Here is a 72089-nt window from a genome sequence, read left to right as displayed (position 1 = left end):
TTTTTTTTTTAAAAAGTATTTTTTCAATTTCAATTTTATTGAAACATAAACAAAATTAAAAAAAATAAATCATTGAACAAATTATTATTGTTATTATACATCAGTATTATATATTGTTATGTGTTAATATTTATACATTAGTATTATATGTTATTATAAATTTATATATTTGTGTTTATACACAATACATTAGTAATAGTTGTTATTATGTGTTTGTGTTACATGTTAGTAATAGTTAATTGTATGGTGCTTACATATACAAAATTCTTATTAGTGGATTTAGTCTATTTATATTATAGTATAAACATATATTTATAAAAATTTGCTCATACAAGTATATTATTGAATTTAATTAATTATATAAGTTATAGTTATATAAAATATATATGATTCATATGTAAAAACTATATATATTTTTATAAAATATGTACAATATCGGAGTTGGAGTCTGAGTCAATACATTGCCACCTCCGACTCCAACTTTCTTTGCTAGAAAAACTCCGAATCCAACTCTGATAAGTAAGAGTCGGAGCGGAGTCGGTGCATAGTCAAAGGTGGAGTTGGATTTTCAAATTTTTGCTGAACCCTATTTGTATCTTTGTCTTTTTCTTATCTACTTGAAAGGAGGGTAAGAAAACTAAAACGACTTAAACCTTGTTTGATTACACAGATTAGATGAGATGAATAAATGATTGTTAAAATATAAATTTTTAATATTATTTTTATTTTACGATTTAAAAAAGTTGGATTGATTATTATATTTTGTGTGGAATTAGTTTGAAAAAGTTGTAATTATTAAATGAAATGATATGATTTGTGTAACCAAACAAGGTCTTAGTTATTTTCTGGGTTTCCATTTTATGATAATATATTCAACCAAAAAAATATGAAAAACCAAAACAAAGATATTCAGTGTAACAACCCGTATTTTAGTGTATTTTCACTGAAGGATTATTTTTAATAATTCAAAAATTTATTCTCTTAATTTATAATTATCGGATATTTTAAATGGGTTATTTTATAATCTTTAAATTGTAAAATTAAATTGTTATGTTTTCTTAATATTTATTTATTGTCGTACATTTAAATTGTTCTTCTTTTTAAATTAATTGATTGTGAGATTTAATTATTTTATTTTCATTGTATCATTACGTTTAAATTATTTTAATTGAGATGTTGCTTTAAAATAATTTTCGTTGGATCATTTTTATGACCCAAGATGTGGAGATTGGACCTTATTTCTTTTCCTTCATTTTTCTTTTTCCCTTTTTCTTTTCTTTCCTTTCTTTTTTTTCTTTTCCTTCCCCCAGCTACCCCCCACCCCCCCCCCCCCGCGCGACGCACCCCTTCCCTCTCTCCCGTGCGCTTCTCCTTCCACCCAACCCACCGCCGTCGCGCCGCCGTATGCGACACCGCCCCTCCCATCAGCTTCCTCACTGACCGGCGACCACTCCCTGTCAATCTCAACTCCTCCATCACCGCTGTTAGCCTCCACGCACCACACCAAGCCGCGGCGTTCCTTGAGCTTGCGCACCGCCGTCGCGCCACCTCCGGCCACCATTTTTTCTCTACTTCATCCTCGACCTCCTAACAACTCAATGGACCCAACCCCAGTTTCGATCCGTCACTGGTGAAGCACATCCAACCTCATTTCTGATTTGGATATTTTTGGCCTAAAACCACCATTTGCGCCGTCACCCACGGCAAACCACCACCACCATTAGCTTTACCGACCTCTCTAGGCCCTACCCTATCAATTTCGGGTCTTAGTTTGTCCCCATTCAACAGTAGATATTTGAGACCCACGGCCACAGTATATTTTACACTGTTACGTCGCTGTGTCGCCACCTTTTGCAACTCCATGATCCTTCAGAAATTATTATATAGCACTGTAAGTATTTTTTCAAATAACTATTGTGATTCAAATGTATTTTTGCACTAACCCATATTATTGTGATCTGGTTGAACATGTTGGACTGAGTCCGAGGAGTTTGGGGGTCAGATGGACTATGGACGGAGTTGTGTGTTTGATTGGTATTGTGAATTGTTGGTTGTTGTGGTGTTGTTCAATGTACATGGCATATTGCACGCATGATCATGTTTGTAAAGAAAACTGGATTTTCGTATACATGCGTTCATATTCATGTGTTTCATGAAAACTGAATTTTCATGTGTTAAAGGATTTGGGTGCGTGTGTATCACGACCCCAAGCCGAGATGAGGTATTATCTCGGTGGAGTTCCTCTGGTCACTTGGGAGCGGAATATACTGAGTGACGTCCCCTGGATTGTCGCTGGGCGACAACGGGATCGGATGAGATGGTCTCGTGCCGACTCCGTGGCCCCTTTGCTGGTGGGGGCTAGAGGATACTTGGCCACGTACGCGCTGAGCGCGGAATTGGGCATCACTCGTTGCATAGTGGGTGCTTGGCCATGAACTCGCTGGGCGCTGAACTGAGCATCGCTACGAAACCAGGACGTGTGGATGATCCCTAGGGGAGATCATGGTGCATTGGTTAATGGAATAATGGGCTGTTTTCTAGAAAAATAACGTGTGTTGATTAAAATGTTTTTATGTGATTCATTTTCTGAGAAAATGAGATTTTATTGATTTGGGTCATTTTCTGGGAAAATGACGGATTATTGTTTTTGGGCCAAAATGAGATTTTGGCATGTGTTGGAAAATATCTATTTTCGGAAAAAATAGTATTTTTGGATTTAATGCATATCTCATCATATGCATGCATGTTAGTAGCATTAATGTATTTTTATCTCGTGGTTATTTGGGTTATACTTACCTGCGGTACCATTTTGTAGTAACGTAAATTTTGATGCAGAGGAGGATGAGGGTGAGCCTAAGGAGTCGGCTCCGCCTGAGGAGTGATTGGATAACTCGCATTTTGGTTGGGACTTGTAAACATTTATTATGGATGACTGTATAATTTTTAAACCTTTTAACTGATTGTTTAAATTGTATTAACAATTCTGGTACTTAGTTGTATTAATTATCCGCTGCGTTGTTTTTGCACACTGTTGCATGTACACACACTTGGCACTAACGTTGAGATGTGTGATCCTGTTGTCATCATCCTGGTATCTCAATTCTCGTGTCTCCTTACATGGGAGTCGTGGGCGCCACATTCAGGCCTCACTTATGCCCTTGCAAGGTGTTTGGTTCACAGCATAATAGATTTTGATTGGGTAACACTAGTTCATGTACTACGTACGCGGTACAGGTTTTACTACATATATATATATATATATATTTATATAATTTATTTCCGTATTTAACAAACCCCAATTAATTTAAATTGAAAAACTAAGTCAAACCAATTTTAATAATTACATTAGTCATGTTCGGTTACCAATCACATAAAGTCTATAAGATTTTCCTAGAAAGTTCAGCATTTTCCATTTTGATTACATTCATGAATTCATAACGTAATAAATTATTACTGCATGTTGGGGTATGATTTTCAATTGTAATTTCACTCCACATTAAAACAAGAAAAACCAAAAAAAGAAGTCACAATATTGAAAATACACGAACGAGCGAGACTAGAATTTGATTTTAAAAAATATTAATGGTGAACAGTAATTTTGAATTAGCTAATTAAATTCTTTGCATCTTATTTCTGTCAAAGTTTTAAAGTCTCAAACAAACCACCAATAGAAAATCATAATCATTGCATAGATAATGACTGTCTCGATCGTTGGGGCTTACATAAATTATATTGTAACTTGCACAAAATGAAAGCTAATTAATATGCCCCATTTAATCTTCATAGTTATGGAGTTCATCTAAAATTTTGTTTTGCGCAACAAGTTAATTGGGGCCAGCTTCTAATAAAGTTTTAGATCATGGCCCATGCATGAAGAAGAAATCTTCATAGGATTCTTTCACTACCATTCTCTGTAATTTTCTCAACAAAGAAGGAATCAAGCCTCCACCAATGAAAAGCTGCTCCACACGCACTCTGATAAAACAGAAGAATATTCCTCCAGCTCAGCATAGTTTGTTAGGATCGTTTCTTTTGTCTCTTTGTACAGATAGCTTTCTATTCTAGAATATTGTAGAATAGGTTAGGTTGGTTATTATTTCTATTTTCTGATTGGTTAAGTTGGTGTTGCTCGAAGGATATATATACGGAGGATGTACACAGATTCAAAAAGGAATGAGAACAATATTTTTCTCTCCAATCCTTCTTTTGTTTCCCTTCATTCTTTATCTTTAACATGGTATCAGAGACCACAGGTTTCGAAACCTGAGGTCCTTCATTTTTCTTTCAGCCATTTCTTCATACAGCTTCACTGCATTATAGCTCTCATTTCATTTCTTCACAATGACGAAATCCAGCAACGTCTCACCTTCTGAAGATCCAAAGAGTCATTTCTATTTACATTACAGTGACAATGCCAACACTGTGGTGATTGTTCCACCTCTTTCTGGCCAAAATTTTCTCTCATGGAATCAATCATTTACCTTGGCCATCTCCATAAAAAACAAGCTGGGTTTTCTTGATGGAAGTATACCTACACTAAATCTGACCGACGCCTTGTATATTCCCTGGTTGCGTTGCAACAACCTTATTTTATCTTGGTTACTCAACTCGATTTCGAAGGAGATAGCATCAAACGTGCTCTACATCAACTCAGCAAAGGAAGTATGGGAAAAGCTGAAAACCCGCTTCGCTCAGCCTGATAACGTGCGTATCTATCAACTCCAGCAACAACTCAGCTCTACTTTGCAAGGGAACCAAAATGTAAGTGAGTATTTCACTCAACTTAATGGGATTTGGGAAGAAATGCATAACTATAGGCCTGTCCCGTGTTGTTCATGTGGTTTATGTACATGTCAAGCCCTTAAATCAGTCGGTGATGTTCAAGAGACAGATTATGTGTTTAAGTTTCTTATGGGATTAAATGATTCATATGAGCACATTAGAGGCCAGATAATTTTGATGAGTCCTATGCCTTCTCTAGACAAGACCTTTTCCCTAGTTTTACAGGAGGAAAGACAAAGACAGACCAGAAATTTGACAGTGTCTTCTCCTGAGGCTTCAGCACTAGCAGTCTATAGTAATCAAGCAAAAAGAAAAGAGAAATCTGATCTTAGCTGTTTTCATTGTGGAAAGCTTGGACATACTAAGGAGAAATGCTATAGGCTTATAGGATTCCCACCAAATTTTAAGTTCACTAGAGCTAAGTCGAACCATGGTAGTGGGAATTTTTCTTCTCCACATTCAGCAAACCAGGTTTCCTCTCAAAATCAAGAAAAGGGAATACAAGAGAATCCTCAGTTGAACTTATCCCAGAATCAGATTCAGAAACTCATGGCTCTAATCAATGGACAGATGTCACAGCTCACTTCTAATGACTCAAGTTCTGTTCAGACCACTACTCAGCCTCAACAATTGTCCACTGAAAATAATCCTTCCCCTGTTGCATACTCCAACATGGCTGGTATAATTCCCTTTCCCACTCACATTTCTATTGATCATAGTGCATCTGTTTTTGATACTCATCAACACAATTGCTTATCTGTTATGCATAAATCTTTTCCTAGTATTGCCAATGTACCTTGGATTATCGATACTGGTGCTACAGATCATATGGTCTGCTCCACCTCATTCTTTAGCTCTATCACTTGCTCCACCAAGACATTTGTCAAATTACCAAATGGATCTCATGTTGAAGCAACTCACATTGGCACCGTGCACCTCTCAAACAACATTATACTCACTGGTGTCCTTTGCGTGCCTTCTTTTTCCTTTAACCTTCTTTCAGTTGGCAAGCTCACTCATGATTCCTCTCTATGCCTTGTTTTCTCGGGTCAATTTTGTTTCATACAGGTCCTATCTTCATGGACGAAGATTGGGCTTGCTAAGATCCAATGTGGCCTTTATTTCCTTCTTCCCAGCACCTTCCAAAACAAAGCTGTCAATCAAACAACTTCCAACAACTTGAAAGCTTTTCCTCTTTCCTCCAATCATTGCTTCTGCAGTGCTGTGACACAACAAGACTTCAACCTTTGGCATCTTAGACTAGGACATTTATCTTATCAGAAACTTAGAGCAATTCAGTCTATTTCTTTTGATGCCAAATGTAATGCTTCTTCAGATTGTAATGTTTGTCACTTAGCAAAATAGAAACGAACTTCTTTTCAATCAAGCAGTTCCTGCACTTTTTCCAATTTTGATTTAATCCATTGCGACATTTGGGGACCTTACTCTCAATCATCTCTACAAGGCCATCACTATTTTCTCACCATTGTCGATGATCATAGTCGAGTAACTTGGGTGTTTCTAATGAAATTCAAATCTGAAACTAAACAACTTCTACAGAATTTCATTCTCATGGCCCAAACTCAATTCAATTCCAAAATAAAGAAAATAAGGACAGATAATGGAATGGAGTTTCACATGCCTATTTTTTATAATTCTCATGGCATTCAACATCAAAAATCTTGTGTTTACACTCCACAACAAAATGGAGTTGTGGAGAGAAAACATCAACATCTTCTTAACGTTGCCCGAGCACTTCTTTTTCAAGCTTCTCTTCCAACAAAGTTTTGGGGAGACGCCATCTTGACAGCAACATATCTCATAAATAGAACTCCCACTCCTCTCTTAAACAACAAATCTCCCTATGAGATTTTTTTTTCCTCACCACCTTCTTATACCCATTTGAGAGTCTTTGGGTGCCTTTGCTTTGTGTCAACACTTAAACATAACAGAACCAAATTTTACCCAAGAGCTGAGGTGCATTTTTATAGGTTACCCCGCTGATGTCAAAGGGTATAAAGTCTATAATTTAGATAACCATACCACATTCATTTCACGAGACATTACCTTTATTGAGTCCACCTTTCCTTTCATTTCTTCAAATTCTATTCAATCTTCCTCTCAATTTGATTTTGTTGTTCCACTTGCATTTCAGACTTTCATTCTCAACAAATCACAATTGATTCCTCTACCAATTTTTCAGATCAGTCTGTACAGTCTCCAGCTCCCTCTCATCTTCCTTCTAATCCTCATTTAATTGATTCAAACCTCACAGCATCAGAATCTAATTCTCCCACATCTGCTCCTGCTGTAGAGCAAAATTCAGCCATTGTTCCAAGGAGATCAAGTCGACTGAGGAATACTCCATCCCATTTACAAGATTATCATTGTCACCTTGTTTCTCAAGCCCCTATCCATACATCATCCAAATTTTCCACTCCATATCCTCTTACCAATCACATCACATATGATCATTTATCATCATCTCATCGAGCATATGCATTGTCCCTTTCACTAACCCATGAACCTAAGTCATATGAAGAGGTTGTGGCCTCTGATCATTGGAAAGCTGCCATGAGGTCTGAAATTGATGCCCTTGAAGCCAATAACACTTGGTCCATCACTACTTTACCTCTCGGAAAGAAACCAGTTGGCTGTAAATATGTATATAAGGTAAAGTTAAAATTTGATGGGACCATTGACAAGCATAAGGCTAGATTGGTAGCAAAGGGGTACACTCAAAGAGAGGGTTTTGACTATCAAGAGACATTCAGTCCAGTGGCAAAACTGACCACAGTTAGACTCTTCCTTGCACTGGCAGCTGTCAATAACTGGCACTTGGCCCAACTTGATGTACACAATGCTTTTTTGAATGGAGATCTTGATGAAGAAATATATATGGATTTGCCACCGGGTTATGTGGCTCAGGGGGAGTCTCAACAACAAGGAAAGTTGGTCTGCAAGTTACATAAGTCACTCTACGGTTTGAAGCAAGCCTCTAGGCAGTGGAACTCAAAGTTCACTGCTGCTTTGCTCTCGATTGGTTTTTACCAATCAAAATCTGATTACTCACTATTCACTAAGAATGATCAACATGGTTTTACAGCTCTTTTAGTTTATGTTGATGACATAATTGTGGGAAGTAACAATTTAGTCACCATAAAAAGTGTCAAAGAATTTCTGCACAGTCAGTTCAAGATTAAGGATCTCGGGATCTTGAAATTTTTCTTGGGGATAGAAGTTGCAAGAACAGCAGCTGGGATCCACATGTGTCAGAGAAAATATACATTGGAAATCTTAGAAGATGCTGGATTACTTGGTTGTAAACCAGCTTGTACTCCAATTGAATCAAATCATAAACTTGCACACTCTTCCACTGATATGTTGACAGATGTTACAAGCTATCGAAGGCTAATTGGTAGGCTCATCTACTTAACAATTAGTAGACCAGATATCACTTATGCCGTGAGTGTTCTCAGCCAATTCATGGACAAACCAGCTCAGATTCATTTGCACCGTGCTCATCGAGTTCTGAGATATCTAAAAGGATCAATTGGTCAAGGTCTCTTCTTCTCAGCTAGTTCCTCTTTACATCTCAAAGCATACAGTGATTCGGATTGGGCAGCATGCCCAGAAACTCGAAGGTCAGTCACTGGTTTTTGTGTCTTTCTTGGGGACTCTTTAGTGAGTTGGAAATCCAAGAAACAAGCAACAATATCTCGATCTTCTGCTGAGGCAGAGTATCGAGCACTTGCTTACACTTATTGTGAAGTTGTTTGGTTAATTACACTTTTGAAGGACTTCAACATACATCACAAACAGCCAGCACTGCTATATTGTGACAATCAAGCTGCTATTCATCTTACCAAGAATCCCATCTTTCACGAAAGAACAAAGCACATAGAGATAGATTGCCATTTTATTCGAGAAAGGGTAGCTGCTGGTGTGATTGTTCCAGTTCATGTTAGCTCTAAGTTTCAGTTGGCAGATATCTTTACAAAGGCTTTGTCCACAGCACAATTTCAATTTTTATTGTCCAAGATGGGCATTCTGAACATATATGCCCATCTTGAGGGGGAGTCTCAACAAAGAAGGAATCAAGCCTCCACCAATGGAAAGCTGCTCCACACGCACTCTGATAAAACAGAAGAATATTCCTCCAGCTCAGCATAGTTTGTTAGGATCGTTTCTTTTTGTCTCTTTGTACAGATAGCTTTCTATTCTAGAATATTGTAGAATAGGTTAGGTTGGTTATTATTTCTATTTTCTGATTGGTTAAGTTGGTGTTGCTCGAAGGATATATATACGGAGGATGTACACAGATTCAAAAAGGAATGAGAACAATATTTTTCTCTCCAATCCTTCTTTTCTTTCCCTTCATTCTTTATCTTTAACAAATTTGATGTTTAAAATATAAGTGTAATGTCCATATTATAATCCTAGCTCTTAAATATATATAGTTATACATGACAGATGATCAATATATACGTAAATTATATGAATTAATGGACGGCAGGTTCCTTTCATTTTCACGACCAAGTGAAAAATGTACGTACCATTTACTGCATAGAAAAAGATGACGAGGACTTATAAGGCCAAAATTGTAGGCCATAGTCCATCGACTTTGTTGAGAGGTGCTTTGATTAATCCTTTTGAAAAAGTGCTGTTACGGATTGTTTACTCGAGCGAAGTCTTTGCCGCTTTAGTGAAGCATCAGATAATCATGAGTTCACTCATCTCTTGCTCAACAGTCAGCTCGAGTTGGACACAACCCGTAAGTTCGCACAATACCCGCTTGATAGTCAACTCAAGCGGGATGTCGACCAGAGAGTTCGCTCGACACCCATTCAACACTCAGCTTGAGCGGGATTCCAATCCCAAAGTTCGGTCGACACTCGCTCCATACTTAGCTTCAACTAGCACTAGCCCTAATGTTCTCTCGAGCGAATGTTCGTATTCTAGAACCACTTAATTAGTCTTGATGTTCTATGTGTGATTATTGATATTTCTTTTGTTTGTTTCCGCTATTATATTTCAAATTAGCCGTTAATAGCCAGTTAATCCTAACAAACTAATATTAGAGCGCAAGACTTTGTGCAAGATCTTGAAGGATGGCTACGGCAAAGTTTGAAGTGGAGAAATTCGACGGTTAGAATAGTTCCAGTTTATGGCACATCAAGATAAATGCTTTGCTGCGATAGCAATGTTTGTCAAAGGTATTGGATGAGAAGGTGTTTGATGATTCTTCTGCATCGTCATGAGAAGAAGAAGAGAAAGCAAACAATGCTATTCTGTTGCCATTATCAGATGGAGTTTTGAGGGAGGTTGTTGATGAAGAGACCGTTGCTGGTCTTTGGACTAAACTTGAGGGCCTGTATATGAAAAAATCGCTCACAAACCGTTTGTATCTAAAGCAACGATTATACACGCTCAAAATGAAGGAGTGTACTCCTATCTCTGAACATTTAGATGAATTTAATAAAATTGTTATATATTTGAGGAATATGGACATTAAGCTTGAAGAAGATCAAGCCTGAATTGTTTTGTATTCGTTTCCTATGTTGTTGGATAACTTTGTGTATTTAATGTTATATGGTAGAGATACTATTTTCTTGACAAATGTGAAATCTGCTTTCAATTCTAAGGAATTGAAAACTAAATTGAATTTGAGGGGGACAGATAATCAAGCTAGTGATTTGTTTGTTAAGGGTTCCTCTAGTAGGGGTAGATCCAATGAGAGGAGTTTAGAGAAGAACAATGGTAAATCTAGGGGCAATTCATAGTCAAAATTTAACAAGAAAAATGTTAAATGTAATTACTAGAATGAGTGTCCAAACCTGAAAAACAAAGAAGGCATGAGTTCCTCTAATGCCGTTAACGTTGCTGATGAAAAGTCTAATGATTCAGATATTGTCTTAGCAATTAGCGGCTCTAATAGTCGCTTTGGTGAAAAGTTATGGACTCAACTTGTACTTTTCATGGGACTGATTCGCTACCTACGAGCGAGTCAACAGTAGTTCTGTTTTGATCGGAAACTTTATGGATTGTAAAATTGTAGGGATTGATTCAGTTAGGATTGTCAAGACATTGTCTAACGTTCGCACATCCTAAATTTGAAGAAAAATGTTATTTCTTTGGACTTTCTTGATTCTTTGGGTTTCTGGTAAACTGGTGAAGGTGGAACTATTAGAGTTAGTAAGGGCTCCATGATTGAAATGAAAGGAGATAAGACATATGATCTTTATTTCTTTCAAGATATTATAATGATAGGTTCAATTGTAGTGTCTATTTCAGATGATCTAGACTTTGAAATTACCCGTTTGTAGCACATGCATTTGGGTCATATGAGGTAGAAGGGGATGACTATCTTGAGTAAGCGGGGTTTGTTATGTGATTAGAAGGTATGGAAACATGAATTTTGTAAACATTATGTGTTTGATAAACAGTGTAGGGTTTAGTTTACTACATGGGTTCACATAACTAAAAGTACTGTGGACTATATTCATTCTGATCGTTGGGATCCATCTTTTGTTCCATCAAAATGTGGAACTCAATATTTGCTCACTTTTATTGATAATTACTCAAGAAATGTTTGGGTTTATTTTCTGAAACAAAAGAGCGATATATTTGATAACTTTAAACAATAGAAGAATTTGATTGAAAATCAAACAGACCATAAGGTAAAGCGATTTCAAATTGACAATGGTATGAAATATTGCAGAGGTGAGTTTGACAAATTTTGAAAAGATGAAAGTATTGTCAGGCACTGTATAGTTAACCACACTTCACATCAAGATGGAGTGGCTAAACGAATCATTAGGACTCTCATGGAGAGAGCCCGCAATATACTTTCGAATGCCGGCTTGTCTAAAGATTAATGGGTTAAAGCAGTCAACATAGCTTGTTATTTAGTTAATCGCTTTCCAGCCATAACTATTGGTTTGAAAACTCAAAATGAGGTATGGTTTTGTACTCCTACTAATTATTCAAATTTGAAAATTTTTTATTATCCTAAATATTTTCATGGATGGGAAACTTGAGCCAAGGGCAAAGAAGGTTGGCATATTCATTGGATATGCCAGTAAGGTGAAAGGATTTCGGTTGTAGTGTATTGATCCTAAATCACCAAAGTTTGTAATTAGCATGGATGTTTTATTTGATGAACAATCCATACTTAATCCAAGAAAGGAGTTTACTGTGTCTATAGGTAAATAGTATGTTAATGGCAAGAAGGTGGAGTTGCAGGTTGAGGCTTCACAAGAGGTGTCAGGCGGCACCCAAGGTCATGCTATTGTTGATAAGCGTGATTCTGATTCTGATAGTGGCACACAGGGTGAGCAAGACTATAGTATAACTACTGGTAAACAGAGTAGGTAGATCAGGCCACCTCAGAGATATGCTCATGCATACATGGCGATGTATGCACTTACTACGACAGAGAACATTGATGGCCAAGAGCCTTCTAGTTATTCAGAAGTTGTCAAGAGTAAGGAGTCTGCTTAGTTGTGTGCAACGATGATTGAAAAGATTGAGTCTTTTCACAAGAACCAAAATTGGGATTTGGTTAAGTTGCTGAAAAAGATTAAGAGTGTTTGTTGCAAATGGGTTTTTAAGAGAAAAGAAGGAATCCAAGGTGTTGCAAATACAAGGTACAAGGCACGCTTAGTTGCAAAGGGTTACAGTAAAAAAGAGTGTGGACTTCAATGAAGTTTTCTCTCCAGTTCTAAAATACAATTGAATCAGAGTGTTACTTGCTATGGTGGCATTGTATGACTTAGAGCTACAACAACTTGATGTTAAAATAACGTTCTTGAATGGTGAACTTGAAGAAACCATTTACATGCATCAACGAGAGGGGTTCATTGTTGAAGGTAAAGAAGATCATATGTGCAGATTGAAGAAATCACTGTATGGTCTGAAGCAGTCTCCGAGGCAATTGTATAAGCGTTTTGATTTTTTTATGATTGATCATGGTTATTTGAGGAGTAGCTATGATAGTTGTGTTTATCACATGCAGTAATCTGATGAGTTTTTCATTTATTTGCTATTTTATGATGATGATATGCTTATTTCTGCTAAAGGCATGTCTGTTGTTAACTTGGTGAAAACCCAATTCAGTAATGAGTTTGAAATGAAAGAGTTATGCACTGCAAAGAAGATTTTGCAGATGAAGATCCATAGAGATCGACAAGCTAGAAAGTTGTACTTGTCCCTAAGAAAATACATTGAGAAAATTCTTGAGAGATTTGGAATGTCTAATTCCAAACAAGTAAGTACTCCACTTGCTATTTTAAACTTTCAGCATCTCTATCTTCTCAAACAGATGAGGAGGAACAACTCATGGCTAGTGTTCCATATTTCAATGCAATGGGCAGTATTATGTCCAGACATTTCACGGGTAGTGAACGTTGTTAGCAAGTACATGGCTAATCCGGATAAGGTTCATTGGCAGTCTGTGCAATGGATATTCAAGTATTTGAAAGGGACTTCAAATTTTAGCTTAGTCTTTAATAGAGAAATAGATTTTAGTTCTAGAGTTGTTGGTTATATTGATTCTTCATGGGGTTGTTATGGAGGGTGTGATAGAAATTCAGAAGATTGCTACTATCGAGAATCTAGCAAATATGATGACGAAGTCAGTTCTAGTGTACAAGTTCAAACTCTGTTTGAATTTGATTGGTGTTCGGGGTCTGTGATTCCTTTAGGGGATTTGGTGGACGGGGTCGGTCCTTTGGTTAATGTATTTTGTTTTAGGCTTGATGGAATTCAAGCCAAGGTGGAGATTTGTCGAGCGGTGTCTCTGCCGCTCGAGCAAAGTTTCAGACAGTGGGTTCCCTCATCAATTGCTCTACAGTCAGCTCTAGCTGGACACAACCCATGAGTTTGCACGACATCTGCTCAATAGTCAGCTCGAGGGGGATGTCAGTCCGAGAGTTCACTCGACACCTACTCGACAGTCGGCTCGAGCAGGATGCCAACCCGAGAGTTCGCTCGAGACTCGCTTGACACTTAGCTTTAGCCAACGCCAGCCCTAATGTTTGCTGGAGCACCACTTGACACTTCACTCGAGCGAATGTTCGTATTCCAAGGCTTCATGCCATTTTAATATAAATACACGTTGTTCACCTTGTATATTACGATTTTTTTTACCTCCTGAGTAGTCAAATACATATATATATATATAGAGAGAGAGAGAGTGTGTGTGTGTGTGGTCATCTTGTTATTATTCCAAGATTCTATTGGGTATATTGGGGTCTTGGGGTTGAGGATTTTGTGATTGATCTTTTATACTCAACCTTTATTAATAGTGAATTCATTAAGATCGACCCCGCCAGCAGACGTAGGCTTACATTGAGCCAAACCACTTAAATTTTGGTGTTCTGTGTGTGATTATTGATTTTTCTTTTGTTTGCTTCCGCTATTATATTTCAAATTAGCCGTTGATAGCTAGTTAATCCCAACAGACTTGCATCCTCGACTTAACCCGACAAGTTTGTGTAAATATATTCATCACTAGTTCAATAGATGTCATCGCTACTGCTAATCTTTCCCAAATTTCGCATGTGGCAATCAAGCCATGTGTATTTTGGATCAAAATTTGCCACATAACAATTAGCAATGTTGTTGGTATATATAATAAGTTTAAAAATAATGATACGGAGACAATTGATCGTTTTACATACCAATTAATGTGACAATATTGGCATTTCATCCAAAATGTTACTTTATATCGTTTTTCTAAAATTTAGAATTTCTTATAAGGGATTTGAATTTCAATTTTTGCATTACTGCATCATATTTTATATAAAATTGCAAAAAGAGTGGTGAATATAAATGTTTGGAGTAGGAACCAATTGAGTAAGGAAATCATTATGTTTGTACATTTTTTTTTTTTTAATCAACACATATATGCACATGTCATCATTTATATAAAGAGAAAATCTATTTTGCCGCCCCAATGGTACCGCTCAAGTGTACTGCTTAATAATTTTTTTATTTACTTAGTGATTAAGGAAGTGATTTTAAGTGTATTAATGTATTTTTTTAAAATATTTAAATATATTTAAATATGTGAATAGAAAAAAAAAAAAAAAAAGTTACAAAAGCAACTAGCGGTAAGATTGAGCGGTGCTACTCAAGCGGTAGAGTAGCACTGCTCTTATATAAATGTATCGAGTATGAACCAATTTAAACCCGTTATATATACTTTGGGATACGCCTGAGTAGCACCTCTCTTATATAAATGTATCGAGTAAGAACCAATTTAAACCCGTTATATATACTTTGGGATATTGATATATTAGCAAACTTGTTTTTACCCATCGCCATACTGGAAACCAAGTTCCACCACAATCCAATATTAGCAAACTTGTTTTAGCTGCCACCTTATTGCAAATCAAGATGAGTAATAATAGATACGAATCTAAATTATGCGTGTAGTTAACTCATTTTTAAAAAAAGTAAACCGCACCATAAAAGAAATTACTTTTCATAATGGGAGACAACGCAAGGGCAATGCAATCTGCATAAATATTAAGCTTTTTTCATTCATTAGTAAAAGAAAAGAAGTTTGGAGTAGTTTAGATTATTAGATAAACTGAATAATAGAATAATTATTAGTAAAGCTTGACCAGCTTTTCTGATTATGAGAAAAGTCGTGTAATCCCTCGCTACTGAGTTTTTTCCTAACTTTGAATGAGCTGGTTTTAAGTATTAGAGACAACAGTTGGATAGAATTGAAGAAAAAATAAAAAAATCAAGTTTTACTTCAGTCTCTATTTCAATAACTATTAAAAATCTTTTGGTTTTTCCTAAAGATCAGCCAAAGAAAATTTTCAAAATTATTGAAAAATTATTGATTATTTTACCACAGAGTCGGCCTAAAATTAATTTAAAAAACCCACAGGCCAAGACCCTTGATAAAATTGATCAGATGCTTGTTGATCTTAAAAAAGAACAACCTTCTACTAGTGCTTTGACCAGCAACAAAAAAGAAGTCGTTCTTGTTGAAACTACAGAGAAATTATCTGATAGTGATTCATCTATCGCTAAGGATATTGATCTTCTTTTAAAAAAAATTCAAGATTTTGATTTAAAACCTAAGAGAGCCAGATTTTCTTCAAAAGAACCCAAACCAAGGAGTCTAACGAAGAACTGGTATTCCAGACCTACTCCTCCTGATTTATAATTTGAAGAAAAAGTTTTTCAAACTCAATCTTCGTACTCTGCTGAAAAAATTTACGAATGGAATATTGATGGATTATCTGAACAAGAAATTCTCAATACCATGAGTAAAATGTCTTTAGTTGCAAATGCTTATATTAACAATAATATCAGGCAACCTGATATTGTTATTATTTTAACACAAGATTTTTCTGGAGTACTTCCTTATTGGTGGGATAAGCACCTCACTGATGAACCTAAAGAAACCATTCAAAACGCTGTTATGCGTAATGACGAAAGGTTACCTATTTTTTATGACACTATAGGGATGAAACAGCCTGATGGTGTTAATACTTTGATCTACACTATTCTTAAACATTTTATTGGAACTCCCTCCAAAATTACTAATTGTATTAGTGATCAGTTGAATAATTTACGATGCCATCAGATGTCTGATTACATATGGTACTAAGATTTTTTATTTCTAAAGTAATGCTTAGAGACGATAGTCATAAGCCTTACTGGAAGGAAAAGTTTATTGATGATCTATCCCATTTATTTGCTCATAAAGTTAAGGAAGAACTTATTGACATCTCGAGATTTCTTAATTACAAAAATTACACATATGATGATATTTTCAGTGTAATTAAGAAACTTGATATTAGTATGTGTAATGATCAAAGAATGTTTCATGAATAGATGAAGAATAGCAAGAAAACCAATTACAAAATGGAAACTTTTGCGAACAATTTGGCATTCCTCCTATTGCTCCATCTAGATAAAGGCACAAACATTTTACAAAGTATTCCAAACCTCATGGTGGGACAAGGAGAAAACCCAATGATGAATTTTATAAAAAATCTTCTAAAAAACCTTTTTGTAAATCTTTTGCTAGGAAAAAGAATTTTTTAAAAGGAAAATGTTATAATTGTAACAAATTTGGACATTTTGATAATAATTGTCCTCAGAAGCCCAACAAACTTAAAAAGAAGCTTAATCAATTGAACATTGATGCCAATGATCAAGAACAATTGTTTCGGCTTCTAGAAACACAATCTTCTTCATCATCGGACATTCATGAATTCAGTTCTAGTGATTTAGAGTATCACTCAGAAACGGAGTCTCTTAATTCTCCTGGTATCAAGCTTGGTTGCAATTGTGATAAATTTTATTGCAAATCCTTGAGTAAAACAATCAATATTTTAACCAAGACTGAAGAACAAGAAAATCTATTGTTAACTTTGATTTCTCAAATCACAAATTCTGAACTTAAAGAAGAATATCATCTTAAACTCAAGAAGACCATAGTTCGCCAAGAACCAGAACTTCTAAGCAAATGATTAGTTTTCAACACACTTTGGAGAGATTTCAAAAGAAAAAACTCAAAGATGTTTCTACTAGTGATCTATAACATGAAATTAATTTTATTAAAAAAAATCATTGAACTCAAATCTGAGATTAATAATCTTGAATCTGATAATTATGTTTTAAAACAAGAATTTTAATGTTTTAAAATTGACAAACAACTTGATCAATATATTCCTTCTGACAATGAGCAAATGAATAACTCTGATTCATGCTAAAAAGAAAAGGTTGTTGATAATTAGATATGTTTGATTCGTCAAACTATTCTTCCTAAATGGTTTTCAAGAGTTACTATTATTGTTTGCCATGAATTTAAATTTTCAATTGTTGCTATGATTAATTCCGGATTGGATATGAATTGTATCCAATAAGGATTAATACCTAGTAAATATTTTGAAAAATCTACTGAACGATTATTCTCAGTAAATGGATCTCGGATGAAGATCAATTATGAGCTTATACTGCTCATATTTGCCAAGATAATGTCTGTTTTAAAATTCATTCTGTTTTAATCAGAAATATGTCTGATAAAGTAATTTTGGAAATCCCTTTTATTTCTTCTTTATATCATTTTTTGACTGAGAAGGACAGTATCACTTCTGATCCTTTTGGACAAAAAGTCAAATTTAAATTTGCTTCATGATCTGAAATTAATACAGATAAAAGTCTGAAATCTCTTGTTTCTGCAAAAACCAAACATTTGAATTTCCTTCAACAGGAAATCAAATACAAAAAGGTTTTAGAACAATTATCTAGTGCTTTACTTCAATCCAAAATTGATAATTTTAATAAATGTTTAATTTCTGATGTTTGTTTTGATTTACCAAATGCTTTTTGGAATAAGAAGAAACATGTTATTACTCTTCCTTATATCAAAGATTTTAATGAAAATGATATTCTAACTAAAGCTCGACCTATTCAAATGAATAGTGAGACTTTATAATTTTGCAAAAATGAAATCGCTAATTTGTTTAATAAAAATATAATTAGGCAAAGTAAGTCTCGTTGGTCTTGTGCAGTTTTTTATGTTCAGAAAAATGCTGAGATTGAGAAAGTGACCCCTCGCCTAGTTATTAATTGCAAATCTTTGAACAAGATCTTAGAGTGGATTAGGTACCCTATCCCCAACAAAAATGACTTGATTCATTGGTTAAGTGATGCTGTTGTTTTTTTCCAAATTTGACCTAAAGTCAAGATTTTGGCAAATCTAAATAGAAGACTCAGACCAGTATAAGACTGCTTTTAATACTCCTTTTGGACATTACGAGTGGAATGTGATGCATTTTAGTCTGAAAAATGACCTTAGTGAATTCAAAAAATCATGAATGATATCTTTAACTCATTCACCCATTTCACCATTGTTTATATTAATGATGTACTCATATTCTCCAAATCTATTGATGAACATTGGAAACATTTGAATTCGTTTCTGGATATCATTAGACTAAATGGTATTGTTGTTTTAGCCAAGAAAATCAAATTTTTTTAGACTAATATTCGATTCTTTGGTTATGACATCTCTGAAAGTAAAATCAGACCAATTAATCGGGCTATTGAATTTGCTAACAAATTTCCATATGTAATTCTTGACAAAAAAAGTTACAAAGGTTTCTTGGTTCTCTTAATTATGTGGCTAAATTCTACCAAAATATGATGAAACAATGTCACCCTTTATTTCAACGAATACAAAAAAATCTTCTTGCTTGGTCAAAAGTTCATACTAACATTGTTAAACAGATCAAGACACATGTCAAAACTATTCCGTACTTTGGCATTCATACTACTGATTCTATTGTTGAAACAGATGCCTCTAACATTGGTTATGGTGGCATTCTGAAACAAATTGTTTTGCCAGACTCTTCTGAACAAATAGTTTCCTTCCATTCTGGAGTCTGGAACCCTGCACAGAGTAATTATAGTACTATTAAGAAAGAAATTTTATCCATAGTACTATGTATCTCTAAATTTCAAAATGATTTACTTAATAAAAAATTCTAATTAAGAATTGATTGCAAAAGTACTAAGTATGTATTAGAAAAAGATGTTAAAAACATTGCATAAAAACATATTTTTGCACGATGGCAAGCTATTTTAAGTATTTTTTTTTATTTTGATATTGAATATATTAAAGGATCCAACAATTCTATCCCTGATTTTCTTACCCGTGAATTCTTGCAGACACCTAATTATGAGGAAGAAAAAAGGAAAAGAAAAATAAACAGCTGCTCCACCCCCCATTCCTGATAAAAAACTTATCAAGAATGAACCTGCTTCACCTGTTGAAATTGCCAATAGGTTCACTACCCTTGGCAAAGTAATTCAACTTGCTTCTTTTGCTTCAACTGTTTCAACCCCATATGATCCATATGCCAAAGCAATTGCTTCAAAACCTACTACTCAATATTTGCTTCCAAAATCCAAAACTAAGTATATTAGACAACTCTATTATTTCAAACTGTTTTACATAGAACCTAACCGGTCTGTGTATACCGATCCTTTCAAAATTGCTTCATCTTATTTTCCCCCTAGCTTTTACTAAATCCCAGAGAATTCAAAAAAACACTCCAATTTTACTCCAGTGTTTTAGTCCAGACTAATTCCATTGTCATAAAGCCTATTTATGACAAGTCTGATAAATCAAAATTGATCTACTATATTGCTTATATTTTTTGAGTCATCACAGAAGAAGAATGGGGTACCAACCCCTTTACTTCAAAAAGACTTGCTGATTCTGATATCTCTTATAATTATTATGACTACATTGATGGTTGGTCCAGATTCATGTTGTTCCAGGTAATTGATGATGTGACTCATTCATGATTTTTTAATTTTGATAAGAAGTTTAAAGGAAAACTACCCATTTGGTTTCTCAAATGGTGGGACTAATTTAGCCCTATTCCTGAAAACTTCATTGACATGCTCTTATGATCATTCAAGTGCTTTACCAATGATGTTGTCTCAAAATTGGACAGACATATGGCTAAGTTTGCTTATTGCCTCCATTTCTGCAAATAGTACAAAATCTCTTGGATTATGAAATGGAATTACGAAAGGAATGGCGATATTCTAGTCCGATACTGCTTCACAAAATGGTGGGATAGGTTCCCTTATACCCAAGATATTATACATTATGTGATAAGGGACTTCCCACAGACTACTCCAGATCTGCAAAATAGAGAAGAATTCCCAACAATCACTTATGGTTCTCTGACTTCAACTGGATATCCCCAAATCCAGGCCCCTACTTCAACATTTGCCTCACAAAAGGGAAAGACAATAGTTTCCTCTAAAACTAATAAACCTCAAAAGACTAAAAAGAAAAGTGATACTCTAGATAGTCTTACTAAAAAGGATTTAGTTCACTTGTTAATGAAGTCTTTGGAAAAAGATAATTCTAAAGAAGAAAATTCTGAAGTATCATTTGATATTTCAGTAGTTGATCCCTATAGCAATATTTTCGAACATGATTCTGAAGGAACTCCCAAGTTATCCAATGATGAATGATTCACCGACGCTACAAGACAAAAAAAAAGACTGCCGTCTCTCAGACTGACTAGTACCATCTGTCCAATATGCCTATTGCTTTATGTCAAAACAGATGCTCCTGCAAGACATGTTGAGAAAGCAATTTCAAGACATCATGATTTTACTTTCACGTAAATGAATAGTCTCAAATACTATTCACTCACAGGCTCTAGTTTACTGTTTCAGTTATTGTAAAAGACAATCCCTTCATCTATAAAAGGGGCACCTCTGGTTCAAAGGGGGCAGGCTAACCTCCCAGCACCTTTCTCATTCCTTCTCTTTTCCACATATCTCCTACTCCTCTTCACCTAGTTCTCTGTAAGTTCAACTTGTAATTTTAAATTTTAAACTTGTAATTTTACTAAGCTTATATTTCAATGAAAATTGTTATTTTTGCATCTATTTATTTTTTGTATTTCGCATACATGCATATGGTCGGTTCTACCACCTGCTCTTATTAATTGTGCATACTCTTATCTATTATTTCCAATTATTTGGTCATATTTACTTCTACTATCTTTGTCTTCTTTCACCGTTTCGTTTCGCTGTCTTTGTGGTATCATATATATATATATGAGATATGAGGAATAATGAGGAATTCTTGGGAAGACAAAAATTTTACAACACCATCGCTTTTTATTTGAATAAATGAAAAATATTAAATTATTGCGCGAGAATTGTTGCGGATGATATGGGCCACGTTTTTAACATAACGAAAAGATGAATTTTCTAATGCCCACACCTTAGCAGGGTAGAGTGAAGGCACAAATTAATGAATTTTTCACATGTAGGGACGAAAGAAATTAGCTGAATAACTGGAAGGGATATTTAAGGCCTTAAAGCAAATAAACCCATGTGTTGGAAGGCCTAAGTTTGGGACAACAGTTGTCGAATTAGCATGCGAACCCAAAGATTGGATCTTTAACCACGAGGTGAATGACATTAAGAATAAATAACATCTCTCGATCAGGAAAGATATCCTACCAATTCATTCGAGAGTTATCTAAGCTAAACTCTGGAGTTAGTTGTTATCAACATGATTTTCATACTCCTATAAATAACACATGGAGGTAACACATTGAGATACATTCATATACATATACTGAGAACATTTCTCGCTAACTTATACATCAGAGTTACCTCAGTAATCCAGTGCCACCATCTTATTTATTGCAGGTTTTCCGTATAGTTAGTGGTGTGAAACACGTTCTTAATCGTAATGAACACCAATATCAATTTATACTTGTATATATCAAGTTTTTATGCTTCTCTACATTAAACTATCTCAAATCACATTTTATTTATTTGTTTGAAATTATTTCACAATATTTTCTTCCTCAACTAGGAAAACGTGCCTTGCACATTAAACTATTACTAGTGTATATATATATATATATATATATCTCTATATATATATATATCTATTACTATTATATAAGTGGCTATCAAACGGTCACTAAACGAAAATTCTTAATTTAACGGAAGAAATTATGGTTTTAACGGCTATCAAACGGAAGTTCTTGGTCCCATTCTGTCGAAGCTTCTCCCCCTCCCACTCTCTCGCTCTCTCTCAATTCTCTGTATATTCTCCCACTCTGTATATCCTCTGTGTGCTCCTTTCGTTTTGTGCAAATGGGGATTTCGATGATTCGTCCCTCTGATGATTTCGTTTATATTTCAGTTTTATCTTTCTAAGTTTGATTTTCTCTTTGGTTTGGATTCGCTTCGGTGAGTCAGTCTGATGATTCTTTGGTTGAATTGCTTCAAAGTTCAAAGTCTAGTAGACATGGATATAACATTTCAAGCGCTCGAGGTAAATTATGCTCCCAGATTTTTCTTGGTATTTTTAAATTAATCTCTTCGAATTATAAAGATTATCTAATACTTATTCATCTGTTGTTATTTTGAATGCTGCTGCAAAAATCCCGGTTGACGACTCTATCGTGACCAGAGTTCAGAGCTCTTTACTTTCCATCGACAACCACACCAACTCGAGTTTCCATTAAGTCTCGAGCTTCAAAGACAGGCTAGAAATCTCAGAAACTCGAAGAATCGAAAAAATGAGAAGATCATGGGGTCAAGCAATGTTTATCGAAAGATAAAGAAAGTGAAACCGAGAGGGAAACTCTACCCAGAAGGAATATAGGGTTTTATCTTTGTTCTCTTGAGGTACACTGCGCAAGAATCCTAGAGAAAGAAATGGAAAGTCGAGCCAAGTAGCACTCGATTTGAACTTAGAGCGATCAATCCGTTTGTTTTTCTACTCGATGGATTTTTTTGTCTCGATTTTATTGGGAACCAAACTGAATGTCAAGGATGTGACTATCTGTTGAAGTTCTTGATCGTGCTCATTTCCGTTGTTGATTCTGATTTTTGATCTCCGTGAGTAAATTTGTCATCTATACACTCATTTAGTTTTCATATCTTTCTAATGTTTAAGAGCAGAGCAGACTGGGCAATGATCATAATTTCTTGATGAAATTTACTCTTTTTTTTTATTCATTTTGATATTTCCTCTTAGGTTTCTTTTCGGTTTTTCGGTTGCCTCTTTGTGTTTTACATTCACTGCATCGTTTGGCCATTTTGTTTTAACTATATGGACAAACTGTGCAAATAAACGATTTGCAGCTTCGCTGGTTCATTCACCATTAATTGCACCGCTTGACCCTTTGTGGGGGAATACTTGCTGAATGCAATAACAATCGAACACTTCATCTTGAGACTAAATTTTATTTTGAAATTTGTTAGTCATTGTCTCAACTTAATTTTTATGGTTCTTGGTTGAATTTTGTTTTTCTGTGTCTGGCAGGATTGAAATTACTTGTTTTTCATTCTTCTACAGACATGCACAAAACCTGCAAAAAATGATGAGATGAAAGCACGCAGCATATTCAGATTTGAATGGTGTGAACCCTTGGTTACATTTGCACCCTTCTGTGGAAGCTGTTCTTCTCTTGTTGTAAGTTTGTATTCAATCCTGGTGATATTCTTAATTTGTGGAGGAAGTCCCATGTTTTTTTTTTTTTTTAATATTTTGGACCATGAGAGTATAATTTATGGGTTCATAGACTATTCATAAGGTTGATTTTCAATTGGAGAAGTACCCTACAAGTATAATCAGTTTGTTTACAAATTCTATTGATGAAATTATACAGACAACAACGCTTTATTTATATACTCAATGAGCTTCGTTGGATATCAGATAACAATAATAATTAATACCCATATATTTAAATAACAGATATATAGTTATTTGATACTGATTTGAATGCATGTTTTTGAATATCTACACATAGCCCCCACCCTATCAAGATGTCGGTTCTTTTCAAAGATGTGATAAGGTTTTTATCTGAAAGAGGACAAGGAAATTGAAATCTTAATGCACTGATTGTGTTTCCTTCCGTTCATTATAGAAAAATGGATTTTGAAGGAATAGTCTGGTACTCTGTTATAAGTTTCCTGATCGTGATCATAGGTGATGACATCTTTTATGGATTTGTTATATATATATATATATATATATATGCATGTATCAGTTGTTGGAATTCGGATGTCTTATTATATCATTAGATTTTGAATAATTGATAACAAGGATGGATAACATTATTGCAAAAACTCAACGAAACTAAGTTCCATCCATTTAAGAAGTATAGCCATATAGGTTCAACATATAATGAAAAGTTTGTGAATGTGCTCTTTATATAAGTTCACTTTCTGTTAGGTAATATTTACACCTTTTGGCTTGTCTATTCTATTATTATGTTTATGAGTAGTTGACAACTTCTACCTGAAATTTATTTTATAAAACAAAGTTAGAAAGATATGCTAATGAAGAACAGATAAAGTTTGCTTACAGGCGCTTGGCCAAATTTTATCATCCAGATGGTTTGTCCTTTATCATGATTTCACTTAATCGGAATTTCCATATGCATTATATCTGGGTTCCATTTGTCATTGTATTATGGATGTAGCATGATTGTTCTTTGAAGCTTAGTTCCTGTTAGCTATTGTGTATTGGTGTTTGCTTGAAAGTTGGAGGCCCCCAATCTTGGACACTGTATTGATCTAGTTATCTTCTTGTTTCAAGTCTATGACGGTAAAGGAACTCTTGAGGAGGGGGAAATGGCTGAGCCAGGATTCATTAAGATTCAAGCTGCTTATGAGTTGCTCATAGATGATGAGAAGCGGAAGAAATATGATATGGCAATTAAATCAGGTTAGAATAGAAATTGACTTGTTGGAAATGAGGAGTTGACAATTAAATCAGCTTAGAATAGAAATAAATAAATAAAAGAATGATATGTGTGTTCTACATACCTCCTATTGTTAGTTTTATATAATTATCCATTGTATTTCCTTTCTCGTAAGAGGAGCCCGAGTTTAGTCTCACACACATACACCCTAATATCTGTACAGAGAGTTTGTTCTGACATACAAGAAATACAACATAATAAGTCATTCTCAATTGCTTCTTATGCTTGTGCATGACAATTGTCTTTCTTGTTTCTCATTTGCAGGTATAGGTGGAGGCCAAGGGGCTATCTTCATCAAGCATATGAGATTTTTTTTAGATGGAATTATGAAAATAAGTTATTGGTTCTATTTAGCACCCGCTATTTTTTATTACTGTGGGCTTATACTGTAATTTTTTGTAAACTAACAAGTAACTCAATGATTCAATCCTATGTTTCATGTAGAGAATTATATCATATAAGTTTATTGTATAGTGAAGACATAAATATTTCATCAAAACTTTATATTAATGAGCTTGAAATAATTATACACGAAATCATTTGCTATGTTATAAACTCTTACAACTTTAATACGATTACCTTTGTGTTCAGTGTAATGAACATACTTTTTAATAAATTCGTGCTGTTATCTGCTTTTACGGAAGGTTTTGATCAGTGTTTTAAATTTTTTTAGTGTAAAGATCATAACGTACGGATCGAAAGTTAGTCGTGCGCTATAGGTAAAGTACATGTTGTACGTTGATGCAGATAAAATAGTGCTGAATATAGTTAAGTTGACAATTACGTATGTGCAAAGTATTTCGCCGCTTTGAAATTTTATACCTGGTTGCAAGCTGTAGTCCAATATGGCCTAGACTTTGTAACGCGAAAACCAGGACTACTTTTGTTGACGGGACTTCTATAAATATATATATATATATATATATATATATATATATATAATCCTCCCCATATGATCAAAGCTCTTTAATTTGTTAATTAATTATTATTAATTTTCAGTATATGGTTCGTTCATTTTCTAGTTGTTGGTGTAAATCGATCGGGCAACCTGAAATATATACTTAATTCGTATTTCTATATATATATATATATATATATATATTCATCGGTGGGAAATTAGGTGTATAATATATATAATGAGCAATGATATTAATTTATAGTCTTAGGATGTACAACTTTCACATATTTTTTTTAAAAAATAAAAAATAAATATGAAATTTATATAAAAAAATACACTAAACTTTCACATATTGTATATAGCATTAGTACTCCTATATAATTATATGTATCTTAAAAATAACCTAATTAAAAGTTAGGTGAAGTGGCATAGAATGGTGAAGAAAGATTAATTCTTATTTTCGAATAATTAATTAATGTCTCTCCATCCAAGACTACTAAGATTTTATTTAGAAGACTCATCTTTTTGCGCGCTTAAGCAAAGATTAATACATAAAATATCCAGAGGTGACATGCAATTAATAAAATGTTTATCTATAAATATTCACCAAATATCTATATAACTCCAGACTTTTTTAGATTGCAGGGTATTGAAAGTTTGAAATTAAGTGAATCCATCGACTAACTTAAAGGGGTTGGCCTAAATGGTGGAAGCTTTGGTAATGTGGTATACGGGTGTTATCCGCGTGGTGCAGGGTGGGACATCCCCTCCTACTCCCCGCCGTCTGTCTCACATTATGCGGGTGGGAGAGTTTCATACCCCACCCCCTATTGTGGTATAGTTCCTCAATGTCTGAGGTTTGATATCTCATAAGTGTAAACAATCTTTTAGAATCACACCTCCTAATAAAAAGTTAGTGATTTACCCAGTTTAATATATAGGAAATTTCTAAAGATGTGGTATATGAGACCGAAGTTTACTTTGTAAAAATTGATCTGAATGGTCCTTACCTTGGAAAGATTTCCCGTTAAATAAATTTAAAAAAAAAAGAAAAAAAAAGTGAATCGATCGGCTTTTGACTAAAATTTTATATACGTTAAGAGTTTAATTGAATGGGTCTAAGAAAGAGTCTAAGAAAGGAAGATATTGGGTCTCAAATCACGTCAAAAGTTGTCTTTTGTCGCAACTCGCAAGGTAGCATTTAATTAAGAATAATTTTAGTATGACTCTTCTGTTACATTCTCATTTTAACAATTTATGTATAATATTTTTTTAAAAAATAAAGAAAATGACTATTAATAGATTCGTATTTTTTTTTATTTTTTAAAATATTTCAACATGTTTAAAAAATATTTTTAAAAAAAAGTACAATTTGCACGGCCATATCAAATGGACAAATTGAGAAATTGAGGAAGTATACCAACACTGCTCTTTAATTATTTTAACCTGTCATGCCATAACTTTTTCATGACGCGGATATACACATTTTGGTCAAATTATATATAACAACATCGATGAACCTGTTTCGATATATATATATATATATATATATATATATACTTACACATATATATGCATACACACATACCGGTAATAGTGTAACGTGTAAGGCACGTTTTTTTAGTTGAGGAACAAAATATTGTCGTTCAACCCATATCATTTCTGGGAAAATATTTTCCCAAGTAAGCGTGTTTCCACGTACCAAAACAAAATGCCCGTGCTTACACCATGTTATGTCCGTTCAAAGTAACTCAAAATCAAGACAATGGCGTACGAGGAATGTCCGCTGCATGCTGGTCAAGATGGGGCCTCCAGTCAAGATTCTTTTCCGCATTCTTTTGTTGTGCTACCTTTAGAACCATTCGATCTTCTTTCTGATCAGTTTTCTATTCCATTCAAAATATATGCCCGAAGAGAAAGCAAAGTTTAACGAGTTGAATGCGCTTCCTCCGGTCATGGGAAAGTCACAGCTAGACCTAGCTAATTTCTGCTGGCCGGCGTTATCCAGGAAATTCCTAGTTAAATAATAGTTGAACCAAAGAATCAAGTTCTTTATCAAGTTCTCTCGGATTAGTTTTCTTTTCCATTCAAAATATATGCCCGAAGAGAAGGCAAAGTTTCACGAGTTGAATGCCCTTCCACCCTGGGAAAGATACAGACCTAGCTAATTGCTGGGAGTTCCAGGAAATTCCTAGTTAAATGACGGCAGAACCAAAGAATCAAGTTCTTTGGTAGGGCTTATGAACAAGTACCCTGCCCTCTTTATCATTTTTGCATTTGAGTAATTAAGCTAAATCTAAATGCATGCATTAACTAGAAGTTGGCCTGGGATCTCGATACAAATGCTAATGAGTTTATTGGAATTAACAAATACAAGGGAACTAATTAACATATATATATGAAAACGATTAAAAACTTGAATAATATATATGATCTCTAAGGATACCCTAAAATTAAGGTTCTCTTAAGGATCAAAGCCCTCTCATTAATCCACATACGAATTCTCTTTGTAGCTTTACACAAATTAGGAGTCCAACTGACAAAATGTTTTGAATTTTGCAAAACGGTACTGCACCTGGCTCATCGAGACTGGCACTATTTGCCCAACGAAAATGCATTGCCTTCTTCACAAAACTGTTCATTGCATGACCTTTTCATGCATGAGAAAAATAGACTACTTTAGTATTCAAATCAAACCCCGTTTTGTCATTTCAGACCCATTCAATGTTTTAATCTCTTACCGTTAATAGTCAAGAGTAAAACGATTCCCACACGCTAAAAGTTGAAAAACTCAAGTCATATATACAAGTTGGTGGATACACATGATATATATACACCTCCATATCCTTCACAATACTTGCATCAAGTTGGTTATATCCATATATTTTGGCTTATAGATCAACAAGTGTGGGTTTTAAAAATGCTTCTTGTAGTCACAACAGTGCTTTTTCTAATAAGCATGAGCGCAAATCAGGCTTGTCGAATCTTGAATGGAGACGAAAAAATAATATTGATGAACAAAAGCCTTTTGTTAGGGTCGTTGCATAAAGCTCCAATCCCTCCATCTTCATTTAATTCAGGCACCGACATCCCACTGCAAGCTTCAACAATCAGCCAAAGGGCCTTCAAGAATCATTTCATGGCTCATTTGTTGTTGGAGTCACTGCAGAAGGGCGTTCCAATTAGACCACCTGGGCCCAATCCGAGAATTCCACCTCGCCTTTCAACAATAAGTGAGAGGGCATTTGCAAGTCACCCAAGGGCTCATTTGTTAGGGACAATATTACAAAATGGTCATATTCCTCCATCTGCGCCCAATCCAAAAACTCCAAGTCAACTTTCAACAATCAGCCAAAGGGCCTTCGCAAGTCACTCAAGGGCACATTTGCTCGCGTCAGTACTACAAAAGACTAATATTCCTCCATCTGCGCCCAATCCAATCATCCCGGGCCAACTTTCAACAGTAAGCCAAAGGGCCTTTGCGAGTCATTCTATGGCTAATCATTTGTTGTTGGAGTCACTGCAGAAGGGCGCTCCAATTAGACCATTTGCACCTAATCCTAAAATTCCACCTCGCCTTTCAACAATCAGTCAGAAGGCATTCACAAGTCACCCAAAGGCTCATTTGCTAGGAACAGTACTACAAAAGGGTCATATTCCTCCACCTGCGCCCAATCCGACAATTCCATCTCTCCTTTCAACAGTCAGTCAAAAGACATTTGCAAGCCACCCAAGGGCTCATTTGCTAGGGACAATATTAGAAAAGGGTCAAGTTCCTCCATCTACGCCCAATCGGAAAGTCCCACATCACATTTCAACAATCAGCCAAGGGGCCTTCGCAAGTCACTCAAGGGCTCATTTGCCAGGGACAATACTACAAAAGGGTCTTATTCCTCCATCTGCACCCAATCCAAAAACTCCAAGTCGCCTTTCAACAATCAGCCAAAGGGCCTTCACAAGTCACTCAAGGGCTCACTCGCTCGGGTCAGTGCTACAAAAGGCTAATATTCCTCCATCTGTGCCCAATCCGATCATCCCAAGCCAACTTTCAACAATAAGCCAAAGGGCCTTCGCGAGTCATTCTATGTCTAATCATTTGTTGTTGGAGTCATTGCGAAAAGGCGATCCAATTAGACCACCTGGGCCTAATCGAAAAATTCCACCTCGTCTTTCAACAATCAGTCAAAGGGCATTCGCAAGTCACCCTAGGGCTCATTTGCTAGGGACAATACTATGAAAAGGTCATATTGCTCCATCTGCGCCCAATCCGAAAATCTCACTTCACATTTCAACAGTCAGTCCAAACAACTAGCATTAAATAACAAGAATGAAAATATAAAAACAAAATAAATAAATAACTAAATAAAAAAGATGGTGAATCACTGAATCATGATGACCTATTAATCTAAAATGTTGTGCTACATTTTATAATTCAGTATTGTATTTATTGTGAAATAATGACAACAAAAACAATTTGCTAGCTTTTCTTTCTGGTTCATCTTTGTATTTTTGTTTGTTTGTATAATTAATCGTGCATGCTGATTATAAATTACTACACACTCTGTACACATATCCAAAAGAATAAATGAAGTTGATGAGATTCTTTAGTGGCTAGCTAGCTATCGTCTCGATCCTTTCTTTTGTTTGTGCTTTGATCCATTTTTCACGTCTGTCTTTTGAAGTGTAAATAATCTAATTAGTAAATTCATGTAATCCCCACTAATCATTTAGGAATTCAGCTGCTGCTTGCATGTCCTTTAATTAAAGCCAGCAAACCCTATCATACAATTATAAACTACTAGATATAACGATGAACCATGCACGTACATGCAGGCCTGGTTCAAGTTTATAAGCCAGCCAGCACGCAGTACGTTTATGCTGATTTTTTGTACGTTTTGCAAGGATTTATGTATTATATAGATTGCTACCAAAATTAGAAGATCATGATATATATATGTTCGTTTAGCTCGTCAATGGTGCTTAACTGTGTGGACGATTCTCTTTAAATCCTTTTTTTTTTTTTTTACCCGAAGGATCGATCGTCAAAGATCTTACAGAGCCCAAGTCAAAAAGGTTGACTTCCGAAAGTTAATGGACTTCGGATCGAACCCATATATATATATATATACATATATATATATATATATATGTATGTATAAATATATATATTTATATATATATATATATATGTATGTATTTTGCTAGAACTCTGACCACCATCTATATTCCTGATCATGTGTGTTAATTTCCTTTTGTATGCTACCTACAATCTAAAACAATCAATATTCATTTTAATAGAATATATAATACTATTGCTTAGAGAAAAAAAGAAGTAAAGTGCTTATAAAAAGAATATACAATATAATTATTTTTGACTAGACAAAAATTCAAATGACAAAAATTTGCATTGCATGGAAAATGATAGATTTAATTATTTATACTATATTCTTTAAAATCTCCCTCACATGAGCCTGACTTTCTCTCAATAACTAAGTTCAATTTATAAAATATTTAATTAAATGGATATAATTTAGTGTGAAAGTTGGAATTTAGGACTCTAATACTATTAATACAACAAATAAGGTCTTTTGGGACGAACATTTTGATTCCAAAAGATTGGCATTTCGTCCCAAAGTATATTTTGGGACAAAAAAAAACTGTCCCAAGTTCATCCCTATAAAACTGTCCCAAAAGGTATTTTGGGAAGAAAATCGCAAATTCGTCCCAAAAATATCTTTTGGGATGAAATTAAGTTAGACTGTTTGATCGAGTTTGAACGGATTTTTTTTTCTAGGACGATTTAAATTCGTCTTGAAAATCCGTTCGGACGTCAGAAATAACGTTTGAACAATGATGAACTGTTCAAACGGATATTTCATGGCCGGTCGATCGATACCACTCCGTTCGACCAAATATACATGAAGAAACATTCGAACAAAAAAATTGATGATCGAACACAAATAGTGAATTGCATATTCGAACGCATTTGAGCGGCGCACAATTTTTACCGTTCGAACTCTAACTTTCGATGTAAAACTACCGCTTATTCTAAAAATTTTAAAAAACTAAATTTAATTATTTATATTATATTGGATATTATTTCCTCGCGATCGCCAAACACGTTCCTACAAATTAATTGATTCTATCAATGAGACAAAGGACAAAAGGACCGTTCTCTTTGAATCCTTCCAGCTTTCAAAAAACCGTCAAAGTTCTTATCGAGCAAAAGTAAAATAGGTTGACTTCGTAAGTTTGTTGACTCGCGACTCCGGACAGACACTCTTAAAATAAAAATTGAAAGGAACAATTCAAAGAGAACGGTCCTTCTGTCTACGGGTCTTTATTCTATGATAATATATTCAACCTAAAAAAATTTGAAAACCAAAACAAAGTTATTCAGGCCTCACTTGTGCCCTTGCAAGGTGTTTGCTTCACAACATGAAAGATTTTGATTGGGCAACACTAGTTAATGTACTACGTTTTTTTTTTTTTTTTTTTTTTTTTATATATATAATTTATTTCCGTATTTAACAAACCCCAATTAATTTAAATTGAAAAACTAAGTCAATTTAAATTGAAAAACTAAGTCAAACCAATTTTAATAATTACATTAGTCATGTTGGGTTACCAATCACAGAAAGTCTGTAAGATTTTCCAAGAAAGTTTATGATCATTTTCCATTTTGATGACATTCATGAATTCATGAAGTAATAATATTATTACAGCATGTTGGGGTATGATTTTCAATTGTTTCTGTAACAACCCGATCTTAAGATTAGGTCATAAAATAAGTTTTATGTATTTTTCATATAACTATTATTATTATTATTATTATTATTATTATTATTATTATTATTTTTATTATTATTATTATTATTATTATCAGATTTTATATTGTTCATTTTAATAAGATTCTTATCATTTCATTATTGGTATTTTATTATGAACCGATTTGGTAATAGTTTTGAATTTTAAACCTTATTTCTTCTTATCTAATAAGCCTCATCCTTATTTTCCTAATCGATAAATCCGAATCCTACTAGAGACCAACTCGTATGATAAACCCTACCTTATATCCTTCAATTTTTCCTCTATAAAAACTCACAAGCCTCTTATTAAATACAACACAAAACATGGATAAACCTTCCCCATAAACGTCTCAGCCTTGCTTCACAACAAACCGCTGCTAGCAGCTCTGAAAGTCAACCACTGTGAGCCTAAATCATGCACGACGAACGCAGCCCTGTCTTGCACCCATCGAACAGAGCATTGTTAGGACCACGACTCGATGACGAAACCACCGCGGCAACTCCACCATCCAGACCATGCACAACCGTGCACGCCACTGTGAAGAGACTTCCACCACCGTGACCTCACTTCGCACCACCAGCTGAAGCACCACGTCGCTAAATCAGCAGACCCCAAGCATGACTGTTCGCGTTAGGGAGCCATCAGAAGACTCGGGTAGCCACCACCCAATGCACGAAATCAACCGTTGACCACCCCAGGACGTCGGAGCACCACCCACGGTGCCAGAAACTGCCGACCAGCTCTACTCCGTGGCACCCACTTCTTTCCGGTAAGCCCACTGCCGTCTGCCACCCTCACCTCCCTCTTTTCCTCTCGGTAAGCATCGCACCCTCTCTTCGACTCACGTTCTCTCACTCTCGGCGTCTCACCACCTTGCCCAGACAAAGTAGTCGCGTCGCCAACCCCCGCCAACCACCCAGAACCCCCGCACGTCAGCCTCTCTCTCTCTCTCGGTGAGCCCCTGCCTCGCAGGCCTCTCCCGTTGCCTCTGTTTCTCTACAGCATATATTAGTTGCTTTTAGGTTTTAATTTACTAAGTGTAGGTGTTAAATGAGATTACTTTATTGCCCTTTTTAATTCCTTTCCATAGTGTTTCAAGTATAATTACATTTATAATCTTACGTTTAAATATATGTTTCTTTTGAATATTATTACATCATTTTATTTGAAGTCGAGTTCAATATTTCAAGTTGAGTTTAATTTTATTAAATAAATATATTTGTCAAATGCTCATTTTTTTTTTATAAGAAAGTGTTGAAAGAATTTGAAAATATATTTTAAAGTATACTATTGAGCCTAATATTTTGTTAATATTCCTTTGTCTATTTAGTAGAATTTTAATAAAATTAGTATGTTAAGAATATTTAAACAATACTAGTATTTATTAGGTTTCTTATAATTAGATTTAATAATTATGTTAAGAGATGAAACTTAGTTTAAGAATTTAAGTTTTATGAATTATTTTAAAATAGCTCGAGTATTCTACTAAATTATAAATTAGTATTTTAAGTAATTTAAATACTAGGATTTATTGATTATAGTGTTAAACAAAAAATTTGTTTGACTATCTTTTAGATTTTGAATTTAATTAAGTAGGATATTAGTACATATTGTTCCCAAACAGATTTAGTGATAGTTATTATTGTGTATAGGTGACAAGTTACGAAGTGATATTCAAGAAGAAGCGCAGCGAGGTAAGTAATTTTGATCACAAATTAGGATCATCACAATTCAGCTTATAAATAAGTATTATTCAAGCCAGTTCATTGACAACCATTTATTTATGAACCACTCATGTCATATGCAAACATGTCATCTAGCATAACATATGATCATGTCATTCCGCATCATGTTTAGATTCAGAAACTATAATTATGTATGTATTATGTCATACATCTCATGTGTATAAGACACGTAAGCTATCTCAAGTTCAAAGTGCAAGATAAGATCAGATCAGTTAATCAGATGACCATTCACACGTATGGTACCAATGCAGTTCAGTTTCAGGGTGGATGTGCAAACCACGAACTCAGTCGTGGTCCACCATAGTATGCCAGAATACTATCAGCGGCTCCCCTTGCTGCAACGAGACGTGGGCCGGTGCACAACCTCGCACACAGGGTTAAGTGTGTTGGCCAATCAGATTAGTCAGTTAAATCAGATCAGTCAGTTATTTCAGATAAAATAGTCATGCATAGCATAAACATCAGTATGAACAGTCATGAATTTTAAGCTCTCAGCATGAAAACTTTTATGAAATTTTATGTTTATTACGTTTACGTTGTGATGGATTTCTTACTGAGTCTTCAACTCATTTTAGTTTGTTTTCATATTTTTAACCACTCAGGTGAGGATGATGAGCACGAGCAGGCAGACCAGGATTAAAAGGAGCAGTTGTTTTAGTTTCAGACTTTTTACAATTAAATTTCTTTGATGACATAAATTTTTATTCAGATTATTCGTTTAATATTTTTTTGAAGACATTTTTATTAGGCAGCTTTTCTACAAAAAAAATCCTAATTTCAGTTATTAAATATGAGATCTCTTGCCGGGTTTATTTTATAAAAAAACACGTGACACTTCTAACCTATGGGAAGGGGGTGTTACACTCCACATTAAAACAAGAAAACGAAGGAAAGAAGTCAATATTGAAAATACACAAACGGACGAGACTAGAACTTGATTTTAAAAAAATATTATTAGTGAACAGTAATTTTGAATTAGCTAATTAAATTCTTTGCTACTTATTTATTTCAAAGTTTTAAAGTCACCAATAGAAAATCATAATCATAGCATAGATAATGACTGTCTCGATCGTTGGGGCTTACAACAATTATATTATAACTTGCACAAAATGAAAGCTAATTAATATGCCCCATTTGATCTTCATAGTCATGGAGTCCATCTAAAATTTTGGTTTGTGCAACAAGTTGGGCTAGCTTCTAAATGAAGTTTTGGATGGTCCATGCATGAAGAAGAAATCTTCATAGAATTTTTTCACTATTCTCTGTCAAAACTCTTCCGTGCTTTGGCATTCATACTATTGATTCTTTTAAAATTGTTGAAACAGATACTTCTAATATTGGTTATGGTGGCAGTCTGAAACAAATTGTGTCATCAGACTCTTCTGACCAAATAGTTCGCTTCCATTTTGGAGTCTAGAACCCTGCACAGAGTAATTATAGTATTATTAAGAAAGAAATTTTATCCATAATACTATATATCTCTAAATTTCAAAATGATTTACTTAATAAAAAATTCTTATTAAGAATTAATTGCAAAAGTGCTAAGTGTGTATTAGAAAAAGATGTTGAAAACATTGCATCAAAACATATTTTTGCACGATGACAAGCTATTTTAAGTATTTTTTATTTTGATATTGAATATATTAAAGGATCCAACAATTCTATCCCTGATTTTCTTACCCATGAACTCTTGCAGACACCCAACCATGAGGAAGAAAAAAGGAAAAGAAAAACAAATAGCTGCTCCACCCCCATTCCTAATAAAAAACTTATCAAGAATGAACCTGCTTCACCTGTTGAAATTGCCAATAGGTTCACTACCCTTGGCAAAGTAATTCAACTTGCTTTCTTTGCTTCAACTGTTTCAACCCCATATAATCCATATGCCAAAGCAATTGCTTCAAAACCTACTACTTAGTATTTGCTTCCAAAATCCAGAACTAAGTATATCAGAAAACTCTATTCTTTCAAACTGTTTTACTTAGAACCTAACCGGTCTTTGTATACAGATCCTTTCAAAATTACATCATCTTATTTTCCCCTGGCTTTCACTGGATCCCAGAGAATTTTACAAAAACATTCCAATTTTACTCCAATGTTTTAGTCCAGACTAATTCCATTGTCATAAAGCCTATTTATGACAAGACTGATAAATCAAAATTGATCTACCATAGTGCTTATATTTTTCGAGTCATCACAGAAGAAGAATGGGGCACCAACCCCTTTACTTCAAAAAGACTTGTTGATTCCGATATCTCTTATAATTAGTATGACTACATTCATGCTTGATCCAGATTCATGCTGTTCCAGGTACCTGATGTGACTCATTCATGATTTTTTAATTCTGATAAGAAGTTTAAAAGAAAACTACCACTTTGGTTTCTCAAATGGTGGGACCAATTTGGCCCTATTCTTGAAAACTTCCCTGATATGCTCTTATGAGCATTCAAGTACTTTACTAATGTTGTTGTCTCAAAATTGGACAGACATATAGCTAAGTTTCCTTACTGCCTCCATTTCTGCAAATGGTACAAAATTCCTTGGATTATGAAATGGAATAACAAAAGGAATGGCGATATTCTAGTCCGATACTACTTCACAAAATGGTGGGATAGGTTCCCCTATACCCAAGATAATATTGATTATGTGATAAGAGACTTACCGTAGACTACCCCAGATCTGCAAAATAAATAAGAATTCCGAGCAATCACTTATGGTTCTCTAACTTCAACTGGATATCCCCAAATCCAGGCCCCTACTTCAACATCTGTCTCACAAAAGGGAAAGGCAATTGTTTGCTCTAAAACTAATAAATCCTCAAAGGCTAAAACAAAAGTGATACTCTAGATAGTCTTATTAAAAAGGATTTAGTTCACTTGTTAATGAAGTCTTTGGAAAAAGATAATTCTAAAGAAGATCATCTGAAGCTTCTATAGTTGATCCCTACAGCAATATTTTTAGACATGATTCTAGAGAAACTCCCAAGTTATCAGATGATGAATGATTCACCGACGCTACAAGACAAAAAGAAGATTACCGTCTCTTAGACTGACTTGTACCTTCTGTCAAAGATGTTCATTGCTTTATGTCAAAACAGATGCTCCCGCAAGACATGTTAAGAAAGCAATTTGAAGACATCATGATTTTACTTTCACGTGAATGAACAGTCCCAATTACTATTCACTCGCGGGTTTTAGTTTACTATTTCAATTATTGTAAAAGGCGATCCCTTCATTTATAAAAGGGGCACCTCTGGTTTAAAGGGGGCAAGCTTACTTCCCAGCATCTTTCTTCTTTCTTCTCTTTTCCACATATCTCCTACTCCTCTCCACACTCCTCTCCACCTAGTTCTTTGTAAGTTCAACTTGTAATTTTAAATTTTAAGCTTGTAATTTTACTAAACTTATATTTCAATGAAACTTGTTATTTTTGCATCTATTTATTTTCTGTATTTCGCATACATGCATTTAGTCGATACTACCGCCTACTCTTATTAACAGTGCATATTCTTATCTATTATTTCCAGTTATCTAGTCCTATTTACTTCTACTGTCTTTTTCTTCTTTCACCATTCCATTCTGCTGTCTTTGTGGTATCATATATATATATATATATAGCAAGCGGTAAAACCAACCATATGCATGTATGCTAAATACAAAAAATAAATAGATGCAAAAGTAACAATTTGCATTGAAATATAAGCTTAATAAAATTACAAACTTAAAATTACAAGTTGAACTTACAGAGAACTAAGTGGAGAGGGGTAGAAGATATGTGGAAGAAGAGAAGGAAAGTAAATTTGGAAAGAGAAAGAAGGAGAAAGACTAGATGGTCTACTTCGCATTAGTATGTGTAAGTGTCCTGGTATTCCTACTCCTGATTCTTTTAAAATTGTTGAAACAGATGTCTCAGACATTGGTTGTGGTGGCATTCTGAAATAACTTGTTTCAGTAGACTAATATGAACAAATTGTTTGATTCCATTCTAGAGTTTGGAATTCTACACAGAATAATCATAATACTATTAAGAAAGAAATCTTATCTATAGTACTATGCATTTCTAAATTTAAAAGTGATTTACTTAATAAGAAATTTTTATTACGCATTGATTGTAAAAGTGCTAAATATGTTTTAGAAAAAGATGTTGAAATTATTGCATCAAAACATATTTTTGTCCGATAGTAAGCTATTTTAAGTATTTTTTATTTTAATATTGAATATATTAAAGGATCTAATAATTCAATCCCTAATTTTCTTACCCTTGAACTCTTGCAGACACCCAATCATGAACAAGAAAAAAGGAAAAGAAAAACAAACAATTGTTCCACCCCCATTCATGATACAAAGCTGATCAAAATTAAACCTACTTCACCCATCGAAATTGCCAACCGGTTTACCACCCTCGGCAAAGTAACTTAACCTGCTTCATTTGCTTCAATTGTTTCAGCCCATATGATTCATATGCCAAAGCCATTGCTTCAAAATTTAGTACTCAGTATTTGCTTCCAAAATCTAAAACTGAGTACATCAGAAAAATGTACTCATGGAATCTGTTTTATATAAAACCTAATAGGTCTGTATATACAGATCCCTTCAAAATTGCTTCATCCTATTTTCCTCCTGGATTCCATTGGATCCCGAAAAACTCCACAAAACACTTCAATTCTATTCCACTATTCTAGTCCAAACTAATTCCATTGTTATAAAGCCCATTTATGACAAGACCGACAAATCAAAATTAATTTATCATAGTGCCTATATTCTCCGAGTCATTACTGAAGATGAAGGGGGCACCAACTTCAAAGAGGCTCACTAATTATGGTATTTCTTACAATTATCATGACTATATTGATGTTTGGTCCAGGTTTATGTTGTTCCAAGTAACAAATATGAGTTATTCATGGTTTCTTAGTTTTGATAAGAAGTTCAAAGGAATACTTCCTCTCTGGTTTCTCAAATGTTGGAACCAATTTGGTCTTATTCCCGAAAATTTTCCCGATATGCTCCTAAGAGCATTCAAATGCTTTACCAATGCTGTTGTTTCAAAATTGGACAGACATATGACCAAATTTCCCTACTGCCTCCATTTCTGCAAATAGTACAAGATTTCTTGGATCATGAAATAAAACTATTAAAGGAATGGAGATATCTTAGTCCGATACTACTTCACAAAATGGTGGGATAGGTTCTCTTATACCCAAAATATCATTGATTATGTGATAAGGGATTTCCCGCAGACCATCAAAAAGTTCTTCCTTAACTTTATGAGCAAATAAATGAGGTAGACCATCTAGTCTTTCTCCCTCTTTCTCTTTCCAAATTTACTTTCCTTCTCTTCTTCCACATATCTCCGACCCCTCTCCACTTAGTTCTCTGTAAGTTCAACTTGTAATTTTAAGCTTGTAATTTTATTAAGCTTATATTTCAATACAAATTCATACTTTTGCATCTATTTACTTTTTGTATTTCGCATACATGCATATGGTCGGTTTTACCGCCTGCTCTTATTAACTGTGCATACTCTTACATTTCATCATCTGTTATTTCTAGTTATCTGGTCCTATCCAGTAATCTAGTCCTCTATTTACTTTACTCTTCTTTACCTCCTCTACATCCGCTGTCTTTTGGTATCGGAGTTTTCAGTAACCTGATATTATTATTATTTTGGCTAATGGTTTTTCTAGTGTACTTCGTCACTGGTGTGATAAGCATCTCACTGATGAAAATAAAGAACCCATTCAGAATGATGTCAAGCGTAATGATGAAGGGTTACCTATTTTCAATGAAACCATTGGGATGACACATCCTGATGGTGTTAATACCTTAATTTACACTATTCTTAAGCATTTTGTTGGAACTCTTTCAAATATTACTAATTGTATCAGTGATCAGTTGAATAATTTACGATGTCATTAGATGTCTGACTATAGATGGTATCAAGGTATTTTTATTTCTAGAGTAATGCTTAGAAACGATAGTCATAAGCCTTACTGGAATGAAAAGTTTATTGATGGTCTACCTCGTTTATTTGCTTATAAAGTTAAGGAAGAACTTACTGATATCTCGAGATTTCTTAATTACGAAAATTACACACACACACACACATATATATAAAGAGGCTACCCAGCAATTTATAGTGAATTTTTTACCACATTTTTGTTCCAATTTTACCCTTCTATTTTAGTTGTTTTCCCATTTTGTCCCACTATTTTGTTATCTTTTTTCACATATTTACAGTTTTGACCCTCTGTTTTGTTTCTTTACCCTTTTTTATCCCTCTGTTTGTTTTTGCTTTATTCGTATTTTTACATTTTTGTCCCTCAGTTTCAAGAACTCTAAATTTTCGACCATTTTTTGCTTCTATTTTTGTCCCTCTATTTTATTCACATTTACATTTTTGCATTTATTTTTGTTACCATTTTGTCCCTGACCGAGTGATACTATTCCATAATTTTAGACTCTACACACAAATCCTAATTCCCCTCTCCTCTCTCTTCTCTTTCTTTTCCTTCCCGGCGCCACCCTTACCATCAGCCTCTACACACTTCCTTGCAACCTAACCATCATGAACAACACCACCTTCCCTGTTGAGTCTCCCCAGTGACAACCCCTCCTCCCTCTCGACCTCAGTTTCAACTTCAGATCCTCTCTCTAGACTTCTCCCACTCCCTTTCGATCTTCTCAGCCATAGTCGTACCACCTAGGCCTCATTGCCAGCCACACCGCCGCGAGTAGTAGCCAATGCAAGGCATGTACAAGACCAACCAGCCTCCACGTAGCCACCATCGAGAACCAAAGCCCCTTACATCACACACGACTCCACCATCGAGAACCAAAAGCCCCAGCCACCATTAGAAATAAGGAAAAATTTCTTTTGCCACTGTTTAGAACTCGAATGGTGGCTTTCAAATGCCACAAAACATTGTGAGCGAACATGAAAATTACAAATGTTATCTGATAGCCTTTTCACAGAACAGAACGACAGGAACTCATGAGCAATCAGATCTAGGTACATATCCCCTATGGGTTCCAGAATCATACGGAATACCACGCATGAATACAAAAGTATGCACCAAGTGTGCAAATGTAGTTGGGTAAGGGCCAATCGAAGGAAATCAAGGACATCGCAAACGGGGCGGATGAATGCAAGGTGCAAACCGCATTAGGGCAAAAACGGGCAGAGCAACCCTTCCCGAGAAGCCTTGTCAACAGCGCCCTCCACCAGAAGAGTGAGAAGAGTGTCAGTTTTGCCAAGTCTCGGGCGACAAGTGTGGAGCACCACTTTAAGCCTTCAAAGAAAGGTAAAGTGTGACTGTCAGAGGATTTGAGCACAAAATGGGGAGAAATCCCTAATGAAGCTTGGGCAGAGGCAAGGTTTGGAACACGAAAAGAGCCATGCTGAGCCATTGTTGAAGAAATAGGAAGAGACGAGATCAAGATGGTGAAAGATAGTGAGTATTTGAAACTTGAGACAAAACCAAGAAGAGGAAATAATGCAAGAAGATTAAGGAAGCAGAGTGGGAAAGAGGGGCAATGATGAGGATTTCTTGGGAAGACAAAAATTTTACAACACCATCTTTTTTTATTTGAATAAAAGAAAAATATTAAATTATAGTGCGAGAATAGTTACGGATGATGTGGGCCACAATTTTAACATAACGAAAAGATGAATTTTCTAATGCCCACACCTAGCGGGGTAGAGTGAAGGCACAAATTGATGAATTTTTCACATGTAGGGACGAAAGAAATTAATAGGGTAATTGGAAGGGATATTTAAGGCCTTGAAGCAAATAAGCCAATGTGTTGGAAGGCCCAAGTTTGAGACATCAATTGTCGAATTAGCACTGCAAACCCAGAGATTGGATCTTTAACCACGAGGTGAATGACATTAAGAATAAATAACATTTCTAGATTAGGAAAGATATGCTACTAATTCAATCAAGAGTTAACTAAGATAAACTTTGGAGTTAGTTGTTATCAAACATGATTTTCATATTCCTGTAAAAAAAACACATGGAGGTAACACATTGAGATTCATTGATATGCATATACTGTGAACATTTCTCGCTAACTTAAGCATCGGAGTACCCTCAGCAACCCAACGGCCTAACTTACACATCGGAGTACCCTCAACAACCCAGTGCCGCCATCTTATTTGTTGCAGGTTGTCCATGTAGTTGGTGGTGTGAAACACATCCTTAACAGTAATGAACATCAATATCAATTTATACTTGTATATATCAAGTTTTTATGCCTCTCTCCATTAAGCTATCTCAAATCACATTTTATTTATTTGTTTGAAATTATTTCACAATATTTTCTTCCTTAACTAGGAAAACGTGCCTTGCACATTAAACTATTACTAGAGTGTGTGTGTATATATATATATATATATATATATATATATATCTATTATTATTATATAAGTGGCTATCAAACAGTCACTAAACGAATATTCTTGTTTTAACGGCTATCAAATGGAAGTTATTGGTCCCATTCTCTCGAAGCTTCTCCCCTTCCCACTCTCTCGCTCTCTCTCAATCCTCTGTATATTCTCCCACTCTGTATATCCTTTGTGTGCTCCTTTCGTTTTGTCCAAATGGGGATTTCGATGATTCGTCCCTCTGATAATTTCGTTTACATTTCAATTTTATCTTTCTGAGTTTGATTTTCTCTTTGGTTTGGATTGGCTTCCGTGAGTCAGTCTGATGATTCTTTGGTTGAATTGCTTCCAAGTTCAAAGTCTAGCAGACATGGATATAACATTTCAAGCACTCAAGGTAAATTATGCTACCAGATTTTTCTTGGTATTTTTAAATTAATCTCTTCGAATTATAACGATTATCTAATATTTATTCATCTGTTGTTATTTTGAATGTTGCTGCAAAAATCCCGATTGACGACTCTACCGTGACCAGAGTTCAGAGCTCTCTGCTCTCCTTCGACAACCACACCAACTCGAGCTTCCATTAAAGTCTCGAGCTTCAAAGTCTGGCAAGAAATCTCAGAGACTCCAAGAATCGAAAAAATGGGAAGATCATGGGGTCAAGCAATGTTTATCGAAAGATAAAGAGAGTGAAACCAAAAGGGAAACTCTACGCAGAACGAATATAGGGTTTTATCTTGGTTCTCTTGAGGTACACCACGCAAAAACCCTAGAGAAAGAAATGGAAAGTCGAGCCAAGTAGCACTCGATTTGAACTTAGAGCGATCATTCCGTTTGTTTTTCTACTTGATGGAATTTTTTTTTCTTGTCTCGATTTTATCAGGAACCAAACTGAATGTCAAGGATGCGACTATCAGTTGAAGTTCTTGATTGTGTTCATTTTCGTTGTTGATTCTGATTTCTGATCTCCGTGAGTAAATTTATCATCTATACACTCATTTAGTTTTCATATCTTTCTAATGTTTAAGAGCAGAGCAGACTGGGCAATGATCATAATTTCTTGATGAAATTTACTCTTTTTTGTTATTCATTTTGATATTTCCTCTTCCGTTTCTTTTCGGTTTTTTGGTTGCCTCTTCGCGTTTTACATTCACTGCACCGTTTGGCCATTTTGTTTTGGCTATACGGACAAATTGTGCAAATAAACGATTTGTAGCTTTGCTAGTTCATTCACCATTAATTGCACCGCTTGACCCTTTGTGGGGGGACACTTGCTTAATGCAATAACAATCGAACACTTCATCTTGAGACTAACTTTTCATTTGAAATTTGTGAGTCATTGTTTCAACTTAATTTTTATGGTTCCTAGTTGAATTTTGTTTTTTTGTGTCTGGCAGGATTGAAATTACTTATTTTTCATTCTTCTACAGACATGCACAAAAGTTGTAAAAATGATGAGATGAAAGTATGCAGCATATTTGGATTTGAATGGTCTGAACCCTCGGTTACATTTGCACTCTTTTATGAAAGCTGTTATTCTCCTATTGTAAGTTTGTATTCAATCTTGGTGATATTCTTCATTTGTGGAGGAAGTCCCAAGTTTTTTTTTTTTTTTTTAAATATTTTGGACCATGAGAGTATAATTTATAGGTTCACAGACTGTTCATAAGGTTGATTTTCAATTGAAGAAGCACCCTACAAGTATAATCAGTTTGTCTACAGATTCTATTGATGAAATTATACAGACAACGATGCTTTATTTATATACTCAGTGAGATTCGTTGGATATCAGATTTCAATAATAATTAATACCCATATATTTAAATAACAGATATATACGTATTTGATACTGATTTGAATGCATGTTTTCGAATATCTAAACACAGTCCCACCCTATCAAGATGGTGGGTTCTTTTCAAAGATGTGATAAGATATTTTATCTAAAAGAGGACAAGAAAAGTGAAATCTTAATGCACTGATTATGTTTCCTTCCATTCATTATAGAGAAATGGAGTTTGAAGGAATAGTTTGGTACTTTGTTATAAGTTTCCTGATCGTGATCATAGGTGATGACATCTTTTATGGATTTGTTATATATATATATATATATATATATGCATGTGTCAGTTGCTGAAATTCGGATGTCTTATTATATCATTAGATTTTGAATAATTACTGACAAGGATGGATAACATTATTACAAAAATTCAACGAAACTAAGTTCCATCCATTTAAGAAGTATAGCTATATAGGTTCAACATATGATGAAAAGTTTGTGAATGTGCTCTTTATATGAGTTCACCTGCTGTTAGGTAATATTTACACATTTTGGCCTGTCTATTCTATTATTATGTTTATGAGTGGTTGACAAATTCTACCTAAAATTTATTTTATAAAAAACAAAGTTAGAAAGAGATGCTGATGAAGAACAGATAAAGTTCGCTTACAGGCGCTTGGCCAAATTTTATCGTCCAGATGGTTTGTCCTTTATCATGATTTCACTTAATCAAAATTTCCATATGCATTATATTTGGGTTCCTTTTGTCATTGTATTATGGATGTAGCATGATTGTTCTTTGAATCTTAGTTCTTGTTAGCTGTTGTGTATTGGTGTTTGCTTGAAAGTTGGCGGCCCCCAGTCTTGGGCACTGTATTGATCCAGTTATCTTCATGTTTCAAGTCTATGACGACAAAGAGACTCTTGAGGAGGGGGAAACAACTGAACCTAGATTTATTAAGATTCAAGTTGCTTATGAGTTGCTCATAGATTATGAGAAGCGGAGGAAATATGATATGGCAATTAAATCAGGTTAGAATAGAAATTGACTTGTTGGAAATGAGGAGTTGACAATTAAATTAGCTTAGAATAGAAATAAATAAATAAAAGAATGATATGTGCGTTCTGCATACCTCCTATTGTTAATTTTATATAATTATCCATTGTATTTCCTTTCTGGTAAGAGGAGCCCGAGTTTAGTCACACACACACACCCTAATATCTATACAGAGAGTTTGTTCTGACATACAAGAAATACGACACAATAAGTCATTCTCAATTGCTTCTTATGCTTGTACATGACAATTGCCTTTCTTGTTTCTCATTTGCAGGAATAGGTGGAGGTTGAGGGCTATCTTCATCAGGCATACGAGATTTTTTTCAGATGGCATTATTGGTTCTATTTAGCACCAACTATTTTTTTACTACTGTGGGCTTATACTATAATTTTTTGTGAACTAACAGGTAACTCAATGATTCAATCCTATGTCACATGTAGAGAATTATATTATGTACGTTTATTGTATGGTGAACATATAAGTATTTCATCAAAGCTTTATATTGATGGACTTGAAATAATTATGCACGAAATCATTGGCTATGTTCTAAACTCTTACAGCTTTAATACGATTACCTTTGTGTTCTACGTAATGAACATATTTTAATAAATTTGTACTATTATCTGCTTTTACAGATGGTTTTTATATATATTTTGGTAAAAATTTTTTTTTCTTTCAACAGGGCAAACGTGCCTAGCAAGTTGAACGATTGTTAGTGTGTATATATATATATATATATATAAGAGTTATGTTACATACAATCATTTTTGTATATTTTTTGTGCACTTTATTGAGGTGATTGATCAAATCAGTTATTTTATATTTAAAAAAAGTAACGCAATTAATCACATTAGTAGAGTGTACAAAAAGTACGTAAAAATGACTAAACATAGAATTCTTTATATATATATATATATATATATATATATATATATATATATATATCGTTTATATGTTAGAAAAAAAAAATTGTCATATTAATCTAGAAAAATGCTTGTTGCAAGTGTCTGGTACAAACGGCGTGCAAACCTGACTGACGTGAAGACACTTGATGAGAGAGAGACCGAGCTAATGAGAGAGATGAGAGAGAGCAGAGGAGAGGGAGAGACCAAACTGTTGGAGCTGATGAGAGAGAGAGAAAGATCGAGCTGATGAGAGAGAACAGATGAAAGAGAAATAATTATTCATTTTAAATCTAACGTAGCATGGACGATTGTACGCCGACTGTATTTACTAACTGTATATAAAAGAACTGATTAATCTAATAAAATGTTTTCGATCATAATGTACGGATCGAAAGTTAGTCGTGCGCTATAGGTAAAGTACATATTGTACGTTGATGCAGATATAATAGTGCTGGATATAAAGTTGACAATTACGTATGTGCGAAGTATTTCGCCGCTTTGAAATTTTATTCCTGGTTGCAAGCTGTGGTCCAATATGGCCTAGACTTTGAAACGCGGAAACCAGGACAACTTTTGTTGACGGGACTTCTATATATATATATATATATAAATAATACCCCATCCCCATCCCCGCGGGCCCCCCCCCCCCCCTCCAATATGATCAAAGCTCTTTAATTTGTTAATTAATTATGATTTATTTTCCGTAAATGGTTCGCTCATTTTCTAGTTGTTGGTGTAAATCGATCGGACAACCTGAAATATATACTTAATTCGTATTTCCATATATATATATATATATATATTTATTTATCGGTGGGAAATTAGGTGTATAATATATATAATGAGTAAAAATATTAATTTACATTTTTAAGATGTACAAATTTTGCGTACTTCTTTTAAAAAATAAAAAATAAATATGAAACTTATATAAAAAAAATATTTTTAATGATATATCCTACTATTTTTCAAAAAAAAATACATTGAACTTTCACATATTATATCTAACATTAGTACTCATATATAATTATATGTATCTGAAAAATAACCTAATATAAAGCTAGGTGAAGTGGCATAGAATGGTGAAGAAAGATTAATTCTAATTTCCGAATAATTAATTAATGTCTCCTGCATCCAAGACTACTATGATTTTATTTAGAAGACTCATCTTTTTGCGCGCTTAAGCAAAGATTAATAGACAAAATATCCAGAGGTGACATGCAATTAATAAACTGTTTATCTATAAATATTCAACAAGTATCTATATAACTCCAAACTTTTTTCAGATTGCGGGGTATTGAAAGTTTGAAATTAAGTGAATCCATCCGCTAATTCCAATGGATTGACCTAAGTGGTGGAAGTTTTGGTATTGTAGTATAAGGGTACTACCCACATTGTGCAGGGCGAGGGCACCCCCACCCCGCCCCCCGCTGCCTGCCCCACACCATGGGGGTAGAAGGGTTTCATACCCCGACCCCTATTGTGATATAGTTCTTCAAGGTTCAAGGTTCGATACCTCATAAGTACAAACAATCCTTTGGGGTCATACCCCCTGGTAAAAAGTCAGTGACTTATCCAATTCTGTATATAAGAAATTTCTAAGAATGCGGTACATGAGATCGAGATTTCCTCTGCAGGAATTGGTTCCAAGGGTCATACTTTAAAGAGATTTCCAGTTAAAAATAGCAGAAAAAAAAAAAAAAAAAAAAGAAGTGAATCGATCGGCTTTTGACAAAAATTTTATATAGGTTGAGACTTTAATTGAATGGTCTGAGAAAGAGTCTAAGAAAGGAAGATATTGGGTCTCAAATCAGTGAATCGTCAAAAGTTGTCTTTTGTCGCAACTCGCAAGGTTGCATTTAATTTTGAATAATTTTAGCTTGCCTCTTCTATTTGCATCCTCATTTTAACAGTAAGCGTGTTTCCACGTACCAAAACAAAATGCCCCTGCTTACACCATGTTATGTCCGTTCAAAGTAACTCAAAATCAAGACAATGGCATACGAGGAATGTCCGCTGCATGCTGGTCTAAATGGGGCCTCCAGTCAAGATTCTTTTCCGCATTCTTTTGTTGTGCTACCTTTAGCACCATTCGATCTTCTTTCTGATCAGTTTTCTATTCCATTCAAAATATATTCCCGAACAGAAAGCAAAGTTTCACGAGTTGAATGCGCTTCCTCCGGTCCTGGGAAAGTCACAGCTAGACCTAGCTAATCGCTGGCCGGAGTTATCCAGGAAATTCCAAGTTAAATAATAGTTGAACCAAAGAATTAAGTTCTTTGGTAGGGCTTATGAACAAGTACCCTGCCCTCTTTATCATTTTTGCATTTGAGTAATTAAGCTAAATCTAAATGCATGCATTAACTAGAAGTTGGCCTGGGATCTCGATACAAATGCTAATGAGTTTATTGGAATTAACAAATACAAGGGAACTAATTAACATATATATGAAAACGATTAAAAACTTGAATAATATATATGATCTTTAAGGATACCCTAAAATTAAGGTTCTCTTAAGGATCAAAGCCCTCTCATTAATCCACATACGAATTCTTTTTGTAGCTTTACACAAACTAGGATTCCAACGGACAAAATGTTTTGAATTTTGCAAAACGGTACTACTTCTACCTCATCGAGACTGGCACTATTTGCCCATAAAAAATGCATTGCCATCTTCACAAAACTGTTCACTCATGACCTTTTTCATGCAAGTGAAAAATAGACTACTTTAGTATTCAAATCAAACCCCGTTTTGTCATTTGAGACCCATTCAATGTTTTAATCTCTTACCATTAATAGTCAAGAGTAAAACGATTCCCACATGCTAAAAGTTGAAAAACTCAAGTCATATATACAACTTGGTGGATACACATGATATATATACACCTCCATATCCTTCACAATACTTGCATCAAGTTGGTTATATCCATATATTTTGGCTTATAGATCAACAAGTGTGGGTTTTAAAAATGCTTCTTGTAGTCACAACAGTGCTTTTTCTAATAAGCATGAGCGCCAATCAGGCTTGTCGAATCTTGCTTGGAGACGAAAAAATAATATTGATGAACAAAAGCCTTTTGTTAGGGTCGCTGCATAAAGCTCCAATCCCTCCATCTTCATTTAATTCAGGCACCGACATCCCATTGCTAGCTTCAACAATCAGCCAAAGGGTCTTCAAGAATCATTCCATGCCTCATTTGTTGTTGGAGTCACTGCAGAAGGGCGTTCTAATTAGATCATCTTGGCCCAATCCGAGAATTCCACCTCGCCTTTCAACAATAAGTGAGAGGGCATTTGCAAGTCACCCAAGGGCTCATTTGTTAGGGACAATATTACAAAATGGTCATATTCCTCCATCTGTGCTCAATCCAAAAACTCCAAGTCAACTTTCAACAATCAGCCAAAGGGCCTTCGCAAGTCACTCAAGGGCACATTTGCTCGTCAGTACTACAAAAGGCTAATATTCCTCCATCTGCACCCAATCCAATCATCCCAGGCCAACTTTCAACAATAAGCCAAAGGGCCTTTGCGAGTCATTCTATGGCTAATCATTTGTTGTTGGAGTCACTGCATAAGGGTGCTCCAATTAGACCATTTGCTCCTAATCCAAAAATTCCACCTTACCTTTCAACAATCAGTCAAAAGGCATTCGCAAGTCACCCAAACGCTCATTTGCTAGGAGCAGTACTGCAAAAGGGCCATATTCCTCCACCTGCGCCCAATCTGACAATTCCATCTCGCCTTTCAACAATCAGTCAAAGGACATTTGCAAGCCATCCAAGGGCTCATTTGCTAGGGACAATATTAGAAAAGGGTCAAGTTCCTCCATCTATGCCCAATTGGAAAGTCCCACGTCACATTTCAACAATCAGCCAAGGGGCCTTCGCAAGTCACTCAATGGCTCATTTGCTAGGGACAATACTACAAAAGGGTCTTATTCCTCCATCTGCGCCCAATCCAAAAACTCCAAGTCGACGTTCAACAATCAGCCAAAGGGCCTTCGCAAGTCACTCAAGGGCTCACTCGCTCGGGTCAGTACTACAAAAGGCTAATATTCCTCCATCTGCGCCCACTCCGATCATCTCAGGCCAACCTTCAACAATAAGCCAAAGGGCCTTTGCGAGTCATTTTATGGCTAATCCTTTGTTGTTAGAGTCATTGTGAAAGGGCGATCCAATTAGACCACCTACGCCTAATCGAAAAATTCCACCTCGTCTTTCAACAATCAGTCAAAGGGCATTCGCAAGTCACCCCATGGCTCATTTGCTAGGGACAATACTATGAAAGGGTCATATTGCTCTATCTGTGCCCAATCCGAAAATCTCACTTCACATTTCAACAATCAGCCAAAACAACTAGCATTAAATAACAAGAATGAAAATATAAAAACAAAATAAATATATAAATAAATAAAAAAGATGGTGAATCATGATGACCTATTAATCCAAAATGTTGTGCTACATTTTATAATTCAGTATTGTACTTATTGTGAAAATAATGACAAAAAAACAATTTGCTAGCTTTTCTTTCTGGTTCATCTTTGTATTTTTGTTTGTTTGCATAATTAATCGTGCATGCTGATTATAAATTACTACACACTCTGTACACATATCCAAAAGAATAAATGAAGTTGATGAGATTCTTTAGTGGCTAGCTAGCTATCTTCTCGATCCTTTCTTAATTTTCTTTATGCTTTGATCCATTTTTCACTTCTGTCTTTTGAAGTGTAAATAATCTAATTAGTAAATTCATGTAATCCCCACTAATCATTTAGGAATTCAGCTGCTGCTTGCTTGTCCTTTAATTAAAGCCAGCAAACCCTATCATACAATTATAAACTACTAGATATAGCCATGAACCATGCACGTACATGCCGGTCTGGTTCAAGTTTATAAGCCAGCCAGCACGCAGTACGTTTATCCTTATTTTTAGTACGTTTTGCAAGGATTTATGTATTATATACATTGCTACCAAAATTAGAAGATCATGATATATATATATATATATATATATGTTCGTTTAGCTCGTCCATGGTGCTTAAGTACGTACTGTATGGACGATTCTCTTTAAATTCAAATGAGCCTGACTATATTCTTAGAATCTCCCTCACAAGAGCCTGACTTTCTCTCAATAACTAAGCTCAATTTGTAAAATTTTTAGTTAAATGGATATAGTTTAGAGTGAATGTTCGAATTTAGGACTTTGATACTATCACTACAACAAATAAGGTCTTTTGAGACGAACATTTTGGTCCCAAAAGAATGGCATTTCGTTTCAAAGTATATTTTGGGACGAAAAAAAAATTGTCTCAAGTTCGTCCCTATAAAACTGTCCCAAAAGGTATTTTGAGACCAAAATTGCAAATTCGTCCTAAAAAATATCTTTTGGTACGAAATTAAGCTGGATCATTCGATCGCATTCGAACGGATTTTTTCTTTTTTGGATGATTTAAATTTGTCTCGAAAATCCGTTCGGATGTCGGAAATAACGTTTGAACAATGATGAACTGTTCGAACGGATATTTCATAGCCGGTCGATTGATACCACTCCGTTTGATCAAATGTACATGGAGAAATGTTCGAACAAAAAAATTGATGATCGAACGTAAATAGTGAATTGCCTATTCGAATGTGTTAGAACGGCGCATAATTTTTACCTTTCGAACTCTAAATTTCAATGTAAAAATACCACTGATTCTAAAAATTTAAAAAAATAAATTTAATTATTTATATTATATTGGATATTATTTCCTCGCGATCGCCAATCACGTTCGTACAAATTAATTGATTCTGTCAAAGAAATAAAGGACAAAAGGACCGTTCTCTTTGAATTGTTCCAGCTTTCAAAAAAGAGTAATGCTAGAGAGAAGCTATTGTAACAATGCACACTTTGCACTCACTGCATGACTGCTTCTAGTTGATTGTTCCCAACACTCACTTGGAGAGATGTGTGGTCTAGATGATGCCATATCATGTGTGCAAAATAGATGCACCTAATAGTAGTTTCTATCTATATTTATTCTTCAAAAAACTGTCAAAGTTCTTATCGAGCAAAAGTAAAATAGGTTGACTTCATAAGTTTGTTGACTCGATTGCGACTCCGGACAGCCACTCTAACATAAAAATTGAAAGGAACAATTCAAAGAGAACGGTCCTTTTGTCTACGGGTTTTCATTTTATGATAATATATTCAACCAAAAAAATTTGAAAACCAAAACAAAGATATTCAGGCCTCCCTTGTGCCCTTGCAAGGTGTTTGCTTCACAACATGAAAGATTTTGATTGGGTAACACTAGTTCATGTACTACGTATTTTTTTTTTTATATAATTTATTTCCGTATTTAACAAACCCCAATTAATTTAAATTGAAAAACTAAGTCAAACCAATTTTAATAATTACATTAATCATGTTGGATTACCAATCACAGAAAGTCTATAAGATTTTCCTAGAGAGTTTATGATCATTTTCCATTTTGATGACATTCATGAATTCATGACGTAATAATATTATTACAGCATGTTGGGTCATGATTTTCAATTGTTTCACTCCACATTAAAACAAGAAAAACGAAAAAAAGAAGTCACAATATTGAAAATACACAAACGGACGAGACTAGAATTTGATTTTTAAAAAATATATTAGTGAACAGTAACTTTGAATTAGCTAGTTAATTTCTTTGCTGCTTATTTATTTCAAAGTTTTAAAGTTTGGACCAAACCACCAATAGAAAATCATAATCATAGCATAGATAATGACTGTCTCGATCGTTGGGGCTTACAACAATTATATTATAACTTGCACAAAATGAAAGCTAATTAATATGCCCCATTTGATCTTCGTAGTCATGGAGTTCATCTAAAATTTTGGTTTGTGCAACAAGTTGGGGCTAGCTTCCAAATGAAGTTTTAGATGGCCCATGCATGAAGAAGAAATCTTCATAGAATTCTTTCACTATTCTCTGTAATTTGATGTGTAAAATATAAGTGTAATGTCCAAATTTTATAATCCTCTTAAATGTATATTGTTATACATGACAAATGAGCAATATATATGTAAATATGAATGGAAGGTAGGTTCCTTTCATTTCACGACTATAAGTGAAAAATGTACACACCATTTACTGCATAGAGAAAGATGATGAGGACTTATAAGACCAAAATTGTAGGCCATAGTCCTGCATAGACTTGCATCCTCGACTTACTACGACAAGTTTGTATAAATATATTTGTTAAATAAGGTTAATTCGAATTATCTTAAGGAGTGAAATTCTCACAAAGCCGGATCTTTGCTTGTCTTACAGCCCACGTCACTTTATTGTTTGCATCTCTACGTCGCTTATAAGAGGCTTATAGAATCTCCTAAAAAATCCACGCTTCAAGATCAAGAGATCTAGATGGTTCCTCTAGGAAATTGTAGAGAGAGGTGAGGTCTTTTCTTTTGTACATTAACTTTTTCACTCTTTTTAATTTAATGTATGTACATGGGAGGTTAATTAACTTTCCTGAAGTTAAGTGGTAGTGGTGGGGAGTTAATTTTAATAACTTCCCCACCCATGTTGACACAATATGGGCCATGGAGTACCCATTACAAACATTATTCATCGCTAGTTTGATAATTTATAAATGCCATCGCTACTGCTAGTCTTTCCCGAATTTCGCATGTACCGGCTATTGAACCATGTGTATTTTGGATCAAAATTTGCCACAAAATAATTAACAATATTGATGGTATATATAATAAGTTTAAGAATAATGGTGGAATGAAAGTGGCCCTATGATGGAGTGATTTGTTATTAAGTGGCTTTGATTATCTACAATCTGTTTGATCGATTAGATTTGATGGCAAGTAAAATTGGGTAGCAAGAGTAGTTGAACTTTTTATGCCATTCAGGGTTACCAACAGCTCTATCAAGTCTTTCTTTGATACAACCTTGAACTCTCCTTTTATTGGACCAAGTAAATTGTTGGCCTATAGTATGAACTTCACTTAGAGCATAGAACTCAAGAGCTTCACTGAAATTCTCCATTTGCTTGTGAGGTCTAGAGGCAACTCCACATTTCTCATCTTGACATTTAATCTCATTGAAATCCCCAGGACAAAGCCACTCTATTTGGTTTCAAGTGCTTAAGCAAGGTCTAGCTACTTTCCTTCTTTGATGTCTCTTGATGACCATAGAATCTAGTAAACTGCCAGGGAGATACATTGGGAGCCTCTGAGATAATTGCATTAATATGCCATCTGGTATTAACTAACAAGCTGAACATCCACCATATTGTTCCACAAGAGAGCCCAACTTCCACTACAATCAATACTTTCTACAACAAAGCAGTTATCAAACTTCAGTTTAACCCTTATAAACTTAACTCTACTTTTATTGCACTTGGTTTCCATTAAGAAAATAAGTTGGGGGACTTTTCATTTGTCGAAAGTCTCAGGATTCTGACTGTTCAAGAGTTTTCAAGCCCTCGGTAGTTCTAACTTAAGAGATTCATTAGCCTTGGCAGGGCTGGAACCCAGCCTCCACCATTAAACATCCACTTTCACTTCCGGAAGGAGAAAAACTCTTTCCTTTCTTTGGATTGGGGCCTTCCACTAAATACATTAATGAGGCCAAATAGAGTGCATGGGCAAGATTAGCTTATGATAGGAGTCGAGTACCCTAGGGTACTATTGTTATTGAGGGATTTCTTTTATTTAGTGGTTGGATTTTAGTATGTCTAGATGGCTTATGGAGACTTATGTAAGCTCTTGTTCATTTGATTATGTTATCTGATATATGTGGAGGACTTGATCTATCTTATTAGGTTTATTATATTGAGGATCTAATAGACGAGTATGTGTAGTTAATCAAATTAAAGGAATATATGTTTTATTTGGAGCATTTGGAAATATATATTTGAATTTGCAGAATATATTAGCATTGTTGAAATTGATTATCAGATAACAAGAGTTAACTCCCAGGATCTCCGGAATCGGGGTGTTACAATTGGTATCAGAGCCAGGTTTAAGGTTCTGCAGACTTTATGGATTGAGGTTTTCAAGATCTGAGGTTTAGACTTTGTAGACTTTGAGCAAATGATTTATCATGACATTCGAGGTTTAGTCTAAGAAATATGCAAGTTTCCTTGAGGTCAGGTGTGAATTACAGGTGGTAGGAAAGGATCTGGGATATGATAGGAGAATTTTGGGTTCTATGAATTATAGTATGTGAGTTCTAATCATACACCAAGACTTAGGCCTCGTTTGTTTTCAGGAAACATCTCATCTCATCTTACCTCATCATTACAACTTTCCCAAATCCCCACACAAAATAAAATAAACAATTCAACTTTTTCAAATCTCAAAATAAAAATAATATTAAAAAATATATTCTAACAATATTTTATTCAACTTTTTAACTTTAATCTCAACTCATTTCTGAAAATAAACGAGCCCTTAGGCGTAGAAAATGTTAGGGCATAAATTTTAGTGAGACTCAAGATTGTTAGAATATGCATACCTTAAGTTGATTAAAAATATGGTTAGGAATGGGAAAAACAAGAAAGTTTTGAATTTGTTTTAATTATTAATTTTGTATCTATATTTATGTTTATATATACATTTAGTATATGTGAGTTCCTTCTTTAGAACGTTTAACCAAGTTTAAGCTTACAGGATGACATCCTGTCTCTGAGTCTGAAATCTTACGGATATGAAAGAAACCAACAATGAGGGAGGCTGCATATTCGAGCAATTTAATAGTACCCATCCTACCACATTTGATGGAAGAGGTGATTCAAATGCAACGGCTGATCGGATTCAAGACATGGAAGAAATATTTAACGTCCTGGAGAAGCTGAGGACAAGAATGGCGTAATCACAGGTAAATCCTCTCCTTTCCTCCAATTAAGTTACCTTTTGTTAAAATTTGGACTACTCAGGTAATTATCTTTATGGATGATATCAACATAATCACATGAATTCTTCTTCTTCTTCTTCTTTTTCTCAATAAAGCTACTACTTTTTTTGATTCTAGAGCTACCCACTCATTTAATTTAATGGATTATTTCAAGTTTTGCCTTGTGGAAGTTGAAAAGATGGATTATAATTTAATAGTCTCGACCCTAGCGGGAAATTCAGTGACTTGTAACAAGATTATGCGTGGGTGTCCAATAAAAATTAGAGAGAGGGAAATGACAACTAATCCAATTAATATGATTGGGTTTGATGTAATATTGAGAATGGATTGGTGAGCTTCCAATTATGCTAGTATTGACTGTTTTAAAAAGGTGGTGGTATTCAAACCTCCAGAGGGAGAGGAGTTTCAGTTTACGGGATCTAGGGTGTGTGCCCTACTATCAGTTATATCTGTTGTTCAGGTTGGCAGGTCAAGCCGTGATGGGTCTTGGGGATGTTTGGCCTACGTGGTGGTTGAACCAAATCAAGAATCGAAGTTAGATTATGTCCACATAGTGAACGAGTATCTAGAGGTATTCACTAAGGATTTGTCTAGGTTACTACCAGATCGAGAAGTGGAGTTTGCCATTGAACTAGTCTCAGGTATGGCACTTCTTTCCAAGACCCCTTACAAAATGGCACCATCTGAGTTGGCAGAACTCAAAGAAAAGTTTCAAAATTTATTAGACAAGGGTTTTATTAGGCCCAATGTGTCACATTAGGGAGCTTAAGTCTTGTTTGTGAAAAAGAAGGATGGATCGATAAGAATGTGTAATGATTATAGAGAGCTTAACCGAGTAACCATAAATAATAAATATCTGTTGGCCTGCATAGAAGATTTATTTAATCAGTTGCAAGGCACTAAGTATTTTTCAAGATTGATCTTAGATTGGGATATCATCAATTGAAGATCAAGGCAGAGGATGTGCCTAAGAAAGCTTTTAGGACTGGATACGGTCATTATAAATTCTTGGTCATGCCGTTTGGCCTAACTAATGCCCCAGCTATATTTATAGACTTGATGAATTGGATATTTCACGAATTCTTGGATAGGTTGTGCTAGTATTCATAGATGACATATTGATATATTCCAAGAGCAAAACTGAACATGAGGAACATTTGAGACAAGTACTTAGGACACTTAGAAATAAGAAGCTATTCGCTAAGTTGAAGAAGTGTGAGTTTTGGCCTGAGTCCATGTAATCTCAAATGATGACATCTTAGTAGACCCTGTGAAGGTTGAAGCAATAGTTAATTGGTCACGACCAACCAATATGCATGAAGTTAGAAGTTTCTTGGGATTGGCTAGATATTACCATCGGTTTATTGACAGTTTCTCAAAAATAGCAGTTCCTCTAATCGCCCTTACCAGGAAGAATAATACGTTTAATGGACTAAAAAGATGAGAAAAGCTTCTAGGAGTTAAAGAAGAGATTGGTGACAGCTCCAGTTCTGACAGTTCCCAATGAGAGAGGAAGATTTGTGGTTTACAGTGACTCATTAAGGTTGGGTTTGGGGGTGTGTATTGATACAACACGAGAAGGTTATAGCATACGCCTCACAGAAATTGAAGGCATATGAACAAAATTACCCCACACATGACCTGGAGTTAGCCTAGTTACTTTTGCACCCAAGATTTAGAGGTATTATTTACATGGGAAAAAGTGCAAGATCTACATGGATCACACGAGCTTTAAGTATTTCTTTACTCAGAAGGAGTTAAATATGAGACAGAGGAGATGACTTGAATTGATCAAGGGTTACGATTGTACCATTAACTATCACCCATGCAAAGCTAATGTGGTAGCCGATGCACCAAGTAGGAAGTCTATAGGACCAACACTTGCAACTCTTACTACTCAACATCAATTGCTAATGGACATGGAAAGAGCCAGGATAGAGATTTTCACTAGTAATCAGTAGGCATTCATGACCAGTTTGACAGTTCAACCAACTTTGGTAAATAGAATTAAGGCCACCCAGAAAGAAGATTCATAATAGTAAAACTTGTTGAGGAAGTAAGAAAAAAGGATACTTTCGAGTTCAGCATTTCTAATGATGGAGCATTGAGATTTAGAGCCAGATTGTGTGTGCCTAACAACGATGGGGTAAAAAAGGTGATTCTTGAGGAAGCACATCATTCTCTGTACACTGTGCACCTAGGGAGTACCAAGATGTATCGAGATATGAGAGAATTTTTTTGGTAGAATGGTATGAAAAAGGAAATTGAGAAAATTGTAGAACAGTGCTTAACGTACCAACAAGTGAAGGCAGAACATCAGAGACTGACAGGATTGTTGCAACCACTTCAAATTCTAGAATGGAAGTGAGAACATATCTCCATGGATTTTGTGATAGGACTACCATGGTAACTGAGTGAACAAGATGTGATATGGGTGATAGTGGGTCATTTGATGAAGACTACTCATTTTGTGCCTATCAAAGTTTCATATAAGATGGAGAAATTAGCGGAGTTGTATGTACAAGAGATAGTAAGATTACAAGGGGTACCGGTATCAGTCATATTAGATAGAGATCCTCGATTCACTTCGAAGTTTTGGAGGAGTCTATAGGAGGCTATGGGCACCATTTTGAATTTTAGTACTACTTTTCACCCTTAGATGGATGGACAGATGGAAAGGATTATTCAGATTTTTGAGGACATGTTAGGGGCGTGCGTATTGGATTTCAGGGTGACCCGGATGCCACACTAGCCTCTGGTTGAGTTTTCTTATAATAATAGTTACTAGGCTAGTATTGTTATGGCACCATATGAAGCATTATATGGTAGGAGGTGTAGATCTCCCTTGTATTGGGACGAAGTAGGTGAAAGACAAATTATGAGGCCATAAATCATACAGAAAATAACAGAGAAGATAGAGACCTTTCGAGCTAGGATAAAGGCAACATAGAGTCGACAAAAGAGCTATGCAGATAATCACCCTTGCCAACTGAAGTTTGAGGTTGAAGATAAGGTATTTCTAAAGATTGCACCGATGAAAGGAGTCATGAGATTTGAAAAAAGAGGTAAGTTAAGCCCTAGATATGTTGGGCCCTTTCAGAATCTTGATTGGGTTGGCCCAAAACAAGTGTTACGGACCCAAACCATTCATTTGGTTAAAGTCTTGTGGAATAATCACGCTACTAGTGAAGTTTCTTGGGAATTTGAAGAAGAGATGCGAGTCAAATACTTGCATTTATTTGATGGGAATTTTGATGTCTTGTAGCAAATTCTGAAGATGGAATCTTTTTCAGGAGGGAGGAGGTAATACCTAGGCCAGGGCCCAAGCCTAGACCAAGCCCACGAGAAGCCAATGAGGGGGGACCGAAAATGACGACGTTTCGGTATGTATCCTTTCCTTTATAGCTTTCTCTCACTCGACAGTTTCTTCTCAACCCGATACAAGCCCCACCTCTGCAGTTCTCCCTTTTTTCTCACATCAAAACCTCTCTTAACGGATCTCTCTCTCTCTCTCTCTCTCTCTCTCTCTCTCTCTCTCTCTCTCTCTCTCTCTCCCTCCCCTATCCTACAATTTTCAGTGACTTTGAGTGTTACGGTTCGTGGGTCTCTGTGGATCACTGTCGCCCCGTCAACCATCCACACAGAATATGTGATCAACTCATCAACCATCTCTCTCTCTCTCTCTCTCTCTCTCTCTCTCTCTCTCTCTCTCTCTCTCTCTCTCTCTCTCTCTCTCTCTATGTTCATCTCTTCATTGATAGTTATAGGTTTATCTCAATTTTATCTCTTTGAAATTTTATCTCTTTTCTTTCCTACTAAGTAGCCATGCGAAAACCACCAGCCCCCCCCTCCCCCGCGCCGAGGGACGTTCGAGTGTTTTGTTTTTTTCTGTCGGTTGCCGCCAACCCTTCGTCAGAATTTTATCGAAACACAATAAGCATCCCTCACTGTTAACTCCCTTGTTTTTATTCCTTTGCCTTTCCCTTTAAATGTTCAGATCTACTTCTCATTCTCACTATTTATCTCTCTGTGTGTATGTGTATATTTATTTTTCTTCTCTTGTTCCGAATCCTAACCCATATTGATGTACATAGAACGCCAACGCCACTATTCGTAGGTTGACGTTGTCTATGCCGAAATCCTGCCTAATAGTAGTGAGTCTCTTCAAATTCTGTTGAGTAATTTTCTAATTCTCTCTCTATGCACTTTCACTAACTTATCACCATAGAAATTTGGCACAGATCGTTTCCCTTTGCCGTAGTGTATCACTGCTGTTTGGAGCCACATAAATTCCCTAACCAACATAAGTAATGCCCTTAGTAATGGAGGAGACGTGATGCATGCTACTGTTTGGGGCTGAGTAATGGATTGGTTGGGTTGTGGTGTTGCTATTTGGATTGTGTAACATGTGATGCGTGGGTATAATTGTGGGTTGGTGATGATTATGTGATAGCATAGTCGGTGAAATGGTGGAGTGATTTACAGGACTAAATTGGTGTTGGTTGGTTGTAAAATTTGTCTGTTTATGGGTTGATTTACATACTTAAATGGGTACGAACTTGTTCTATTCTATTCCTAGGGAAGTAAAGTTTTTGTTAGCTAAGTTTACGTACTAGATGGGTTATTAACGTATGAACAAATATTTTCTGATTTAGGGTTTCGTGACACAATTAGATTACAGTCACAAAATGTAGAGATTACACTACCCGAGTCAGGTAATCGAGGTTCCTCCGCTAGACTTTGTATTAAAAAGATATGGACTAAGGTTAATTTATGAAAAATATGCATGTTATGTTTTGAAAAGAAAACTTAAAAACAACTTCAGTGTATTCTACATTACTCATGAAATTTGTATAAAAGATAAATATTTTTGTCATAACTGGTGTAGACATGAGGAATATTTTGGCATTCTGTTTCTGAACTGTGCAAAAAGTGCGAATATGAAATCTGAAAATTTGTGCATGTGATGTGAAGATGTTATGAATCTGTTTTTTTTTAATATTTGAAATTATGTGAATCTATTTAGTACTTTATTTTGATATGATGTGACATCTGAAAAACCTTGGCATGACTTTCTAATTTTGTATCTAATTTTGTTTCTGTTTTGTTCTTTTAAGGCCCCGCCACAAGTATAATAGTGGTATACAGCCTTGCCTTGAGCACAATAGTGGTACACAGTCTTGCCAAGGATAATAATAGTGGTATACGCCCTCTGTCACGAGTATAATAATGGTATACAATCCTACCACAGGTAATAATAATCGTCTCTATTCTAATAATGTGGTGCCTCAGTTATGCTATGCCAAGTACTTTTGAATAAGAATATTTCTAAAAGTTTCGCTCTGATATTTTGACATGTTTTGATTCTGCATTATGAAAGTAAATGTTTTGTTCTGCATTCTAAAATCTGTAAATGCTTATTTTTACATACTAGTATATGTTCTCTACTTACTGAGTTATTAATAACTCACTACTTTATCTTCATAATATTTTAAATGATTTTAATGGTTCGGCTGAGAATCAGTAATAGAGTGCGTGGCAAAGATTAACTGAGGAGAGGAGTTGAGTACTTCAGGTTGCTATTGCTGTTGGGGGATTTATTTTATTTAGTGGTTGTATTTCAGTATGTCTATATGACTTATGGAAACTTATGTAAAGTCTAGTCGATTTTATTATGTTATTTGAGATATGTGGAGCATTTGATCTATTTTACTGAGTTTATTGTATTGAGGGTCTGATAGGCGAGTATGTGTAGTTAATCAAATTAGAGGAATTTATGTTTGATTTGGAGCCTTTGGAAATATATAGTTGGATTTGGAGAATATGTTAGCATCGTATAAGTTTATTATCAGGTACGCAACAAGAGTTCTCCCCAGACTTCCGGGATCAGGGTGTTACATGGAAGTAACTCCTTATATATCTATTCCTGTTGGATAAAATTCTTTATGATTCATCACACATTTTTATTCCTTAATTTGTTCCAAAAGTTTATACACTTTGGCGTTGTATTTTCGAAACCTCCAAAGTTCGTGATATATATAGGATCATGTACATAGTCAAGTGACCGTGCATATATATAAAAAAAACATTGGAAATAACTCATTACTCAAAGAACAAAAATAAAAATTGAATTAATAAATTTCTTAATATTTGCAAGTAACATGAATTTCGAGGCTCATTACAAATACGGATCGTACTTTAGATGGTTGTGCCCAATGCAAATGTTATTACAGGCAGATGAAAGCAATAATAAATTAAATGTCAAATGTTATTACGTCAAAGACTTCCAATCTTGGCCATGGAAAGGAAACCGCAGCAACATATATATAACTTCCAGAATAAAATAATAACAGAGTCAGGAAAAGGCATGCAGGTTGTACGTGCATCATGTGCAGCATGCAGACTGACTAACTAGCTAATCAGGTGCATACACCCGTGCCCCCTGTAGGAATGTGAGTGCATGGATTGGGACCAGATGGACGAACCGGAGTACCCTTTTGAAGGGACAGAACCAGAAGGCTAGTCTTCGCCCGCCATTGTTCTCCTTCTAATGGCCTCATTGCTCCAAGTTGGGGAGATGCAAATAAAATGGGTAAAAAAAACAGAACTATGAAGACGCTTTTCCCTCGAGATAAACCCATCTTTATTTCTAAAGCTAAATATGAAGGAATTGACGTTTATACTCTCTCTCTCTCTCTCTCTCTCTCTCTCAAGCCAATTTATTTTGGGAAAAAATATATAGAAATTTTTTATAAGTTGATGGATACATATGTAAAATTCTGTAACTTCAAGATTGAGAAACAGAGAACTTGAAATATAAAGAAAGGATTGAGAGCAAATTCAATGTGAATCTGTCATTTACTGGAATTGAATAATATTTACATTTACATCATTTCTATTTATAGACATGTATGCTAACTAACTTGACTGTACAGAAGATATTTACTTGGCACTCTAACTATTTATCTCATTTTCATTTGAACTGAATTTCAATGTCATTTGGAAATATCTTTTGATCTTTTTTGTTTATCTTCCCTTGACTTCAACTCCAAAGTTTCAATTTGAGTTTGTATATTCCAACACCCCCCCCCCCCCCTCAAGATGGGAATGGATATTGATCATTCCCATCTTGCGGATTAGATGATGGAAACTGAGGGAACCAAGTGGTTTAGTTAGAATGTCTGCCAGCTGATGTTTGGATGGAATGTGAATGATCTTGATCAAACCTTCTTGCAATTTTTCTCGGACCAAATGGCAGTCTAGTTGAATGTGCTTTGTTCTTTCATGTTGGACAGGGTTTGATGCAATATCAGAAGCTGGTTTGCTGTCTGTATGAAGCAAAATAGCTTGTGGATGAGGAACTTTTAAGTCAGCTAGCAAGTAGATCAACCATTGTAGTTCACAAGTGGTAGAGGCTAGAGCTCTGTATTCAGACTCACCAAGAAACACTGTGAAGCCAGTAATGCTCTTTCTGGTGTCAATACAGCCACCCCAATCACTATCTAAGTAGGCTTTTAGATGAAGAGGGGAATGTGCAGACAGAAAAATACCTTGGCCTGGTGTTGCTTTGATATACCTGAGGACCCTTTCAACAGCTTGAAGATGATTGCTACTAGGATTAGCCATGAACTGGCTTAGTGCTTGTATTGAATAGGATAGGTCAGGTCTAGTTATAGTGAGGTACAATAATCTACCACTAATCTTATGTATTGTGCAGGATCTGTCAAAGGAGGAGATGAGTCATTTGCACTCAGCTTTAGTGTAGACTCCATAGGAAATGCCACAGGTTTACAACCTGAAAAACCACTATCTTGCAAGATATCTAAGGCATATTTTCGTTGGCATAAAGTTATGCCTTTGGTTGATCGAGCCACTTCTATCTCTAAAAAAATACTTTAGTTCTCCCAAGTCTTTGATAGTGAAAGAGTCATGTAAGAACTTTTTGACAGTGACTATATCATCAAGATTATTAGAAGCAAGAATCACATCATCAACATAAATCAAGAGAGCTATAAAACTGTTTGAATTATCCTTGATGAATAGAGAGGAATCAGACTTCCCTTGAATAAAACCAAATTGAAGTAGAGAAGATGACAATTTGGAAAACCATTATCTTGAGGCCTGCTTTAGACCATATAGGCTCTTTTTAAGTTTGCAAACTCTTGGATCAGTTGGTGAAGAATACCCTGGTGGTAGTTGCATATACACCTCTTCATTTAAATCTCCATGGAGAAATGCATTGTTTACATCAAGTTGATGTAAATGCCAATTCTTAATGGCAGCAATGGATAACAATGTTCTCACTGTTGTCATTTTAGCTACAGGTGAGAATGTGTCAAAGTAATCAAGGCCTTCTTGTTGGGTGTAGCCTTTTGCTACTAATCTAGCCTTGTATCTATCAATTGTGCCATCAGTTTTGAATTTAACACGATATACCCACTTACATCCAATTGCAATCTTATTTGGAGGTAATATTGCAAGTTCCCATGTTTTATTTAATTCAAGAGCTTTGATCTCATTTAACATGGCTGCTTGCCAATGTGGATAAGAATTGGCTTATTTGAAAGTCTTAGGTTCAAAAGTAGATGACAAAGCAGAAGTAAAAGCTGCATGTCTAGGTGACAATTTATGTGTTGAACGGAAATGAGCAAGAGGGTATGGCTTACCAGAAGAAGGAATGCAGCAGTTGAAAGATTTTTGAGATGTTGAAGTAGATTGAGCCGTATTACCACAATGAAAATGCTACAAATATGAAGGAGGATTCCTTATTCTTTCAGATCTTCGAAGGCTTACAATTACAGGATTAATCTGTGAAGTAACAGGTGCTGGAATTTCAGAAGATGGATTTTGTGAGGTTATAGGATTAGTTTGTGAAGTAGCAGATGTTGGAATGGTAGAAGAAGGGTTTTGTGAAGTTATAGATTCTGGAACTTCAGAAAATTGATTCTGTGAAGTAGTAGTTTCTGGAATTGCAGAATGTGGATTTGGTGGAGTAATGGGTACTGTGAAGTCATGCATTGGAGGAAAATCAGGGAAGACAAAAGGTGTGTGAGTAAAGTTTGGAATAGAAGGAAAAACATTCTCATGAAATATGACATTTCTGGAAACAAAGATTTTAAGAGTAAGGAGATCAAGCACTTTATATCCCTTGATATTTGGTGGGTAACCAAGAAACAAGCATTTTGAGGCTCTTGGATGAAATTTACTTCAACTGGTATGGATTGTGCTGGCAAAACATAAACAACCAAAGACTTTAAGATAGTTATATGCAGGAGATTTGTGAGAAAGGAGAGCATATGGTGTGTTATTATCTAGCACAGATGAGGGGGTTCGATTTATGAGATGTGTTGCTGTCAATAAACATTCAGTCCAGTATGTTAAAGGCAGTTTGGATTGAAAAAGGAGAGCTCTAGCAACATTTAGCAAATGCTGATGCTTTCTTTCAACTCTACCATTTTGCTCAGGAGTTTCTACACAAGATAGCTGATGTATTATACCATTTTCTTGATAGAAAGAAGGCATACTGAATTATTGGCCATTGTCTGTTCTAAATATTTGTATTTAAGTATCAAACTGAGTTTGAACATATGCAATGAAGTTGGCTAGTAAAACTCTAGTTTCTAATTTAGCTTTCATAAGAAAAAGCCAAGTAAAACGTGTATAATCATCCACAATGGTAAGAAAGAATTTATAGCCAGAATGAGAGATAGTGGAGAATGGACCCTAAATGTCACAATGCACTAATTGAAAAGCTTTATTGGAATTACTTTGTGATACAGGAAAAGACAGTTTCCTTTGTTTTGCTAGAGGACAGATCTCACAAACATGTTTGTGAGATATTTTTACAGAAGAATCAATGGAACTAATGAGTTTTAGTTTGGCAGAAGATAAATGTCCCAACCGAAAATGCCACATGTTAGGACTAATGGTAGATCAGTTAGCCAAGAAAGAGCTGTTTGAATCAGAAATTTCCTTCTGTGTATCAGTAGAAAAATTGATGAGGTGGTATAGACCATTTCTGACTTCAGCAAGCCCAATCATCCTCCATTTGCTGAGGTCCTGCAATACACATTTAGATTGAAAGAAAAATAAGGCAACAGAATTTTCTTTAGTCAACCTGGAAGTAGAAATGAGATTGACATGAAAAGGGGGAACATAAAGAGCATTGTGTAGAATTAAATCAGGAGAGACTTTAACAGTACCAGTAAAACTGATAGGAACTGAGTGACCATTTGGTAAATGGACTGAAGAGAGTTTGTTTGGGATTTTTATGGATGTAAACAGATGAGGGAACAGATCATGTGATCTGTTGCTCCAGTATCTAATATCTAAGGAGAGATGTGATTTAAGGAGGTATTAGCTAAATAAAGAATGGGATTATTACCTGATGTAGAGGCAGTGTTAACTGCAGGATTAGGATTGATAGGAGAAGTGGGTAGGCTATTTGCAAGAGTGATCAAATTCTGTATTTGCTCTTGAGAAAAAAACATAGCTGGGTTGTTTAAGTTTTGCTCCATAGAAGATGCAATGTTTGCATTAGGCAATCGTGTAGAATTAATTCTCTTTCCTCGAGGCCCTTTCCATCCTAGTGGATAGCCTATAAGCTAGAAACACTTATCTACAAGATGTCCAGAGAATCCACAATGGGAACAGATGACATCTGATTTTCCTTTGACTTTGCTGAACTTAACAGCATTCGAATAAGTTTGTGTAGATGGTTGTGCAGCAGCCATAGCATGAGAATCAAGGGGGATATGTACTGCATTAGTTAAGGAACGTTGGCTCTCTTCTTGTATCAATAAAGAGAAAACCTTGCCCATTGATGGTAATGGAGAAAGAAGCAATAGTTGGCTTCGAATTGCTGAAAAAGAATCATACAGACCAATCAAGAATTTCATGATATAGTCAACTTGTTGTTGATCAGCAAGGTTCTTCAACACTACACAGGTACACTTTTTTAAAAATCCACAATTACAAGTTGGAAGGGGACGATAACTAATGTATTCATCCCATAGTGCTTTGAAAACACTAAAATACTCAGTGATTGAATTTGAGCCCTGAGAAATTGAGCTTAAGGATTTTTCCAAGGCAAATACTCTTGGACCATCACTACGCAGGTATCGAATCTTTAATTAGTTCCAGATATCAACAGCAGTGTTGAAATAAAGAAGACTACCTCGAATCTCCTTTGCAATGGAATTCATTAGCCAAGAAAGCACAAGATTGTTGGCCCGTAACCAAGCAGTCTTAAGTCGAGAGTTAGTAGAACTAGGTTGAGGCAAACTCCCATCGATGAAGGCAACTTTGTTCTTGACTGTGAGAGCAATTGTGATGGATCGACTCCAAGCCACATAGTTATCACCAGAAAAAAATTTCAGATACAAGAAGAGCTCTAGGATTATCAGATGGATGCAAGTAGTAGTAACTTGAAGAATCATCAGATGGATTCCCCAAAAGAGGAGAAGAATTTTCAGAAGAATTATTAGAGGATTCTGCCATAGAAGCAGAAGAAAGAAAGCAAGAATTGTGTAAAGAAAATCAAGAAGGCAGCGGAATATTTATGGACGATGATACCATGTAAAATTCTGTAACTTCAAGATTGAGAAACAGAGAACTTGAAATGTAAAGAAAGGATTGAGAGCAAATTCAATGTGAATCTGTCATTTACTGGAATTGAATAATATTTACATTTACATCATTTCTATTTATAGACACGTATGCTAACTAACTTGACTGTACAGAAGATATTTACTTGGCACTCTAACTATTTATCTCATTTTCATTTGAACTGAATTTCACTATCATTTGGAAATATCTTTTGATCTTTTTTGTTTAGCTTCCCTTGACTTCAACTCCAAAGCTTCAATTTGAGTTTATATATTCCAACAACATAAAGGTGGAGGAGAGTCGATGGTACGTAAAGGTGGAGGAAAGCTCCTTGTATAGGGTTTGCCTTAGGTAGATTTTTCAATGGGGGCGTAAATGGATTGACTAGTGCCTACCATGGTTTGAATGAGCCATGGTTTGAAGGTTGAACCGAGCTTGAATGAATCAACTCATGCATGGGCACGATATATGTATATATATGTATATAGCTTGAACGTCTAAATACAGGGAAACGTGGACTTGCTACATGTAATATTCTCCTATCTTGTTTAGAGTTGCGTTAGGAGTTTTTAAAAGTTCTTAAATGACCTTATAATTAAGCTCTATAATAAAAAAATTAAGTTGTTTGAGTGTACTTTTTAATTTCAAATAAAATAAAAAGAATATTTGAGGAAAAACATCATTTTATCCTCAAACGCATTTTTCTAGATAATCCAGAATGTAATTCAAATTTTAAAAGACTGTCAATGAGCGAAAATGTCTATATAATTTTCAAATAATTTTAACTTTCAAACTTTTATAGATATGATCATAATTTTTAAAAAATCAAATGATCGTCATTTTTATCTAAGAAAACACTTTTTTAATTTATTTCCAAACAAATGTAACATGTTTGAAAGTGCTTTAAATATATGATTACCAAAGAGCAAATAATTTTTTAATAATAGAACTTATTACTTGTAAGGCCTAACGGTATAAGCTATATTTCTCATAGCAATCCCAAATATGCACTTACTATTGGGTTCATGATCAAATGATCTAGCCAATCAAAAACATTGAAAATTATATTAATCGAAAAGTACTACATCAATTATGTAATATATATATATATATATATATATATATATTAGCTAAATGGCGATTCTATAATATAGAATAAACACTTTAAAACAGAATCGACATGTTTAATGCCAAAGAAACAGTACCTTCAGTCATTGATGTTCCTTACTATTTTGCTGCACTTCTCACTGATGTTTGGCACTTCCAAACTCTACTTCACTCTATTTAGATGGTGTAAGACTGAAGGGGATTGAGTGAATGAGTTTGGGGACCAAACGTAGTATATATAGCCGAAGCTTCCATCAAGCTTTGGTGGCTACGTGTCCCACGTGTTTAGTTTATCATGGGGCAGTTCTAATAATCTACAAACGTGATGAATAATCAGAGTGGACCACTTCAAGAGCTCTTAAAGTTAAAGAAGCTAGAGACTCGTTCTCACGAACTGTCTCCGTAAGAAACGGTCAACATTCTCCTACTTGGTCCACACTTCTAATATAATGTTTTATCTTAAACCCATCAATAATCTGTATTTAAGTAATAAATACATGAACCATGGCGATAGGTCCTCTAATGACGAGTATTATTTTCCATGTATTACCATGTATTTATTTCTTCAATATTATAACTTATGTGACAACAATTTCTTAATGAATAAACCTTATGTTTATTCTTGGTCCAACACAGATGAATTTTTTCAAAATTAAATTAAGGTGCACATCAATATGAGAAAAAACATCAAAATAATTAAGAATTTCATTAAAATAACATTGTTCATATAATAAAAAATTACATAATGGAACCAAGTCTCATATTCACTACATGATCCTTGAATTTCAACGGTGGCATGCCCCTAGTCAAAGGATCAGCGATCATTAGCTCAGTGCTGACGTGCTCAATGGCCACTTTATTTTCTTTAACATATTCCCTTATAGCTAAATATTTAATGTCGATGTGTTTACTTCGACTCTCATTTTTGTTGTTCTTAGCCATAAAAACAGAAGTTGAATTGTCGCAATACATTCTCAATGGCCTAGAGATAGAATCCATAATTCTAAGCCTAGAAATGAAACTCTTAAGCCATACACCATGTGAAGTAGCCTCAAAACAAGAGACGAACTCAGCTTCCATAGTGGAAGTAACAGTCAAAGTCTGCTTGGCACTCCTTCATGATACAGCTCCACCGGCCATCAAAAAAATGTATCCTGATATTGATTTATGTGAATCAATACAGCCAGCAAAGTCAGAATCTGAGTAGTCAATTACTTCCAGATTGTCCGTCCGTCTATACATAAGCATGTAGTCTTTGGTTCTTTGAAGGTACCTCAGTACTTTCTTTGCAGCTCTCCAGTGGTCTAAACCTAGATTACCTGATATCGTCCTAACATTCTCATAGCAAATGTAATGTCAGGTCTTGTACAGACCTGAGCATACATTAGGCTTTCAACAGTAGAAGCATATGGAATGTTCTTCATTTGTTCCTTTTCGAGGTCGTTCTTTGGACATTGGTTCAAATTGAACCTATCACCCTTCACAATAGGGGCTACTCTTGGTGAACAATCCTTCATTCGGAATCTCTCTAAAATTTTATTAATATTGGTTTCCTGAGACAGACCCAAGATACCTCGAAATCTGTCTCTATAGATTTTAATGCCAATAACATAAGATGCCTCATCCATATCCTTCATATCAAAATTTTTAGAGTGGAAATATTTTATCTCATGCAGCAAACCCTTATCATTGGTTGCTAGTAAAATGTCATCCACATATAAAACAAAAAAAAAAAAAAAAAAAAAAAAAAAACAGATTTTACTCCCACTAGCCTTCTGGTATATACATTGATCCATAACATTTTCTACAAAACCGAATGAAAAAAATTACATCATGGAATTTCAAATACCATTGGTGGGATGCTTGTTTTAAACCGTATATAGATTTCTTGAGCTTGCAAACCAATTGCTCACTATTAGTAGAGGAGAATCCTTCATATTGTTTCATATAAACCTGCTCCTCTAGATCTCCATTGAGAAATGTTATTTTCACATCCATTTGTTGCAACTCTAAGTCAAAATGAACTACTAATACTAAAATAACGCACAATGAATCTTTCTTAGATACAAGAGAGAAAGTCTCCGTGTAATCGATTCCTTCTTTCTGAGTGAATCCCTTAGCAACGAGTCTTGTCTTGTATCTCTTAATGTTGCCCAATGAGTCTTTCTTAGTCTTAAAGACCCATTTACATCAAATGACTTTTACACCATTAGGCAACTCAACAAGATCTCAAACTGCGTTACTCTTCATAAAATTCATCTCTTCCTTCATGGCATTGTACCAAAATTCTGATTCTTTGCAACTCATGGCTTGTGAAAAGAACTCGATATCATTTTCGGCTCTAATATTATAGTCAGATTCTTGTAGATACACAACATAATCATTTGGAATTGCTGATCTCTTTGCTCTAATAGATCTTCTTAATGTTGTACCATCATCTTCCTGAGAAGTATGTGGTTCAACTTGTTGTTCAAAAGGTCTTGGCAACTCTTGAACTACCTGATCTACTGGAATGTTGTCAGCAGTTTGTGAAACTTCAATGATTGGTTGTTCAATACCAATTTGTGCTTGAGGGGTGCTGTAAATAATAACCAATCTATCACTTGAGGTGGAAAATTGAGATTCTGATTGATCATTCTTAAAAACTATGTTCCTGGTTTGATCGCTTCCATTGATCAAGTCATTTTCAAGAAATTTTGCATTTCTTGATTCCACAATCTTAGTACTGTGAGATGGACAATAAAATTTGTAACCTTTAGACCTTTCAGCATATCCAGTGAAATACCCACTAATGATCCTTGGGTCTAGTTTCTT

The 72089-nt window shown here is 35.1% G+C and overlaps 2 long non-coding RNA genes across 4 annotated transcripts; both read left to right on the top strand.

Moving 5' to 3' along the window:
* The first annotated feature begins 22825 nt into the window (after positions 1–22825).
* Positions 22826–24008, top strand: LOC121249168. 2 transcript variants are annotated; one of them, XR_005937605.1, is made up of 2 exons: positions 22826–23217; positions 23678–24008. It is a non-coding gene; the product is annotated as an uncharacterized LOC121249168 (long non-coding RNA). The 2 variants fall into 2 exon arrangements; XR_005937606.1 differs by lacking the exon at positions 22826–23217 and adding an exon at positions 23224–23578.
* An 18957-nt stretch (positions 24009–42965) lies between these two features.
* On the top strand, positions 42966–44720 carry LOC121249167. 2 transcript variants are annotated; one of them, XR_005937604.1, is made up of 4 exons: positions 43002–43320; positions 43459–43896; positions 44143–44257; positions 44357–44720. It is a non-coding gene; the product is annotated as an uncharacterized LOC121249167 (long non-coding RNA). The 2 variants fall into 2 exon arrangements; XR_005937603.1 differs by lacking the exons at positions 44143–44257; positions 44357–44720 and having other exon boundaries at positions 42966–43320; positions 43459–44046.
* Positions 44721–72089: the final 27369 nt, after the last annotated feature.

The sequence above is a fragment of the Juglans microcarpa x Juglans regia genome, chromosome 2D (genome assembly GCF_004785595.1).
Source record: "Juglans microcarpa x Juglans regia isolate MS1-56 chromosome 2D, Jm3101_v1.0, whole genome shotgun sequence".
NCBI lineage: Eukaryota > Viridiplantae > Streptophyta > Magnoliopsida > Fagales > Juglandaceae > Juglans > Juglans microcarpa x Juglans regia.
The sequence above is the reverse complement of the archived record's forward strand: the minus strand, read 5'-3'. Positions and strand labels throughout refer to the sequence as shown.